Source organism: Poecile atricapillus, chromosome W (assembly GCF_030490865.1).
Source record: "Poecile atricapillus isolate bPoeAtr1 chromosome W, bPoeAtr1.hap1, whole genome shotgun sequence".
Taxonomy (NCBI): Eukaryota; Metazoa; Chordata; class Aves; order Passeriformes; family Paridae; genus Poecile; species Poecile atricapillus.
In genome coordinates, this window is record NC_081288.1 from 101,739,839 (window position 1) to 101,811,927 (window position 72,089).

At 44.1% G+C, this 72,089-nt stretch overlaps 1 protein-coding gene across 1 annotated transcript; it reads left to right on the forward strand.

The window, feature by feature from the left end:
* The first annotated feature begins 7,719 nt into the window (after positions 1-7,719).
* LOC131591980 (vasculin-like) lies at positions 7,720-52,959 on the forward strand. Its single transcript, XM_058863163.1, has 6 exons — positions 7,720-7,869; positions 8,477-8,617; positions 9,091-9,249; positions 12,839-13,008; positions 51,578-51,680; positions 52,468-52,959. Exons 1-6 carry the CDS (start codon positions 7,720-7,722, stop codon positions 52,624-52,626), a joined length of 882 nt encoding a protein of 293 aa, XP_058719146.1. The 3' UTR covers positions 52,627-52,959.
* Positions 52,960-72,089: the final 19,130 nt, after the last annotated feature.

Below are 72,089 nucleotides of genomic sequence, written 5' to 3' on the forward strand. Positions count from 1 at the left end.
TTCTCTGCCAATTCCAGAGCTCGAGTCAGAGCTATCAGTTCTGCCTTCTGGGCTGAAGTTCCTGTGGGCAAGGGGTTCGACTCAATTACCCTTTCTGTAGTAGTGACTGCATAACCAGCCATTCTTACTCCTTGCTTCACGAAGCTGCTGCCATCCGAGAACCAGTTGTCCGCATCTTCGAACGGCTCTTCTTTGAGGTCCGGGCGACTGGAATAGACAGCTTTAATTGTTTCCAGGCAGTTGTGTTCGATGGGTTCTGCCGGGGCTCTTCCTTCTAGAAATGAAGCTGGGTTCACAATGTTAGTTACCTGAATGGTTACATCATCTGATTCAGCCAGAACGGCCTGGTATTTTAGGAATCTGGAAGGCGACAACCAATGGTTGCCTTTCTGTTCCAGCACAGCCGACACGGTGTGGGATACTAGTACAGTCACCTTTTGGCCCAGCGTGAGCTTCCTGGCCTCTTCTATGTTAATTATCACTGCGGCCACTGCCCTCAGACAGCTTGGCCATCCTTTACTTACTTCATCCAATCGCTTAGAGAAGTAGGCCACAGCTCTCTTGTGTGGTCCCAGCTGCTGTGCTAGGACTCCTAAGGCCATCCCTTGTCGTTCGTGGGAGAACAGCCAGAATGGTTTTGATACATCTGGGAGACCTAAGGCTGGTGCTCTCATTAGTTCCATCTTCAGCTTCTTGAAGGCTTCTTCTGCCTCGGGAGTCCAAACTAGGATGTTCTTAGTCCCCTTCAACAAATCATACAGTGGTTTAGCAAGTATCCCGTACGAGTAGATCCATAGCCGACACCAACCTGTCATCCCCAAAAAGGCGCGCAGATCTCTCACCGTCTCTGGTTTGGGCATCTGGCAGATGGCCTCTTTCCTAGCTGCTCCCAGGGATCGCTGTCCTTTGGAGACTTCGTATCCCAGGTACACCACTTGTTTCTGTACCAGCTGTGCTTTCTGTTGAGAGACTCGATATCCACTTAAACCCAGGAAATTCAGCAAGGAAATAGTCCATTCAATGCATTCTTCCTCTGTCGCTGTTGCTATTAGGAGGTCGTCTACGTACTGCAGAAGGGTGCCATCTCCCAGCGGCCTTTCCCACTGTTCTAGTTCCTTGGCTAACTGATTCCCAAAAACCGTAGGGGAATTGCACCACCCTTGGGGCAACACTGTCCAGGTGAGTTGGGTCTTTCTTCCACTGTCTACAGATTCCCACTCGAAGGCAAAAATCCTTTGACTCTCGAGAGCTAAGGGGAGGCAAAAGAACGCGTCTTTTAAATCTAATACGGTGAACCAGGCCAAATTCTCCTTCAGTCTGGTCAGAAGCGTGTATGGGTTAGCAACTACCGGATGCAATGCCTTAGTTATTTCATTTACTGCTCTCAAATCCTGGACTAACCTATAGGTTCCATTAGGTTTCTTGACTGGCAGGATTGGTGTATTAAAATCTGATTCGCATTCTACCAATAACCCCAGTTCCATAAACCTTCTGATTGTGGGCTCAATCCCTTTCCTATCTTCTATCCTCAGAGGGTATTGTTTCTTTCTCACCGGTTTTGTCCCAGCTTTAAGTTCAACGACAATCGGTGCTGCTTGTTTTGATTTTCCAGGTATATCAGTAGCCCACACCAATGGGTACGCCTTGCTCAGGATTTGCTCGAAATTGTGGCTTTCAGGTTTAGGCTCTACACAACTGATCGTTAGGCTTAAAGCTGTAATCAGTTGTTCTTCATTTACTTGAAACTCCAACTGATCTTTGTTAAACTTTATTACAGCCCCCAAGTTCTCCAATAAGTCTCTCCCTAGTAGGGGTTTTGGTGAATTTGGTAAATACAGGAACTGATGAATTCCCATTTGCTTCCCAATTTTGTATTTAATGGGTTTCAAAAAGTAAGCCTTTTCTGGTTGGCCTGTTGCTCCCACAACTTGTACAAATTCATCACTTTTAGGTACAAGTTCTTGATTTAAAACCGAAAAGGTTGCTCCCGTATCAATCAAAAAGTCTAATTCCTTTTTACCCTCCCCTAGCTCTATCTTAACCAGTGGGTCTGCTAGGGTACGGCCCACCGGTCCCCTTCATTCACTATCCTGAGGCGTGGTAGTAGTGGTGGCCATTAGCCTTTCCCTTAGCTGGGGGCATTCTCGCTTCCAGTGTCCCGTCTGCAGGCAGTACGCACATTGATTCGGCCCTACCCCGTTTGAATGGGGCTGGAGCCTCCTTCCCCTTCCTGCTGGGTTGTCTCTACCTCTTCCCCTGGTTCCAGGTTCCGAGTAGCCTGTCTTCTGAGCTGCCACTGCTACAGCCACTACTCGAGCTATCCTCCTGTCCTCCTTTTTCTTCTCCTCAACTTCTCTATTATTGTATACTTTCCACGCCTCATTCAGCAGTGTCTCTAGGTTTTTATTTGCCGGGTGCTCGAGCTTTTGTAATTTCTTCCTGATGTCTGGGTTACTCTGTCCCATCATTAACCCTAACAAATGCTGTTTCCCTTCCTCTGTTGCTGGGTCCAGGGGTGTGTATTGTCTCATTGCTGCCCTAAGCCTATCCAGAAATTCTGACGGGGTCTCATCCTTTCCCTGCCTGACATCATACAGCATCGACCAATTGACAGCCTTAGGGATCGCATTACGCAAGCCCATCGCTATCAATTTTCTATACTGCACCAGCCGTTGATAGTGTTCCGCGTTGCCCGGGTCCCACTCTGGTTTACTGCTGGGAAAATTATCTTCTAGTCTCCCCGATAATAGTTGGGCATGTCGCCTCCCCGTTTCCAATACGAGTTCCCTTTCCGTATCTGTCAACTCTGACAACATCACTTCTATATCCTCCCAATCAATATCTAAGTTCTTTGCCATTAGTTCAAACCTCTTTGCTACTCCCTCTGGATTCCTCCTGAAGTTCCTTGCCTCATCCCTCCAATTGTTCAAATCACTCGTCGAGAATGGCACCTTTACTCTAGTCTTTTCCCCTACCATTGGCATAACTTGTCGGAGAGGAGCTATCGTGCGATTCCCTTTCTCCCCTTGCTTTGCTTCCCCCCGTGCCACAGATCTGGTGTAATACGAGTGACTGGTCCCCTCCCCGGGATCTTCTTCCTGTGCCTCAATGCCTTCCCTATTCTTTCTTTTCTCTTTCTTTTTTCTCCCCTCCTGTTCTTCATTTTCCTCTCCTATCTCTATCACACAATCCATCCGATTCTCATCCTGCGTCTGTTGCCTCTTTTGTATCTGCCCGCTCTTATCCTGTCCCGGGCTGCGGTTCCTCTCATCCTCTGCTCCCCCTCCACTTCTCTTATCCTCTATCTGAATTACTATGTTCAGTTTCTGTGAGTTACTCTCTGCCTCCCTTTCGCATGTCTCATTATCATTCTTCTCGCTGTATCTCAATTTAGGGACGTCGCCTCCCGGTGAATTGCTTTTATCCCCAGTCCTTGGTGTACTGGTTTCCATTCTACAGACGCCTCCATTTCTGGAGGTGTTGCTATCTCCATATGGACTGAGCTCGGGTATGCTACGTGTCTCCCTTCGGCTCTCTGCTTCTGACCCACTGCCTTCCTCCCCCTCAACTTCCAGTCTGGGTGGGCTGTCAGCATCCATGTAGCTCCCTGGCCCCTGTGGACTATCTAGTCCCTGAGGGCTGTTTTTCCTCCCGTAAATCCCTGATTTTAATGGGCTGCCCTCCTTCCAACTGTTGTCTAGCCTCTGGGGGCTGTGCCCAAACTTAGATTTCCACCATCGTTCTAGTTCCTTTAATGGGGTAGGATCCCCTTGTTCCTCTTTTGGCCTGGGGAGGGGCCCTTCTCGTCCTGGGGCAAATGGATGGTATTCCCACAGGCTTATTTCGCTCTCCTTTCCACTGTCCCTTCTTGTTAACTTAAGACATTGTTGCCCAATGCTACATGCATCGCAGCAACGTTCTTTGGGCTTTGAATCTTTCTTATCTTTTTCCAGGGCTAATACTAGAGGATCCTGAGGGGCTACATTAATTCCGCACTCTTTTTGCCACTCAGGTTTATTCCTCAAGGTGAAAAACATGTCTGCGTACATCACCTCATCCCACTTATTGAGCCGGCGGAGGAAGAGCATTAGTTGTAAAATGGTATTATAATTAATTGTTCCCTCGGGTGGCCATTTCTCATTATCATCTAACTTATACAATGGCCACCACTGCGTACAATATTTGAGAAGTGTCTTTTTACTTATGTTTCCCCCCGGAATCCCTCCCAGGTCCTTCCAATGCTTTAGGATGCACCCTAAGGGGGTTTTCATATTTACGTCCTTACTCTGTTGACCTCCCATGACTATCCCCTGTATCTGCGTTTCCTGTTAACCGAAACAGTCCCTCTCTCGCAACCACGATATGCTGATATATTTTAACACTTCATGCACACAATCTCAATCGCTTCGTCCGTTTCCGACCTGGCTTCTCGCGAAGAACAGGAAATGCGGAGCAGGACTCCCTCTCGCTTCGCAGCTACGCTGCGTCTCACTCACCCTCACATACAACACACACTTATAAAATAAAATTATTTTACCAGGTTTGGTCACAAAAAAATCGCCCACAAACTGTGAGGTACCGGCTTCCCAAAATCAAGGCATGTAGACAGCACAATGCGCGTTTCAATCTATTACATAAAGAGTGACAAGATGTCTCCTATAAAACTTTGCAACAAACACACAAAACGAACACACAAAACACATACAAACACCAATGGTACCAAAACCTATGATGTCCGAGATATCGAACACAAATGGTACCAATTAGGGATTTTTACCAGGGCGTCCCCTGGTTTACCCTTCGGTGGTCACGTCTGACCCCCGTGTCCCAATAAAGCGCTTTACACCAAAACCAATAAACAATTAAAAATACCTCTTAATTGGAGCAGGAGATGCAGGGAATCCTTCCTCTGCCGAGGAGCGCTGGTCCGAGAGGGGAGTCTCTTCTTGACAAAAATCCGTCAGGGGCCCCAGAGGATCCCGGCCCCGGACCGGCTCCTCGGAGGGAACCCCTCAAAGTCTGGGTCTCCTGTTTTGTCCCATCTGGGTCGCCAGAACTGATGCCGAATTTTGCCCCAAAAGGCGATAAAATAACTGTCTAAGAGACTCAGTTTAAGTCAGATAGACAGGAGGTATTTTATTAACAACGTGCACGTTGGGGAAATCTCTAAAGGGATTTTTCCAAAGTCTTACAGCAAAAGCGTGCCTTTTATACAGTTTTAGGTTTGGGATTACATCATGTCCATGCATATTCATATGGGGCGTGCCGTAGGCGGAGCGTGGGCGGAAACTTCTGTTTTGAGGATCTTTTTCGGGGGTCGTTCCGGTCGGCCTTCATCGTGGGCGAGGGTCTTCGAGGAGTCTTCCTCCTTAAACTTTTGAACTTCTCTCCAAATTTGGTCCATTCCCGGTGTAGTTGGCTGAGTTCCTAAGCTTTGGCCAGGCTCCTAGGGTCAACTTGACATATTGGCATTAGGCATGCTTTAGCTTTGGCTCGAAGTATGCTTTGTCCGGTGGTTTCCATCCTTATCTTCCTCTCTTGTCATTGTGTTCCTAGTCCTAGCCAATTTATTGCTCCGGGTATTTCCTAAATGCTAAACTTTCTTCAAATGCTTCACATTCTATGTTTTAACCCATTATTTCTCGAAGGCTATCTATTTTATGGCTTCATTTCACAACATATCTTTTAGTCACTTCTACCCCAGGGAGTAGTTATCTGTGTCTGTCTCTCCCATGGTTTCTGTTTGATTAGGCCTAAGATACTAGGCTCCTTTATCAGTTCCATTCTGCTCTCTGTTTTATTCCCCCTACTGTGCACCAGTGTCTTCTAAAGCCTTGTACTCCTGTGGGGCTGCTGTGCCAGGCTATCCAATCCACACAGTCCAGTAAATCCCTCTCTTTCACCTGACTGGAGGCAGGACCCCAATAATCCTTGTCATAGGATTCTCCACTTCTTGTAGAAATGGATTAGAATTTTTTTTCATACTATCCGGAGTAAAATTATCCCTTCCACTCTCTGGGTAACTGCCCACTGGATACTGGAACAGTACCTTTCCTGGAAGAACCTTCATTTGTGTTTTTTTTCCTTGTAATTCACATCCCCATGCCTCTAGGCTTGAGATAGATTTTTTTATCCTTTTCCTCATTTCCTCTCTGTGGTCTCATAGGTAAAACCACCGAGTACCCTGTGATGTGTACTTTTCATATCGTCTCTCTTGAGAGAAAGAATGCCTCTTGTCAATCACTGAGATGTGGGTACATACAGGTGGGGAGTAGGACATAGTCTCTCTTAATTGCTAGAACTCACAGATCAGTTTATCTAATAGTTTCTCCATAGCAAGATAAGGGAGGAAAAATACTATATTCATATTCCTGGATTTGACAAATCGTTTCATCCACTCTTGGTGATACATTATCTTTTCAGATTAATGTTGCCAAGGGTTTGGCATGAGCCATTGGTGTACTTTGTGCAACTTTCTGCCACATGGGTCATAGGCATAAGACTTTGTCTGGATCTGTAGGGAACTGCACATTGTTCGGGTTATAATAAATCATCTCTTGCATGGCTAATTCCCTCAGGCACTGGATACCTTTACTCCAGTTCATTTGCCTGGGTGACATGGAATATCTTCCTTGTAGGATGCCTTTTCCTCGTGTTTGACAAGAGCAGCCTCCAGACGCTAAGGGCTTGTGTCTTTTTTCCCATAACTTTGTCAATGCCTGCTTCCTTAAAAAGTGATCCCAACTGCAAATGAAAGTCACAAAATCTGTGACTTATCTCCCCACATCTGTTGTCATACCCAGTTGTTTATTGGGAGTTCTACTCTTGGCACCCAAGGAAGAAATAACTCACTAGCTTGTGACACTTACTAGTCAGAGAGCTGGCCTGGGTTATCTCATCACTTCACGTGGGGAAGAGAATGTCTGGAGCTGTCACACCAGCTGCAGATAAGCTCTTCTGTGGTAGGGGGAATGTCCTGCCACATACCCCATGCTGGAGCAGGAGAAGTGTGAGGAGTCCTCCCCCTGAGGAGAAAGGAGCAGAAGAGACAATGTGTGATGAACTGACCACAACACCCTTTCCCCATCCCCCTGTACTGCTGGAGGGGAGAGGAGATAGAGAAAACTGGGAGTAAAATTAAGCCCAGGAAGAAGGGAGGGGTGGAGGAAAGGTGTTTTTAAGATTTGTTTTTGTTTCTCATTATCCTACTCTGATTTGATTGGTAATAAATTCAGTTAATTTCTCCAAGATGAGTCTGTTTTGCCCACGACATTAATTGGTGAGTGATTTCTCCCTGCCCTTATCTCCACCTGTGAGCGTTTTGTTGTATTCTCTCCTCTGTCCAACTGAGGAGGCAAGTGATAGAATGCATTTGGTGGACACCCAGCATTCAGACAGGGTCAACCCACCACACTTTATTTTTTTGAAAGTACAATTCTGGCATTTCCAAGTAAAATATTTTATAAAAGGTGCTTGAGGAAAATGGAATAGAACTAATGTTTACCCAGGTTTGTATGGTATGTCATTTGGGGAACTAATACTGGACCAAGTTTCTGATTTATGCCCATTTTCTCTGGACCATATGGCTATCCAGTACCCTGTGAACTGGGAACTTAATAATATATACACATGCATATATATCTATAGATATAGATATATACACGCACACTTTTTTTCCCCCCAGATTGCCCTTTGAATACAAAATCTAGATCACCAAGAATGCTGGTCATTAAAAAGAGCAGTACAAAAGAACTGCAGATTCCTGGATTCCCTGTAGTAGGAAGTCTTCATTCACAGACAGTAAAGAATGGAAATGGCACAAGTATTTATAAAGGATTAGTCCTTAAACCTGCTACTTCACCCGCAAAGGTGAGTCTTGGATACTGGTAAAATGAACAACATACTCTAATTCTGAATGTGCTTATTTCACCCCTGAAAGTACCATTCTTAGAGTATTATGCTTTCAAATCTTGTTAAGTGTGCAACACCCCAAAAGTGAATAGAAACACTTTTTCTCAATTTTCTTTTTAAACTATACTGTAATTGGTGCTGTTTCTCATTTGGTTTTTTTTTTTTTTTTTGAGAATTGCAAGAGTTGTCCAAAGGAGAGTGAAAAAGATGTTTTTAAGTTAGACAATTGAAATGCCATTTGTATATATGCTTTTAACAGAAAAACAAGTACCTAGTGGAAAACTATAGTTTGCAAAAAAGTACCTCCAGAATTTATCCCAATTATTGATATAGATACACTGAATTGTTTGTCAATTTATTTCTATATAAAAAGTGTAAACAGTAGTTGTGAGAGAGGATTAATTGCTCCTAAACAGTCTATTTTCCACAATAAAACAGGTATTCTCTCTAATTTATGGTTGTAGTTATGATTTACTTTTGTTTAATCATTTTTTTCTAAATATTCCAGAAAATAATCCTATTGTAGCTAACGGGTCTCTAAATTTTTGTTTAAATTTTTGTTTAGCCTACGCAGTGGAAAAGCCAAGCAAAAGAAAATAAACTTCGGAATGTGTTTTCTCATGAATCTGCATATGGTATTGGCAATTTCAGTCCTTTCAAATCAACTGCCAAGGCATTTAGAGTATCACAGAATTCAATAAAAGAGGTAAAGGAATATCTGTAGTTTTTATTAAATCTATCAAATTTTAAATTTTGTTGGATAACTGGATAAGTAGGCTTTATGCAGAACTATATTAAATAAGTTTAGTTTTGTGGAAGCTAGTGTGGGAGAGAAATATGGAGCATACATCATTGGCCTTTAAGCACTGCAGGATTTGCTTTGTAAGTTCAATTTGTAATAAAAGTGGTGTATTAGGAAGTATAACCCAGTGGATTTAAATTTCAAAATTGCTAATAGTGTGAAAACTTCAGTAGGTTCACTGTTTTTTAGCAGGGCTTCATAAACCTTCATATCTGGGATAATGTCTAAAAACTGTATCTTCCCTCTACTTTTTACTGTGGATATATATGAAAGCAGAAACTACAGGTGCCTATGAGTCTTTGTCTTTTATTCAAAGTTTTCTAAACAAATAGACTTATAATATTTTTTCTTTTTTTTCTGATCTCCCCCTACATTAGTGTAATTGGTCATATTTCTCATCTTCTATTGAGAAAGTTGGTCAGCCTCGTTTAACAAAACTGTCAAGAATGCGGATTGATAAGACTGAATTTTTGAAAGCATTGAAACAAGATAGAGTGGAAGAACATGAAGATGAGAATCATGCTGGGCAAGAGAAGGTAGTTTTGTTCATACCTATTGTAGATCCAGCAGTAACAATTCTCAGACTGAACATAAGCTACTTTTTACTTGGCTGTAAACAGCTGTCATGGTCTTGATCTCTAAATGAAGGAAAATAGTTACCTTTTGATGAATTTTTAAAAGTTGCTCCAAGTACTACTCTTTCTTCAGTGATTCTTAGTTTCTTTTTTTCTTTCTGCAGTATCTGTTCATTCATGTTAGAGATAGATGTGTTCTTTCAATTTGAATCAGTTTATACAGTGCATAGCTGGCACCTGAGAATATTTTTGTCAGTGCTATGAGCCACCAACAAGCCATAAAGCGTAGTTATCATACATAGTCTAAGTGAAGAAATGTAATGCATTATTCAGGATGGGGTGATTTAAAAGCCTTTTTGCTCTAAATGAGTGATTTAAAGTGTAAACAGAAAAAGGAGCACAAATTATAAATCAGCCAGATAAATAAAATTAGTGGTTTTGAGGAAGGGTTATTCAGATACATGAAAAAAAACAAAACAGTGTGTCGTGGTTTTAAACCAGTAACTAAAAAAATTACTTATTTCTTGCTGTGAGATATGGATTAGAACAAGAGCAAAACAGGCATAAAACTTAAAAGGAATAAAGAAAGTTTATTAACAAACTACCATAATAAGAACACCAGAATAAACTTCCAGAAAACCCCTTTTTATTTCCTACTACCCACCATTCTTTTGTTCACATGACAACAGAGACAAAAACTTTGGAACTTTGATGGTTAAAACAGTCCCAATTCCTGCTACAGTCTTTGTAGAGAAACAGAAGTCTCTTTCTGTTAATTTATGGAGTTTTTCACAAGAAAACTACTTCTGTTATAGTTTTCTATTGCCCTGATGTCAGCTGCCCAGAACTGCTATTATCAGAGCTCACTCCTCCCATTTCACATCACTCTGAGGTGTGTATGGGCCATGAGTCTAGGGATGGCATTTTAAGGATGAGTTATTCAAAGGCAAAAGTCTTCTTCATCTGTCTCTGTGAGCTTCACTAGAAAACAGTTTTTCTCATTGCCTCCCAAGGCTTCTAATTTTCACTTCACTGTTTCCAGCACTTCACTGTATCACAATCACTTTACTTTTTACTCAAAATTTACACTTTGAACACTCTATTCCTCCCTATATACTGTCATGAATTAAAGGAGTTCTTTCAGGACTTTATTGTCCATCTCCATAGCTTTAACAGAAAAATATTTCAGCTCATAAGAGCATCTTCTTATTCTCTACCTTTTCTGAAACTTAATTCTTTTCTTTACTGTCTCTGATAGTTTTATAAAGTCTCTTTACATGTTGATCACTCTCTTTTTCTCTCTCTGGATAAAAGGATTAATCTGCAAGTCTCATCTGGGTAATGAAAAGTTTAAAATCTTGCTCAGGCTTTGTAGATGGTTCTGTGACTTCTGCCAGTGCAGGAGCTGGAGCCGTCTGCGATAGAAAATTCCCCATAGCTGCTCTGGAGAGTGTAGTCGCTGTCTCAGCTCGCCGCAGGTCCAGAGCTTTTTCTCTTTCTTTACTCGGCAGTCCCCGGTGAACTCCATCACTGCAGCCGAGCCAGGAACCAGCTTGGCCCCGCCAGAGCCCGGGACAAGCCCCCCCGCAAGCCCCATCTCCCGGCCAGGAGACGCGGCAGGCTCAGCCCAGCCCAGCCCCCGCCAGGTCGCATGGCCGGGCAGAGAACGGGAGGCTAGCCGGAACTCTGTTACCTTTCACAGCCAGGAAACAAAGAGAACTAAAGTGCCTTGACTTTACATCTTAAGGTAGGGTTCACAAGTTGATCTCCCTTTTCAATAGTTAAAACTGCTGTCAATTCTCAGTAATGACCGATAATTGGTCAGGAGAAAAGACTCCCGTCAGTCCCCAGCAACTTCAACTTCCTTAGCTCCCAAAACCACCTTAAAGGTAAAGTTACCCCATGACACAGTGCCAGTGTGCACAGCTCATAAAAGTAAGATTTACTTTTCTGACCCTGTTCCTATATTGGGCAAAATAAAATTTGCTCTAATGGGGCTGTTCAACTTAGCTGTATGTGTCAGTTGGGAAAGGTCTGCATCTTTCCATTAGGCATTTTATGTCTGAGTACCCTGAGATGGATGTTGGGAAAAATGCTGTTCATCTGTGTTTAAGAAACATGCAAAATTTTGATTTAAAATTTAAAAAATCTTGGGAAACACTGTCTCAAGCTTCAGAATTCTAAACATGAATTTGGTGACAATTTCTGTTTCTGAAATTGTCTTGAGTTCTTAATATGTTCATGATACATATGTCAAATACATTCTGTTGTCCCTGATTTTCAGAAGCAGTGTGTGTGTGTGGTGTTTAGTAGTGAAAATTGTAATGTCCTTGGACAGGTATGTGTGTCACATAGCCTGGAGTTAAGTGCATGCATCCTCTTCCCTGCCATTGTTGTTTCACTAACAGGTGTGAAAAGATGTTAAAGAAATCATGTAACTGATAGTTGTCCTACTTCTAACATTCATTTTAATGATCATAAATAGAAAACATGGTATGCAACTGAGTGCATAGGGAGATAACTGTGCAGCAGACATTTATGACAGGATACTGTTGATGGAATTTTAAGGCCTGCAGTGACAAATTTCACCTCTGAAATAATGGGACAAATTGTGATCAGCAGCTGAATCATGCTTGGAAGATATTTTTCCCTAATAGATTAAAATTGTTTAATATTTTTATTAATTTTGAGATATATATGAGATGCATTCTTCAGGTGTATGATTTGAGAGATGAATATATGTTTATTAGGTACTTCTTATGAAATTCTTACCCAGCATTTCTGAAGACAGCACTGTGATTGGGAGGGGAATGACAATGGATGGTCTTGATTGTGGACTCTGAAGTACGATTTTGTACAAGTGCAGAACTGGTTGGTTGAGCAATTACCTCCTGCTATAGATCATGATGTTATGTGCCAAGTTTAGGGATTTCATTGTCAAAAGGGTGTTAGCTAGATAATGTTTATACTACCCTCTTTGTTTTGACAGTTGGTAAGACTTCTATTTGTCTCATTACTAAATAAGAATTACAAGTTGCTGAATGAGTAAAGTTAAAAGAAACATCTTTCATTTGTAGAATTAAAGAGCTTTTAATATTTGACTGAGCCTCAACAGTCTGTTTTCTAAATAAACTTTCTTTCTAGTTCTAATTTCATGGCCAGTAAGTTACAGTTGATGTAACAACAGCCTGAGAAGCTGTGATGCATTTAGGGAAAACTGAATTTAAAGAGCAGTATCCAATCTTCAATTATAGAAATAATAACTTTGAATTTTAAGATATGTTTGAAACTGTAGAAAAAAGTTTGAGACCAAGCATGGGAGTTGATTTCTACATTACTTGATTGGTGGCATAACTTAGGATTTCTGTGGTATCCAGGTATTGCAAACTCTAGAAGTATGATCATTAACAAAATTACCCCCAAAGTAGTATAGAGCATCTCAATTTAAACAATTTAAATTAAACAGAATCACTGAATTGAAGCATTTGCAGACATATACTTGTGAATGAAATTTACTTTTAATCTTTGTGATAATAATTATTGTTAACAGGATGATGAGTCTAACTTGCACAACAGCAACAGTCCTCATCATGTGAGAGATATAAACCGAAACTTTGAAAATGAAATTCCACAAGAGAATGGCAATGCTCAACAGATCATTCGATCTTCAGCTTTCCTTCAGGCAGATGTTCTTTCAAGCTCACTTGAAGCAGAGCATAGGTATGTACTTTATTATAATATAAAGAGTGTTCCTTTATGGTAAGTGATCATGTCTTAAATTCTTTATAGTTCAGGAGTCAGAATCTCAAAACTGAGAACACATCAAATGTTTAATGAATACTGTCAAAGTCTAACTCTCAGATGTGTACTAATTTAACATGGAATATACTTTATACTAGATTTCTGTAGTGACATCTTAAACTTGCTTAACTAAAAATTTGATGTATGTCATCATAAAGAAATAAAGAAAACTACATAGTGATTTCATCCCTCAGATTTTGGTCTGCATATTTAGGAAAAACAATGCATGTAATTGTTATTTGTATTAATTATACTTTAAAAGCTACATCTTATATAAAACTCCAGTGAGTTTTTCCTCATTGTTAAAGAAAATAATTATTTCTGTAGCTGACTACTTGACATTGTCAGTATATTGGGTCTGGTTGAGCTGGAGTTTATTTCCCCATAGCAGCCCTCCCAGTACTGTGCTTTGCATTGGGAGCTGGAAAGGTGCTGATAATACACCCATGTTTTGGTTACTGCTGAGCAGCACTGGCACAGCATCAGTGCTGTCTCCAACATTTTCCCCCCCATCAAGGGGCTGGGAGTGGACAAGATCCTGGGAGGGGACACAACTAGGCCAGTTACCAAGCTGCTGGAATATGATGCAGGGGTGCTTTGAACCATTTTCCTCGACATGGCCATTGTTCACAGGACATCCTCTGGATCTTTAGGGATATTATCAGTTTTTAGATCACTATAGTTGACTTCCAGCACTGCTAATTCTCACAAGTACTGGATACCTGTCTGTAGTGGTCCACTTCCCTGGGGAGTTGACAAGATCTTCCTTAAATGGATATCTTGCCCTCATGCTTGAGAGAAGCCATCTCCAGAGGCTGCAAATTGCTCCTTCTTCTCCAATTCCTCTTTCAATTTCCCAATCTTTATCAAGGGATCCCAGCTGTTTGGCTTCATGATCTTCTAACTGCTGAATGTTGGCTCCATTATCCCAGCATCAAAGCAGCAAGGCAGAAATCCACTCACCTGGTTGGTGGCTGTAATCTTTTTGCAAGTCTCAAAGTTCTGATAAGGTCTGGGACCAAGTAACTTCGGTTTCCTGTTTGATTTGTCTCATTCTTTTCAATTTCTTTGTTCAAGGACCTGCTTCTTGATCTGGCCCCTCCTCTCCTACTTATTTTTCTTCTTTTTCTTGTTCTTGTTCTTCTTCTTGTTCTTCTTGTTCTTTTTCCTCTTCTTCCTCTTCTTCTTCATCCTCCTCCATTTCTAATCAATGATATGGACTTGTAACTTTCCTTATCCATTTTTTCTTTTTCATTACTGGGACAATTACTGTAGTTGTTTTTTGGTCCCTATATCAGCTATAGTGTCCTCAAATGCAGTTTGAGTTTCTGCTTCAACTAGTACTCTGAGAGTACTGAACAGTGTCTTAATAGGCACAGACCAGGCTCCAGTACAGGGTGAGGAGCTGCTGGTTTTCAGTGGGGTAGGCAAGGTTATGCTTTCCAGGGATGGTTATCTGTTCAGGTGTAAAGTGCCAGGTAATGAGAGGTGATAACCACCCTAGGAACCTGCCCAAATCCTTCCACACACCCTGCCACCCAGGTACTGGATGCCTCGGGGCAGATTTCAATATCTTTTCACCTAAAGTTTGTAAGCAGTGCAGCTGACAAACTCCATATCCCACACAGGTGCTTGCTACTCAATAGCTACTATTATTATAGCATTCAAGATATATATAATTGCCTTTGTCTTATCCCTGTTTGGGAGCCAAAAAGGACTGTAGTTGGTTGAACTTGGCTGGACATCACTCACAAAGCCTCTTGTCTCGGTTTTAGAAGGCAGGTGTCTGCTAGGGAGGGCAGGAGCCTCCCTTGGAATGAAAGAATGTAGACCCCCTCCCTCCGAATTATTATAATTCTGAAATCAAGGGGCTTTCAGGCAGAGATCTGGGGATAGGAATAACAGTTCTTTACTGGCATAACCAGGCAAACAAACAACAATAACTACAGCATTAGCAAGAAAACAGAACCAGCAACCCCCTGACAGCTTTCTCGGCTGAGAAGGGAAGGGATGGAGGAGAGGCTTTGTTTCACAAACCCCCTCAGGCAGTCAGTCACGGTGCTCCTGCAGGGCTCTGAGGAACAGTCGGCTGGAACAGCAGGGATGAGCTGAGATCTCGAGCTGGTGGCTGAGGTGTATCAGCAGCTCTGCAGCAGTGGCTGGCACTGCCACATGTCCTGGCAGGACAGGGGGTGCGAGGCCACTAACGAAGAGGGAAGGAAGGAGAAGAAGCAGCCGCTCCGTCTGGGTGATGGCGAAATTCCCTTCTCACCACAACAGCTCCGGGCCCCAAGTGTCCTCTGAAGTTGAAGAAAAGCCCACCAAACTGTCCCCACTATCTTTTTTCCTTCCCCCTTCCCGCCCCCCTGGGCCCGGCCGAACTCTTTGTCTTTTGTCAAGCACCCACCAAGTACCCACAGTTAGGTTGTCCCCGAAACTAATGGGTAAAAATTCCACGGGCAAGCCAGAACTAAAAAAAAAAAAGACACCTAACCCCCAACACCTCTCTATCAGTCCCCTCCATAGCTGGACAGAAGAGAGAAAATATAAAAAAACGTTCATGATTTGAGATAGAGACAGATCACTCACCAAATGCCATCATGTGCAAAACAAATTCAAATTAGAGATATTAATTTAATTTATTGCTCACAAAATAAGAGCAGGATAATAAGAAATAAAATAAGACCTTAAAAACACCTTCCTTCCATCCCTTCTTCCTTCCCAGCTCTACATCCTCCCCCAGCGGCACACGGAGACGGGAGTGGGACTTAAGTTCAGTTCATCACAAGTTGTTTCTGCTGCTGCTCAGGGAGAGGAGTCCTTCCCCTGCTCCAGTGTAGGGTCCCTCCCATACGAGATAGTTCTCTATGAGTCCATCCCCTGGGCAACATTTCTCCACAAACTGCTTCAGTGTTGGTCCCTTTCCTCAGGGTGCAGTCCTTCAAGTACAGCCTGCTTCAGCATGGGTCCCCCACAGGGTCACAGGTCCTACCAAGAAACCTACTTCAGAATGGGCTCCTATCTCCATGGGCCCACAAGTCCCTGACAGGAGCCTGCTCCATCACAGGAATCCCACAAGGTCACAACTTCCTCTCAGGCATCCACCTTCACCATGGGTATCCTCCATGGGCTGCACATGGATCTTTGAATCCCTGTGGACTTCCATGGGCTGCAGGGGCACAGCTGCCTCACCATTGTTATAAATGTAATAGCAAAATAAGGTTAATATAAAAAGCAATTTATTATAAAACTATTTCAATCATAAGCAACGAGAGAAAAAACCACAATAAATAAATCAGCGCAGCGCCGGGTGGACAGGGGTCTGCACCCAGAGGTACAGATTTTCCCAAATCCACGAAAGAGGGATTACAGTCCAGGGTTTTTATAAGGATTTTCGTATCCTGAGGCAAAACCCGGAGTGGGCACAGTCCAACAAAGAGTCTAGATGTGCAGTTGAATAGATTTCCCGGATCCATCGAGCTGAGTCTATAGTCAACTGGGCAGAGTCCTTTCACATGCGAATGGTTCTGGGTGCCTTCTGATTGCATCTTTTGGTTGGACTCCCGGGGTGGAGTGTCCAGGTCGGGTGCGAAGCAGATGGATATCTCAGCCGGGCTACTCTCATTGTCTGGCTTGATTGCTTGTGTCTTGCTCTTTATCTTGGGCTGTCTGGCTTGATTGCTTGTGTCCTGCTCTTTATTTCGGGCTGATAAGCGTTGCTGTGGATCGTTACCGCCTGACTCGGGAAGGAATCTTTAGATCATACTACATTTTATATCTTTACATTATTATAAATATAACATATATTTCTTTATTCTCCTTCACGAATTTTTATCCAATGCCTCATTTATCACAGTCCCCCGCCTAATAATTTATCACATTAAAAATTTGTGTTATCTCATTTATTTTTATTTCCAATGGGGAGGACTGGGGACTTTTAACAACATTCGTCCTCCTCCCAGTCTTTTAGAGAATCCTCACAGTACCCTTGAAAAGGGTTATCTTTTTTATTTCTATTTTCAAATTTCTTTAGGGCTTCAACTGCCTTCCCGTTTTCTCTTTTCTCTTCTAACTTCATTAGTTTAGATATTTGAGAGAAAGGAGTAGGCTTCTCTTGGGCATTTTCTGGATCAATTGGGAGGGCAGCGATCTGCATTTCTTGAACAACGGAATGAATTAACCTGATGAAACAGGGAATCAGGCATGGGAGGAAGATGATTCCTGCAATTGAACAAGTTATGAAGAACACCAACTTTTTCCACTAAGCTCCCTGTCCAAATATTTAGTCCCACCAAGAGGCTTGTAGAATAGAATTCCACTTTTGGACTGGCACATGTGCCACTTTCTTTATTTCAGCGGCTAGTCTCCTTATTGTCTCCCCATAGTCATCTATCTCTATACAACATTCTGATTCATTGTACTTACCACACACTCCTCTTTCCTCGGCTAACAAGTAGTCAAGGGCTAATCTGTTTTGATATACAAAAGCCCTCATTTGCGAGTGTTGTTTTGCCAGAAGTTCTAAGGCTTCTGAGGTGTGGTTGGAGACTACTTCCACCACTGCTTGCAACCTAATAAGCCTGTTGAGGAGGTAAATAGGTGTTCTATAACCCCAGCTGCCATCATTTGCCCAAGTGGCGGGCCCATAATACTTAATGATTCTTTCAGCAGGCCACTCTTCTTCTCCCCATTTTTGACTGCCTCCGGCCATTGGTAATTCTCATTTTAATTCTCTTTTATGTCTATTCAATGTCTCAAAGAGGGGAGCTCCTAGCAATTTGCTTTCTGTTCTAGGTAAGGTGAAGAAAAAGGGCCTGATTATTCCTAGGGTGCAGGACCCCTTCCATTTCCTGGGGAGCTCGCTATATGCTTTCTTCCCACATATCCAGTAGATGCCGTCGGGAGCTTCCCAACCTATGTTCGTTTTTGCAGGATCATCTCAATATTCTTTTAGGCCTTCTAGTGCATGGAAGGGATTGGCCCCAGAGTTTTTGTACCAGCATAATTTAATTAATTCAACCCATTCGCAATGATTTCCCCGGGTGCTACTCCAATAGCCCGCGGGTGGTTCAGGTTGCCAGGTCTTTGATTTAGTGTCAGAATTCACCGTGAGTGTGTTTATACACGGGGTATAACCCACTAAGTCAGTGAACTCCTTCTCTTCTCTGCTAATGCAGACAGTGCTAATTATTCTCTGGTCTATTACTCATCCCTCAGGTCTTTGTGCTGTTTTTGACATTTTTGATCCCTCCCATTTTAGGAGTTGTTCTGGGGTGAGTCCCCCTCCCTTCCAAGGCCACCTTTCGGCTGATTTTAAACTGCCACAGATCCAACAGTTAGACAAACCTAATTCCGTTGCTATTTCCTGCATTAGGTCAATAAAGAGATTTTGGTTGGGGGCTGGTAATCCCCAATCACTGTAGTGTTTTTCTAACTGTTCATAGTGTTCGCTAAGAGACTTCAGTCTCTCTTGTTCTAATCTCTTTTTCCTGATTTCTACTTCTCGCCTTTTTAACTCTTGGGTCAGTTGTTTTATTTTACTTTCAGGATCCATCCCTTCTTTATCTTTTGAAAAGCAGAATATTTGGTCGAATTGTAAACAAATTCGGTCATCATCACTTCTTAATAAATCAAGGATTATTGGTTCATTGTTAAAGGATGCTTTTTCCTCATGTTTTAGATTTTTGCCTTCCCAGTACAATTTTCCCCCCATAGTACAAGTTTTTAATTTTGCATTATCATAACTCAAAGGGTTGACCTTATAGTACGCCAGAAAAGTGGACTGTCTTTTTCCTCCTATCCATACAGTTTTATTACATTGGCCACAGGTTGGAATCGGAGGAAGCATTCCAACTTTTCTCTTATATATGAAGTGGGAAGCTTTGGTCTTTCCTCCTATAGGAGTCTTTGACTGCCCGTCCTTAAGACCTGCCCCTGAGTGGTAACACCAGACCTCCCCCTTCAATTCACAGAGACCATATTGAGTACTGTTAGACAAGCAGAACTCTTTTTGTTGTCCCGGAGGACAGTCAATTATTTGTCCGGTATTTGTGGCAGTCAGGCACTGCTCACACTTCCCCAGGGGACGCTCCCCCAGAGGTACCTCGGGAATTATTCCCTTGGTCAAGCACACGGCTAGACTTAGGACAATCAGGATTCCCCACCGGCGTACCCCTCTGCCTCGCCCTTCGCCCGTACAGAAATATACGGCGGGGACTACCATCTTCTCGGCAGCAAGGATATTCTTCAGGGGCCCTTGTAGTCCTAATGGCATACCTTCTCTTGAAAGTAGCTCACCGAGACAATTTAATTGTATCTGTCTTACACGGTACTTTGACTGTCTTTCGGCACACGATGGCTAGTGCTTCTGCTTTGGCGTCTAATTTTCCTTTTATCCCCTTTTGGTAAATCAGGTACCACTCAGGAGAGTCAAGTTCTAAAAACCCCGCCCGGGTGGCAAGTATTAAGAGACAGCTAGTCTCCTCCTGTTCCTTGATCAGACAACCGGTACACAATCCCTTGGGCCTATACCCTCCCCGATAGTGGGTTACCTAAATTTGTCTACAATAAGCACACTCAAAATGTATAAAAGGAAAACAATCACAATCTGGGTTGATGCAACTTATCTGGTCATCACTGGTCATTTGTGGTGACGCTGAAGCTTAATTTTCAGCTCTCCCAGAGGGGTGGTGACTTTCTACTCGGAGGTGTTGCAATCCTTGACCTTTTTCACTCTGGATGAATGTGTCCAGCCTCTTTCTGCAGTCCGAACAGCAGTGTCAGTGGTGAGGAGAACGAGGAACGGTCCTTCCCAGTGTGGGGTGAGGGGAAGTTCTTTCCAAGCTTTGATGAGGACTTTATCCCCAGGCTGTATCTGGTGTATCGCGAATCCCAGAGTGGCACTTTGGGGAATAAGCCCTTGCTTTCGAAGGTCCGTGAGTCTGTGTAGATGGTCCCCTTCTTTCCTTTCAGCCTCCGGAGGGCTCTCAGGAGAGCATAGAGCTCGCAAGCTTGTGCGGACCAGCTTGCTTTCAAGGGGCCTGATTCTACAACTTCCCCTGATGCACCATTTAGTATTGCATATCCCGACTTTCTCTTTCCCTCAATAACTTTTGAAGATCCATCTATAAACCACTTCTCTCCCCCTTCTAACTCTTGATCTTCTAAGTCTGGTCTTATTCTAGTCTGCAGCTCCACAGTCTCAGTACAATCGTGTAACAATTTTTCTGGAGGTTCACCAAACAGGAACTAAGCAGGATTTTGTGCAGAAGTGGTTTTTAATTCTAAACCAAGTGAGCTGATTAAAATGGCTTCATATTTCAGAAGCCTGGAATCAGTCAGCCACTTCTCTGCTTTTTGCTGCAAGATGTTTCTCACATCGTGGGGAGTGTAAACTACCAAGGGAGCTCCAAAAGTTACTTTCTTAGCTTCTCCCACTAACAGAGCCACTGCTACAATCGCCTGTAAACATGTAGGCTAACCCCACTAACAGGATCTAAGATCTTTGAGAGAAACCCTATAGGCTTCTTTTTTTCTGCCCATTCCTGGGTCAGGACTCCCTGTGCTGTTTGTCCACTAACATCTACAAACAACTGAAATTCTTTATTTGTATTTGGTAGAGTTAGTACGGGGGCAGTCATAAGAATATTTTTCAATTTCTGGAAATTAGACTCATCCTGTTCAGTTCACTTCAGCCTGTCAGTGTTCAACTTTTCATACAAAAACTTCACTTTCTCACTGAAACCCTCAATCTACTGCCTGCAATATCCCAAGAGCCCTAAAACTTGTCTAATTTGTCTTTTTGTTCTCGGTGCAGGCAACGCAAGGATGCCTGCCACTCTCTCAGGGTCCAATTTCTTTTTCCCTTGAGATATCCAATGTCCTAGGTATTTTATTTCAGGCTCTGTGAATTGCAGTTTGGATTTTGAGACTTTCAACCCTTTCTTTCTTAAAAAGTTCAAAAGGCAATTGTGCTTTTCTTCACACTTTCCTCAGTCTGTCCAGCTATCAACAAGTCATCTACATACTGCAAAAGCTTTGTCTCGCCCTCAGGAATAAATTGGATTAGCAACTGTTCTAAAGCCTGCCCGAAAAGGTTCGGAGACTCCACGAACCCCTGGGGGAGGACTGTCCACCTTAGCTGCTGCTTCCGGTTTGTATCTGGGTCTTCCCACTGAAATGCAAAATAATTTCTACTACTTTCATCCAGAGGGAAAGTCCAAAAAGCATCTTTCAAATCAATCACACTGTACCACACATCTTCAGGTGAGAGTCTATTTAGCAAGGTATAGGGGTTGGCCACCACCGGGAACCTAGTCCGGGTCTTAGCGTTTACAGCTCTTAGGTCCTGGACCAATCGGAAGCTGCCATCCTTCTTCCTTACAGCCAGGATGGGGGTGTTATGTTGAGACATGCAAGGTTCTAAAGTACCCCCTTTTAGGAGGTCATCAATTATTGTTTCAACCCCCTTCTCCCCTCCATCGGGATGGGATATTGTTTAACCCTTATAGGGTCCTCAGGGTTCTCGATTTCTATTTTGATAGGTTTGATATCTAGCTTTCCTACCTCTCCTTTTGAATGCCATACTTCAGGGTTAATCTCCTCCTCATCCTTAGGAGTCAGCTTAAATATTTTCACTACCAATTCAGAATTTTTAACAATGATATTAATTCCTAAAGCGATAATCATGTCCCTCCCCAACAAATTATAATCAGCTTCTTCTACTAATAACAGATTCCCTAAGCAAATTTTATTTTCAGATTCTATTTCTACATCCTTTATTACGGGCACTTTGAAGGGGTCCCCCTTTGCACCAATTACAAAAACTTTTTCTCTGCTAGCCACACATCCATACGGCAATTTCTGCAGGGTACTTCTCTCCACCCCAGTATCCATAAGAAAACTTACCTCCTGTCGTTGGGGGCCCACCTTTAATTTTATCAAGGGCTCTTTGGATGTTCTGATCCCCAAACTGAAGAGCCCCCAACACCCCTAATCCTCTTGAAAAATCTTCTCGTCCTTTATTCTTTGTCTACAGTCCCGCCGAACGTGTCCTACCTGTTTACAGTAGTAGCATTCAGGGAGTTCTCTCTGTGGGGTCGGGGCTGCCCTGTGAGGATGTCGGGGTTTTCTGGGCAGTGTTTTAAACTTACCCTGTGCCTGCTCCTGTTTCTGGACCTCCTTTACTGCAGCTACTAAAACCTTAGTTTGCAATTTCTGCTTCTCATCCTCCCTCTTCATGTATACTTTTTGAGCTTCCCTTAGGAGCTCCTGGAGGCTTTTATCTTGCCACCCCTCAATCTTTTCTAATTTTCTCCTAATGTCCTCCCAAGATTTAGCAACAAATTGTGTTTTTAACAGAACCTCCCCCACAGGAGAGTTCGGGTCAGTTCCAGAGTAGATCTGCAAACTTCGCCGTAATCTCTCGATCCATTCTGTGGGTGATTCCTCTTTCCCTTGACACTCTCCAAAAACTTTGCTAATATTTTGGCCCCTAGGAACCGCTTCTCTTATACCTTGAATAATTATGCTCCTTAAATCTACCATGTTCCGTCTGCCTTCCTCCGTCTGTGCATTCCAGCTTGGGCTTACGCTAGGCCATTTCTGGTTGCCTGGCGTCCTCTGTGGATTGCGTCGGTCCCAGTCCCTGATACCAGCTTGTTTAATCATTTCTCTTTCTTCCTGATTAAACAATGATCTTAGGATTGCCGTAAGATTGTCAAAGGTATAAATACTACTCCCTAGAAATTCATCTAACCTTTCAGCCACACCAAAAGGATCATCCAACAACCGCCCCATCTCTTTCTTAAATGCTCTTACGTCTCCGGTGTTAAGGGGTACATTCACAAATCCGATCACTCCCGGGGCCATCGGTACTTCCCTGAGAGGGAACAACCGGTGCTCCTCTTCACTCTCTCCCCACTCATCATTCACCATTCTCACTCTCAAACGGGTTCTACTTGCGGGAGGGGAGCTGGTGATTGTGAGTTGTCTCCCCTTTATCAATTGTGGGAATTCCACCGCCACCCGGTTGACGGGAGGGATCCCCTCCGTTATATGGGGGGGTCTCGGTTGTGGCGGCAGGACTGGCAAGGACGGATGGAGTGATCCCCAGCCTTGTGCAGGAGGAACCTCCGAAGAGGCTACTGTGGCTATGGTGTTATGGGGATAAGGGGAGGGCTGCCGGCATAGCTGCCGGCACCGAGTCTTCCGCTTGGGATGTATGCATCTCAGCGGGTTGGTCTCGGGAGCCCGAAGGTGCTGAAGGCACCACTTGATCTATCGAGGAAGGCTCAGCCGGTCCATGATATGGGGGGGGTAAGTGATCGAGAGGTTCCCAGGATTCAGCTCTCGACTCACGTTTTTCTTTTTGTTTTATCGGGAATAGCCCTACTCTGGCGTTTAACCAGAGTTTAGCATATTCCTTCTCCTCGGGATCCGAGGGGACTTTGTTCTCCACATAGGAGAGTAATTCATTACATGTCCATTTTTCGAATGTGCCTAACACTGGCCAAGTGAGGTGACTTCTCAATTCTTGTCCTCCCCAAACTTCCACACAGTAATGAATCAATTTTGCCTTGGATTTTCCCTTTTTCTGGGGACAATCTTCCCAGTGTTTTAACATCTAACCCAAGGAGCTTTCTAGGGGGATATCCAGTGATCCCTCCCCCTGATCGGAGGGGCTTTTCTCTGTGGTCTTCTTCTGAAGCTTACTCTTTTTCTGCCCCATATTTAGTATGTATAGAATTTCTTACCAGTCTTCGACTCCTCTGTGAGTCTGTTTGTTTCTGCATTGTGACTTTTTTGCGCTTACCCGAGGAATCAAACTTTGCCAATACTCACCCTTCAGCGAGCTGAGCTGAGGTCTCTTGTAATCGGCACTTTGATCCTCTTCCGGACCTTTACCTTGATCTGTTAACTAAAAGGGTTTACCAGTTCCCGAGATCGACAGGACGTATCCTTCCCCTTTTCGCTCCTTGTGATCAGTCCCCCGAGACGCCCTTTCGTCTCAGGTTTTTACAAGCATGTTGAGAAAAAGCTTTCACATCGAATCGCTTCCTTCGCGGCCGGCCAATTCCCTCGCGGGAGGATGGAAACGCGGCCTTGAAGTCCACACTCGCTTCGTGATCAGATCACGTCTCACACACTCGCCCAATCACCCACTCAACCAGCAGTACTTACAGCTATTTTCCTGCGTGGATGTCTTCGTGCACAGCAGACTTTTTACGAGTGAAACCAGCCGCGGCTTTCCGAAGGCTTTGTGCCTTCCCGAGCTCTCTGCCCTGGATCCGTTTCCCTTTTATTGTGGTTTATCTCAGCTTAAATTTAGTTCGGATGTCGGAACGAGCTACGGGGGTTCTCAACTCACCAGGCCGCTAAAATCAGCGGGGGTACCCTTCCTGGGCAGTGAGATTCCCCCGCAGTTTCTCCGATCCTAGTCACGGCACCAAATCTGTTATAAACGTAATTGCAAAATAAGGTTAATATAAAAAGCAATTTATTATAAAACTATTTCAATCATAAGCAACGAGAGAAAAAACCACAATAAATAAATCAGTGCAGCGCCGGGTGGACAGGGGTCTGCACCCAGAGGTACAGATTTTCCCAAATCCACGAAGGAGGGATTACAGTCCGGGGTTTTTATAAGGATTTTCGTATCCTGAGGCAAAACCCAGAGTGGGCACAGTCCAACAAAGAGTCTAGATGTGCAGTTGAATAGATTTCCCGGATCCGTCGAGCTGAGTCAATAGTCAACTGGGCAGAGTCCTTTCACATGCGAATGGTTCTGGGTGCCTTCTGATTGCATCTTTTGGTTGGACTCCCGGGGTGGAGTGTCCAGGTCGGGTGCGAAGCAGATGGATATCTCAGCTGGGCTACTCTCATTGTCTGGCTTGATTGCTTGTGTCCTGCTCTTTATCTTGGGCTGTCTGGCTTGATTGCTTGTGTCCTGCTCTTTATTTCGGGCTGATAAGCGTTGCTGTGGATCGTTACCGCCTGACTCGGGAAGGAATCTTTAGATCATACTGCATTTTATATCTTTATATTATTATAAATATAACATATATTTCTTTATTCTCCTTCACGAATTTTTATCCAATGCCTCATTTATCACACCATGGTGTTCACCATGGGATGCAGGGGAATCTCAGCTCTGGCACCTGGAGCACCTCCTGCCTCTCCTTCTTGACTGACTTGATCTGAAGAGTTGTTCCTCTCACATATTGTCACCCCCCTCTTTTCTGGCCACAGTTATATCTGTGCAATCACTTTTTTTTCTTTTAAAGTATGTTGTCACAAAAGTGTTGCCACCATTTCTGACTGGCCCAGTTTTGGCCAGCAGCACATTCATCCTGGAGCCAGCTGGCATTGTCTGTGCTCGACATGGAGGAAGCTCCCAGCAGCTTCTCACAGAAGCCACCCCTGTAGCTCCCCACTGCCAAAACCTAGCCATGTAAACCAAATACATACAGTGATATCATAAGAAAATGCACTTGAAAGGGAGAAAGTAACTTCAGAAAAGGATTGAAACAATTCCAGTATCTCATAATACTAGAGAAATGCTACATAGAAAAGGACTTGGGGAAGCTGGTTGATAGTCAGCTGAGCATGAGCCAACAGTGTGCCCAGGTGGCCAAGAAGGCCAGTGGCATCCTGGCCTGTATCAGAAATAATGTGGCCAGCAGGACTAAGGAAGTGCCATGTACTAGGTACTGGTGAGGCACCTTGAGTACTGTGTTCAGTTTTGTGCTCCTCATGACAGGAAGGACATTGAGGTGCTGGAGTCTGTCCAAAAAAGCTCAACAAAAGTGGTGAAGGGTCTTGAGCACAAGTCTTATAAGGAGTGGCTGAGGGAGCTGGGGTTGTTTAGCCTGGAGAAGAGGAGGCTCAACGGGACCTTATCAACATCTACAACTACCTGAAAGGAGGTTGTAGCCAGGTAGGGGTCAGTCTCTTCTCCTGAGTAACAAGTGACAGAATGAGAGGAAATGGCCTCAAGTGTCATCAGGGGAGGTTTAGAGTGGATATTAGGAAAAAAATTGTTCACTGAAAAGGTTGTCAAGCAATGGAACAGGCTGCTCAGGAAAATGGTGGAGTCACCATCCCTGAAGCGCTCAAAAAACGTGGATGTGGCACTTGGGGTCATGGTTTAGTGGTGAACATGGTGATGGTTCTGTGTTGATTGTTGGACTTGGTGATCTTAGAGGTGTTTTCCAACCTTAATGATTCTATGATAATAGTGACTACAGTAGCAGCTGGTAGAGATTGACAATGATACTGCTGGGAAATCACAATTTGGTCTGGAGGTGAGCTTGTCAATGAGCTCTGTTGAATTTTTACTATTTCTTGCAACTACAGAAATGTAATGATAGATTAGATAGATTTTTTTTTTTTTTAGTGATAGATTCTATATATACAGTGGACTAGATAACTTTGCTTTTTGTAGTACCTGCAGAGGAATCTTTCATGACCTCTTATTCCTCATGAGTATAAAAAATGAAATGTACTCTGCTATTGGGCTGCAAATAATCCGATTTATTGCTCAAATACATCAGATAAGGCCTCAGTCTGAAGGCGTGAGATTTTAGAGGAGTAACAAGTCAGCCATAGCTCAAAGGTAGTCACGAGTTTCTTTGTTACACAGCAATATATAACATTTTGGTCCAATGGACAGCTGACACAGAGTTTATTTTTACTTTCTCACCTATCACCTTTTCTAAGTTCTGCCGCACTGCATCTGCTTTTCATCCAATACTGTTAGGTCACGTACACACATATGCTTCCATTGTAACATTTAGATTCATAGCTTACTCTATAAAATCACACTATTACAGTTTAAAATCCTCCACCATCTCACCCAATTCAGTTTCTTACTTACTTAAAGCATATTCTTACTTGCAACTATAGGAACATAAGTTTATGATTTCTCTGCTTAATGTCTGTGTACCTTTATCATTACATCAACCCAAGAGTCTTCCAAGGCTGTAAATCAAACCCTTCAGTATCTGTGGAAGTTTCTATTTTTCCATTTCCCACACCCTGCTCTCTTCCTTTTATTCCACCATTGGCTATGGAGACAGAAAATCTTGGCCACTAGAGGCTGCTCATTTTTGACTGGAAGATAGGAGTCAAATCTAACTCTCATTTGTCAATTCAAATGACTTTGAATGGCCTTCATATGTGGTAGTGCATATTTCTGGGAGTTACTTAGTTTCTGTGTAAACCCTCCCTGCAGCTGTGACGTATTTTTCCCCTCCCCTCCCTGTCTCTGAAATGTTATTCCGTTGGGTGGTGTTATATGTCTCCCTGCCCCTCTCCCGAGGTTTGAAAGAGTCTGGGAAATGTATCCCCGGCCTCTTCTCCCCCCTGGAAGCCAGCCAGAATAAACATCCTTCGTTACCTCAGAGGGAGAAGCAGCCCTTTGGTCTTTTTTCTTGGTCGTGAAAAGCCTTCCTGACCCCCCCCTCGACAGAGCTAGCCAGGATTACTTCGGGGGGCAAAGGGAGGTTACTTCATTCATAGGTTTTCTGCCCAAGGATCTTCCCTTGTGGCATCCCAGAGATGCTTTGTCTCCATACTATACCAGCCCTTTGGCTGAGACCTCTGTATGTATGTAGACAAATGTTATGGTAAGCCTTTTTCTGGTAAATTTGACTTGAAGTTGACCAGGTTAACTCACAGAATACTTGTGCATATGTAATAACTTATAGGTACATGTTGTACAAAATATATCTTGGGCTTCCTTTCTGCTGGGGGAGTTTTCTGCATGCAGTGATTATATATTCATCCTGTTGGTGTCAAATTTGCTAATCTGAAGCCTAATTATTTTTATCTAGTTCACACTTTTAAGCATTCTAGAAGGCTAATGTTGCTTTAAAGGGTCAGTAGTCCTGCTAACTTTAGATGATATTGCTTAAAAGTTAGCTATTACCCTAAATTTTATTTACATTAACAGGAGCTTTGTAGCTAGCCACTTTACCATACATAATACCGTTAACATTTTCACTTCCTTGCAGTAAAATTTTCTGCTTCAAATTGCTGTTGCTTAAAAATATAATTGAACTGCTTTTGACATTGCATAATGGCAAGTCTTTTTCTGTATTGATGCCTTAGAGTGGCTACCTAGAACAGAGGCTAGAAAATATTAAGAGAGTAAAAGCTGGTATTTATTAAAGGCCTTCAATAGGTACACCTTGGGCAGTCAAAAGCCTCCAAGAGATCACACCCAAGATGGATATGGTCACGAGTTTTTCATAGGTATAAGTTTGGTCTATTTACATATCAGGAGTTATTCCTCCAATTACAGCTTCAGGTATGGAAGTCATATACCCTCAGTTTGCTCTTCCTCAACTCACTTTTGTTTATACTCTTCAGGGCCTGAGACATTAGGGTGTCCTTGAGTCCCAGGCCTAGAAAGGAATTGTTTTGTCTGAATAAAATGAGAGAACAGTAGCTGACAGACTATGGAACTTGAGAGTTATACACTAAAGAATTGCAGGATTATAAATATATGAAAAATATAAAAGCTAAAATCCTAAGGGATCAGTATGAGTATGCAAATGCATATATTCTGTTAAAAGAAAGAAGCTTTAGATGACTTGCATATTACTGCTTCTTGAGGATTTCACTGTTTCTGGCTGTCACATTGTCCAGTTTGGTTCAAACATTACAGAGGATACACACACACACACACCCATCCCTTCAATTCCAGGCTTTTATTTAACAACAGTCTTTGGTGCCATTGGCCACCTGTAGTGACTCATCCAATGTATGTCCATTGTATTTGGACCTAGATTATTTTTCAGGGAAGGTTATGTTGAAGGGCATTTCTTGCTGACATCTGGCTAAATTGAATACCTGGCACATGACATCAGCTGTGAGTTCATTTAAATTCCCTGTTTTAGTATATTCTGTTCTTCAGCTCTAAGTATCAGTTTCTTGTGTCAGTTCTGGCATATACTTTAGAAACATCTTTATTTTTTGTGAAATAACTTTAACCTCCTTTAACATTTAAGGTCAACAGGTGTGTGCTTTGCTTGAAGAAGTTTTTCCTTTTGGAAAAAACTTTGCAACAAGAGAACTTATTATCTTCATTGTTAAATGTCACACTGTCTTCATCCTCAGATAACCTCTGTTTTCACAATGTCTTCAGGCCTAAAATCATTTTCTTTTTGCTCAGATACTGCTGTCTCACTTTTGGCACTAGCTAAAACACTTTTATTATTGCATATTTGGACATCTCAAGCTTAGTCATGAGAGGAATCTGTCTCCATTTATTTTCTTCCCCTCATCCCAAAATTTGGTCCTAGTTTTAGTCTGTCTATACTGAAATATTAGCATCAGCTGTCAGATGAGACTCAATTACAAAGAAACCTATCTTGGCTCTGACGTTAGCATGTACTAGAAAAAAGAAACTACGACCATTGCATCCTGAATCATACCTCTGTCACTGAGGATCAATGCAGCTTCTCTCAAGTGCATTGTCTCCATCTCCAAATTTGATGCAGAAGATACTACGGATCTGAGGAGAGGAACTGTCGCACTGTATTAAGAACAGCGATAGTGACAACACAGACTCTCAGCTTAGTTGCAAAAGAGAGCTCTTTTTATTCTTCCAGATCTTCTTTTATAGACAGTTCCAAGAAAGTCTGAAAAGGTAAAACTTTCATTGGTCATCAAATTAACACATCACCATCACTGGACAGTTAGGAACAACACCCCTCAACTGTTTCCTGCAAGAAAACAACAAGGATCTAAACAACACCTGCAAAGGTTGCTTTCCTTCTCTAAGGACTGTTTGGATTCCTTCTTATGATTTCTCAGGCCAGAGTAAGTTGTGTACTTGACTTTCCCACAGGCTCAAGCTAGTGCCTGAAGCCTAAAAATTTCTTATTTGACCACTGTCAGTTCCCACAAGGAACCACCTCTGATGTTTGTTCTCATGGAGGAATGTTGAGAGACCCCCGAGCTGTTCACCAGTCTTCACAGAAGTAATTGTGAATGCCAATTTATTTTTATCTCTAGCACACTTTTATAGGGTTTTACAGGGTCCGCGGGCAAAGCAAACTACTATTGGTTGGTACGCACAGGTTTACATTCTTGTCTTGGTACACAGGAACATTGTTTTACTTTCTACAGGCAAGTTTCAAGGATTTTAGCCTTTAATATTGCGGCTTAACCCAGAGGCTGGTTTGTGCAGACAGGCTTTTACCAATATATCATGTCCCCCATCTGCTAAAAAACTCTCTATAATTCCCCCGTTTCCTTTTTGCACAAACCAGGCCTTGGATGCAGCTTGTACTACACTTCTACGAACACAGGATAGCATACAACTCACTAGCATTATCACCATTATCCCAATGAATAGCATTCGTCCCCCCTCTAGCACAAGAAACTTCAACCACCCAGTAATGCCCCAGCTGGCGAACCAACTCTCAATGGGGTTACTGTCTTCTTTTAGGGCATGTAACCCATCTTGTAGCTGGCGTAACTGCTTATGGATGGAAACTGAATGGTCAGTAAGATTTAAGCAGCACATGCCCTCAAACTCTTCACAACCATGTCCTTGCGCTAGGAGCAAGAAGTCAATTGCAGCTCGGTTTTGTAATACTGCATGACGTACACTACTTACATCGGCTGAAAGCTCACTTAACATTGTGGATGTTAAATTTAATTCTTTTCTAGTCCAGCAAGCGAGCCTTTTTAGGGTGGCTAGGCTCTTGGCGGCAGCTGCTCCTGGAAAAAAGAAGGAGGTTGCCCAGATTATACCGCGATTCCAAAAGTCTGGGTTTCTAACGTCATCACATTGTAACTCATTTAGGCTTCGCTTGGACCGTCTGATGGTTTTCATTTTGTCAGCCACACTCATCAATTGATGTAAGCTTGGGTGGAACAAGGTAAGTTTCCCAAGATAACATGGCCCTCCATGTGGACTAGCAGGAATTCCATTCCATGCTCTATCCCCACAGACTAGGAAGATGGAACTAGGTAAGCGCTTTGGTAATTGTCCTGTGAGATTACATCGCGAGTAAAAGGCTTTACTCTCAGTGGCAGTAACGAGATCAACTATGGGGTTAACTGTAGCCCAGCGCTGTGTTGCTTTATCAAGATGTTTTTTTGTTGGGAGCTCAAATATTATCCATCCACCTGAGGTGTTGGTAGAACCTAGCAGATCTAACTCTTCTGGGGGTCTCATGGTAACATTGAGAACCTCAATAATTTTCGCTTGCCAGCAGGCTTCAAGTTGCCTAGATGTAAGGCCAATGGTGCGGTTGCACTCCTGCAGCATTATCGATCGATTTAGTGGAGTCTCGTTGCTAACTAAACCTTTAAAGGCTGGAGGATCCCATTCAGGGACTCCCACGAGACAGGTGCGAAAAGGATCTCCAGGGGTAGCTAGGCTCAAACACATTGATTTCTGACCAGTCAGGTGTGCTAAAGTTACCCATATGTTTTGTCGCTTCTGGATATCCGTCAGCAGACAGCTGGTTGGGGCTACACACAGCACAATAACCATAAGCAGTTTGTCCCATGCAAGTGGCGTCATGTCTACAAATTCACGGCTAAAACTTTGATCGTTAAGTGAACTTTCAAAGATGCTTACGCTAGCTCTTGAAGGGGGAATGCTTATACCTTATACTAGTTTAATAATTGCTACACACACTAAACCTCTTATCTTAACTCTATCTACTTTAACACACGTGTTTTGGTATATATATAATCTAAGCGTGAAAGCAATTTGCAAAAGGGTAAACACACAGCTAAAATTTGTTTGGTGCACAATTAGATAGAGTCTCTGCACTCTTCTCAGATCTTCACAGGAATTTCTCATGAACAGACTATGGTTTGACACAGTTCAGTCTTGAAGCATTTGTTGTTCTCGTGGTGTCAGCTGACAGCCGATCAGAGATTGACTGAGGGCATCAACGTTCTGATTGTTCCTCAGATCCTTCGTGGCTGGTTTGGTCCATTGGCTAGGCACCCACAGCGGTCCAGTATCTGTGGAAACACAACTGTAACCACGCCCGTTAAATAGTAATGGACTTGGTCCCTCCCAGATACCTGTTTTTGGGTTTTTGTAGTATAATTTAACTTCTGGGGTAGCTTGCATCTTTACTTGACTATTGTGAATGACCACTGGGGGCTGCTCTAAATCTCCAACTAAACTGAGGAAATTTAGAGTGAATAACGCTGCAATCGAATGGTAGGGTCTAACTGTTCTGGTGTTTTTTGCTTATTCAAGTACTCTTTTAGGGTTCTATGGGCTCTCTCTACAATGGCTTGTCCAGATGACACATGGGGAATTCCAGTTACATGTTTGACTCCCCATTTTTGTAAGAAGCGAGAAACTCGTGTTCCTACATATGCAGGCCCATTGTCTGTCTTTAGTTCTTTCGGAACCCCCATTACGGCAAAGCATGCTACTAAATGTCGAATTACATGTATGCCTTTTTCCCCTACTTGTGCAGTGGCCCAAACCATTTTTGAAAAGGTATCTACTGTAACATGTACGTATTTGAGGCGACCAAATTCAGGCACGTGTGTTATGTCCATTTGCCAAATCTCACAGGCTTGAAGACCTCTAGGGTTAACACCTAAGCCTAGAGTGGTTCCATATTGACTGCATTGTGGACAGGATTTTACAATGCCTTGTGCATCTGTTAAGCTGATGTTAAATTGTCTCTGTAAGGCTTTTGCGGCTTGATGAAAGAGAGCATGACTCTCTCTTGCAGCTGCGAAAGAGTCTCTTGGTGCTGCTACAACAGGACTGACAAGCGTGTCAGCTTTTGCATTGCCTTCTCCGAGACCTAATTCTGTTTGATGACTGCGGATGTGAATGATGCAACAGGGCTCATTTCTGTCCTCTATAGCCCTTTTGATTTGAAAAAATAGTTGACACAATCGCTTATTATCTGGTGGTTTGATGAGAGCGTCTTCAATGCGTTGTACCACTCCTACCACGTACAATGAATCTGATACAATGTTTAGCTTACTGTCTCGCCAATGAGACAGTGCCCATGCGACGGCTGTAAGTTCCATTGTCGGCAGTGAGTCGTGTGCATCTCCATCTATAAGTTTACTTCTCCAGCTCGAGTCTTCTTGCCAGGTACAGGCTGCCTTCCTCCGCCAACTTCCTGCATCCGTATACACTGTAAGGCCTTTCACTGGCTGCTTCACAACTTTGGGCTGTAGCAACCACCGCTGTTTTAAGACAATCTGCAGGTATGGGTCGCTAGGTTGCTTGTTGTGTACAGTTCCTGGGTAGTTGAGCAGCGCTAATTGAATTGGTTCTGAGTGTCTCAGCATCCACTCAAGATTCTCTATTGTTATTGGTAGACTGATATGTTCTGGTTCAGCACCACTAATCTCCATTATTCGTGTTCTCGCCTTTTTGATGAGATAAACAATTGCTTCTGTCCTCTGCCAGATACTCATTGGTGGCGTATATGGTGTGAAAATCCATTCAAGGATTGCTAGAGGCTCTGCACTTTTCCTCGCTAATTGCACTAACATTGGCTTCTTGGCAGGCTGCTTGGCACCTCGACGGCTCTTAGGTGGGCCTTCTCCCCCTTTCTCTTTTTGCCAAGCAGGCCACTGAAATATGATGGCACATGGTGCAACAGAGTGGTTACAAATCAAAAGTCCTAAAGGTACATCTGGCAATCGTCTGTCTGCTAGTGTTGAAAGCAGTTTCTTCCCTAGATAAATGAGACAGTTCTTTTGATCTGCTGAAAGGGTAATCGGGACTTGGGGGTCCATACCTTTCAAAAGGCTCATTAAGGGTGCTATCTCATCATTTCGGATACCAGCAATGGATCGCACCCACTGCAGATCTCCAATGAGTTTCTGTGCATCATTGAGAGTGTTGATTTGAGTAGTTAATTCCAGTTTCTGCGGGTGGACTGATGAAGATGTCAAAATCCACCCTAGGTACTTCCATGGGGCTTGTTTTTGGATTTTCTCTGGGGCAAGCACCAAGCCTTTTGTTGCGAGCTGGGTGGTGATAAATGTGAGATCTTCATCTTGAAATGGATCGCGTTGACAAAACAAGATGTCATCCATGTAGTGATAAATAATTGTCTGAGAGAGCTTGGCTCGCACAGGTGTCAGTGCCCAGTGCACAAACAGTTGGCACATAGTTGGAGAATTTTTCATTCCCTGTGGAAGGACCACCCACTCAAATCTCTGAGATGGACTTTCTTTGTTGATTGACGGCAAAGTGAAAGCGAATCTCACGGTGTCTTCTTTCTGTAGGGGTATCGTGAAGAAACAGTCTTTCAAATCTATAACTAGAAGATGCCATTCCTGTGGCAGCATTGTGGGAGAGGGCATCCCTGGTTGTAACGCACCCATCGCCCACATTTGGTCATTTACTTTGCGCAGGTCATGCAGCAATCGCCACTTTCCAGACTTCTTTGGGATGACAAAAATTGGAGTATTCCATGGGCTGAGTGATGGTTGGATATGCTTTGCTTGTAGCTGTTCCTTGACAAGTTCATGTGCAATTGCTAGCCGCTCTTGAGATAGAGGCCACTGCTCAACCCACACAGGCTCATTAGATTTCCACTGAATCCTTGGGGTAGGTGGCCTGTCAGCAGTGGCGACTACTAAAAAGGCGATTGGTTGGGGAGAATTAGTGTTGCTCCGAGCTGGCTGAGAACATCTCGACCAACGAGCCTTCCGAGGGTTCCAGGCAAAGGCATGACGTATGGACATAAGGTGGCGGTCTGTCCTTCAGGAAATCGAAACTGGACCGGGTGTACACTTCTCAGCGGTGTGGAGTATCCTCCTACACCTTGTACCGAGCTTAAGGCTCTGTGGAGAGGCCGTTCTCTTGGCCACCAGACTCGGCTGACGATGGTGACATCAGCTCCCGTGTCTAGCATCATCTTAACTCTTTGTTGCTTTGACCCGTGGCACAGGGTGATTTCAATTACTGGCTGATGACTCATTTGTTGAACGAGATTCACCACGGTGTCTCCTGTTGATCCAAACGCTTTGGCTCCGCGTTCAGGAGCGCTTCGAAAAATGTCTTTCTCAGTTGCCACCTTTTGAAGCAACACCAGTTGAGCAATTCTTGTTCCCTTTTTGATTGTAAGTGGAGGAGCTAGAGTGTAGGCACACACTTGGATTTCACCCGTGTAATCAGCATCGATGACTCCTGGGAGAACAATAAGTCCTGCCATTCCGGCAGATGATCTCCCAATCAACAAAGCACCAAGTGCACTGGTAGCAGAATAAATGGGGCCTGTAACTCCGGTTGGGATTTTGCGGACACTGGTGTCGATGAGTGTGACATCGACTGATGCTGCCAGATCGAGTCCCAGGCTTCCTCGGGTTGCTGGTGGGTTGAGCTGCTGAATAGAGTTGGGCTGGCAACTTGTGTCCTCGCGCAGCGGCTCCTCGCGCTCTTGATCGCGTTTTTTGCAAAGCGACATACCGAGGTAGCATGCTTGTTTGATTGGCAGTGATCGCACCACACAGTAGCTGGGCAGGATTTTTGCAAGTGTCCTCTGTTGCCACATCGAAAACAGATGCCTGGAGGTGTGAGGAAGGGTTTGCATCCGCTTCCTAGCTTGCTAACAGCGGCAGCAATTAAACTCGTGTTTGGCTTGATGGCTTCTGCAACAGCATTGGCTACTAGCTGTCCTTGCTGCGTTTGATTTACTCGCAGGGCAATATCTAGCATGTCTCCCACGTCTGCTTGCTTTGGGAGTGTGGCAAGAATAGGCTTTATCTTTGAGTTGGCGTTCTCAAAAGCCAGCAGTTTAAATATGTTCTGCTTTGCCTCTTCTGTCATGTCATTCTGAGCTTTAAGGGCTGCTGACAGACGATCGATGAAATGAGAATACGGTTCCGTGAGGCCTTGCCGTATTGTGGTGAAGGAAGGATGAGGTTTGGAGTCAGGCACAGCATTAAAGGCTTGACTAGCAACCTGTGCAGACAAATGATGCATTGCGAGAGGGTAGTTTAATTGCACGGTCATATGATTGAAAACTCCTGAACCGGTGAGCATGTCAGGATTAAGTCCATACAATACATCATTTGGATCTCGAGGTCGATTAGCTTCTAGGACTGCTAACCTCTTCCATTCCTTCTCCCACACCATAAGCTGTGATGGAGTTAAAAGCAGGCGTGCGAGATTCTGGCTGTCTGTGGGACTGTTAACATCAGAAGTGAACAGCCAGTCCAATGCAGTGTTCGCAGCTTCGGATTTGATGCCATTCTCGGTGACTGTCTTCTTGGCTTGCTGCAAGATCTTCCAGTCATGCTGTTCATAATGTGGATTCTGCTGATCATACAAAATGGGATAAGCAATTGCCCCTGCTGCTTGCCACTCTCCTTCAAGGATTGCATCTCGAATGATGCTGGACCACCTCTGCTGTGCTCTGTGCTTTCTGTTTTCTCCCTCCAAGGTGACAGAGCTGGAACATGGCTGTGGTGTTGGCAGTATTTCCAAAGGTGGAGCAGATGGTTCAGGACACAGCATATCCTGTAGCTGTTGGACTGACTCTGCTCCTTGTCTCGGTGTTTGCTGCAGAGCTGCTTTCTCTTGCTGAGGCTGCGCTTTATTTGTACATAGGGTTTGTTCAATTCGAGCTTGGAGCTGCTGTACAAGCTGCTCTATTTGATGTTGCCATCCCAGTAGCTCCTTCTTTGTCGCTGCACTGTCATTAGTTGGCTCTGCTCCCGCTGCAAGCCGTCCGTCATCGGAATGCATAGAGATATCGTCATCGGAGGGGAGAGGGATGTCCTGCGGTCTTCCCCAGTGAACGAGTGAACGGTAGATGGCATCGAAGGGTAGATCTTCGGTTTGCACTTTGCAGCTCTCGTGTCTGCTGACGTATCAGGCTCCGCCTGGCTGGAGCTGGCGCCCGCTCCTTCCGGGGGAGCCGTCATTTCTACATCCGCATTCGGCAGGGTAACTTCCGGCTTAGGCTCTGCCGGCGTGGCCGAAGCGGCAGCGTGCTTCGCCTGCACGGCCGGAACTGCGGAGTGCTCCGCCGGCGCGGCCGAAGCCGCATCGGCGCACCCCTGGGATTTTAAAAGTTCCGACACGGTGCTACACTGCCTCCCTGTAAGCCCCTTCGCTGGCCGGACATGCCCCACCCCGAAAAATGCACTCAAACGACTCGTAGACTCGGCAGGGGGTGATTGCGGCGCGTCTGTCTCAGGCGGCGCCATAGCGTCTATGGCAGCTGCTGCTACTGAGGACTCTGCTTTCATATCCCGTAAGGCATTTAACACAAGTTTCCAAACCGAACCGAGGGCTACTACGTCTTTACTCTTTCCCGTAATTGCCGTGTCCCACATCAGATTCCCGACATCAATCCACTCTTCCACTGCAAAAAGCAGTGAGGGCACTGCAAAATGCCCACGATTTTTCGCCCATATAATGAGCTTATCCAGGTCCTTTTCCCTGGCTGCTTCACCTCGTTTAACAAGGATACCGAGAAGCAGTTTTTCGCCGCCGCAAACTCTGTCTCCATGCCAACGGCAACCCGCAAGGGGGAAGGTCGCGACCCCTCTACAAACGCCCTTGCCTTCCCGGGCCCCCCCCAGCAGCCCTACTTCCACGTCTAACCGCTCCGCGTCTCACCGCGCTCAGGCTGCCTATTTGGTGCCGATCCAAGCTCACAACATAGCGCCCAGATCCACTCCGATGACTCCAAAGCCCTTCTGCCCGCAGGGATGTCCCTGTTCGGGCGCCAAATGTTGAGAGACCCCCGAGCTGTTCACCAGTCTTCACAGAAGTAATTGTGAATGCCAATTTATTTTTATCTCTAGCACACTTTTATAGGGTTTTACAGGGTCCGCGGGCAAAGCAAACTACTATTGGTTGGTACGCACAGGTTTACATTCTTGTCTTGGTACACAGGAACATTGTTTTACTTTCTACAGGCAAGTTTCAAGGATTTTAGCCTTTAATATTGCGGCTTAACCCAGAGGCTGGTTTGTGCAGACAGGCTTTTACCAATATATCATGTCCCCCATCTGCTAAAAAACTCTCTATAGAGGAACATCACCAGCATTACTGCTATTATTTCTATGTTCCCTGTTTCTCTGTTACCACCGTCTACCCAGCTGCAGTCAGGGAAACAGGGGAGATAGTATAGCATAGAAAAAGAAGAACTTAAAAACGAGGCTCTTTCCCTTAGCTGAGATGGAAGTGCAGCTTTATTTCTTGGGATCCCACGGAGAAGAGCAGGAGGGAAAGAGGAAGAGGTATCGATAAGCATCCCTTTTTGAAGGCAGGGGGAAGAGAGTGACTAACATTCACACAACCAATAAGGGGAACTGGGGAGAAAGAGATAAGGGAAAGGAACTTACAATTCTACATTTTTGGGGGTACATTCTTTGGGTCATATCATCTTTTCTAAATGCATTACAACATCTCACCCTTTCTTATTATATAAAATTTTTTGAAGGGTTATGACATTATCTTGATACAGGTCACGAGTTTGTCCACCACTCGTGATTGGTGGGCGGGTTAAGTTGCTTCTGGTCCGCTAACTCTATGTGGTTGATCTCTGAGGTAGTAGAGACTAATTTTTTTTGAGAGCTTTTAAAACTAAACAACGGACAACTCCGAATGCTAGCACGATTAGAAACAGAACAACAAAAAACAACAAGATTGTTTTGATTATCAAGGTCTACCATCCTGTGAGTCCCCAGCCTTTAAACAGCTCACTAAACCAGTCCTTGGCTTCTTGCTTCACTTGTCTGATCAAATTCTTCATCTCTCAGAGGGCTCCATGGACATTGGGAGCTTTCGAGGACAGGTTTAGGCAGCAAAGTCCTTCAAATTCCTGGCATTCGTGTCCATGCAGCAGCAGAAGAAAATCTAATAAACATGGGAACACTAAAGCTGGCTGCAAAGTCTCCAGCCTGCAGAGATTCTTACCAGACAGGTGGACATAAGCTCTTTTGCTGCTGCAGTGGATAAACAGGTATTATTTTGCTGGAGTGTTTGTGCCAGGGTCACTCAGATGTTCTGTTGTGGCTGAGGGATGATCCAGGCAGCTGCCAGGCTGCTCAGCGCAAGCAGGATGACAGCTGAGGTAGGGCTCATCATGGGTTTGAGTGTGAGGTAGGTCTTTACTAAAAGAAAAGAAACAAACATTTTTAAAGCATATTCACAGTCAATGTGTGTAAGTCAGACAGTAACCAGAGGTTAGGAAAGTTTCTTCTTGTTTTTCCCAGCGGCATCTTCTTTTGGAAGCAACTGCCCCTTGTCTCTCTTCTTCTTCTGCTGGGGCTGGGTTTCTGGGAACAAAAGGCTTTACCCGTTTTTGAGGTATCCATCGGGGGCCTGTAGGGGTGGATACACGCGCATAACCACGACCCCAGGTGACAAGTTCATAGGGGCCCTTGGTTTGCCAAGTTTCAGGGTCCCTGATTAAAACCGGTGGACGCTGCAACAATTCAAACTGATCACCACTGTTAAAATGCCGAGTAACTGGAGGATTCATGTTTTCAAATGAACAGTTCAGGAAACTGATGGTAAATATAGCTTTGCAAAGATTTTGCTGTGGAGACATCCACACTGTCCCATTACCTTGCCTGGCTAGGACTTGTTTGAGCGTCTGGTGGGTACGCTCAATCACTGCTTGGCCTGTGGGGGAGTGAGGGATGCCAGTTTTGTGGTCCACTCCCCACTGCTGGACAAATTCCAGGAACTCCTTGGATTTATATGCTGGGCCATTATCTGTTTTAATTTCCCTAGGGATGCCCAGCAGTGAAAAGGCCTGTAGTAAGTGTTGTTTGGCATGTACATATTTTTCTCCTGCATGAGCAGAAGTGTACACTGCTCCTGAGTGTGTATCAATACTCACGTGCACATACTTAAGGCAACCAAAACTGGGAATGTGAGTGATATCTGTTTGCCACACGTCAAAGCTTCCAAGGCCTCAGGGATTGACCCCAACACCTAATGATGGCACTGCCTGGAGCTGACAATTGGGACAGGTAGCCACAATGGCTTTAGCCTGACCCCGTGTCAGCTGGAATTGACAGATCAGTACTGGCATATTTTGATGGTATTGCTGATGACCTAATTTTGCCTCTTGAAACACATTTGGGAGACGTACTTTTTCAGCTGAGGCAGCAAGGGAATCAGCTTTGCGGTTCCCCTCAGCAATTTCACCTGGTAAATCGGAATGCGATTTTATGTGCATCACATAGAAAAGATGCTCTCGAGTTGAAACCAAATAAATCAGTTTTGAGAGCAATCTAAAGAGATGTTCGTTCTCAATGTCCTTGAGAACTGCCTGCTCCGCTCTGGACACCACTCCTGCTACGTAGGCTGAGTCAGTAACCAAATTAATCGGTTCTGAAAATTTCTCAAAGGCTCTCACGACCGCAGCCAGTTCAGCTATCTGGGGTGATCCTTCTACAAACTCAACATCAGCTTCCCAAAGCTGAGTCTGTGGATTTCTCCAAGTCATCTGTCTTGGTTCTAGAAGACAGGTGTCTGCTAGGGAGAGCAGGAGCCTCCCTTGGGATGAAAGAATGTAGACCCCCTCCCTCCGAATTATTATAATTTTGAAATCAAGGGGCTTTCAGGCAGAGATCTGGGGATAGGAATAACAGTTCTTTACTAGTATAACCAGGTAAACAAACAAACAATAACTACAGCAATAACAAGAAAACAGAACCAGGGACCCCGGGACAGCTTTCTCGGCTGAGACGGGATGGAGGAGAGGCTTTGTTTTCACAAACCCCTCGGGCAGTCAGTCCCGGTGCTCCTGCAGGGCTCCGAGGAAACAGTCAGCTGGAACAGCAGGGATGAGCTGAGATCCTAGGCTGGTGGATGAGGTGTATCAGCTGGCAGGACAGGGAGTGCGAGGCCACCAACAAAGAGGGAAGAGGGGAGAAGGAGAAGAAGCAGCTCCGCGACCCAGCGCACGAACGTCCTTCTTCCCCGAAGCCGAGGAAAAAGCCAGCTAAAAACTGTCCCCACCCTCCTTTTTCTGTCCCCTTCCCCCGCCACCCTGAGCCCGGCCACTCTTTGTCCTTTGTGAGCACCCCTAAGTACCGGTAGTTAGGTTTCCCAGCACATAATGGGTAAAAATTCCCACCTAACCCTCAACATCATCACCGACTTATGAGATGCCCCAGATGAATCAGTGAACACTGTGAGAGCTTTGAGTGGCCTTCGGCTCCTTTTCTCACGAGGAATGAGATGAAATTCCTCATGAAACAATTTGTGTGATGGTGCATGAACTGATATTTGCCCACTGTAGCTGTCCAGAGCTAACTGGAGGTTAGCATTACTCTGCAGCAGGTGTTCAAACATCTCCTTGGTCAGTTTCTCATTAGAGTGTTTGCCTTCTCCAGAGAGTCTGACCAGAAGGTGAATACGCATAAAGTCACAACCTGCCAGTTCCCGCAGCCTTACCCTGGCTTTTTGGATCAGCTGAGACATCAGGTCTTGTGGCTTGATGATACTTTTGGGTCTTTGATGGGAGAGGATGACCCACTCTATGATTAAGAGTGCATCTCTCTGCCCCTGGGCCCACTAGAATATCAACCCAGGTAGGTGTGGTAGTTTCCCCAGGACAATAAATTTGAAAGGCATCTAAGGCTTGAAGCGATGTGCCTGTCTTTCTGTCAAAGCCCTTGGTACTTTTTCAACTGCAGTTTTTGCTTCTGGAGTCAGTTCCCTGGGAGACAGGAACTCTTTCTCCCCTTTCAATAAATTGATCAGGGGCCTCAGGTCTTCATTAATGAGACCTAGCCATGGTCTGACCCAGTTTAGTGATCCACATAGGGAATGGAGATCTGCTAGAGTTTTAGGATTGCTAATGATTTCCAATATCTGTGGAACAACAGTCCGTTTAGTGATCTCCAGGCCCAAGTATTTCCAAGGTGGCATCATTTGAACTTTGTTTTCCTGCAATTGGAACCCAGCAGAGGTTAAAACTTTATAACCACTCGGTCAAGGGTGTCTTGCAGCATGTTGTTATTGGGACAGCACACTAACACATCATCCATGTAGTGCAAAATGATGGCATCTCTTTTTTCAGCATGTACTGGGGACAGCAATGACCCCGCATACCATTGGCACATGAAGGGGCTCGCTTTCATCCCCTGAGAGTACTGTCCAGTGGTACCATTTCATTGGAGCTTCTCGGTTAATTGTTGGTATGGAAAAGGCAAATCTTGGTGCATCAGCTGGGTGCAGGGGAATTTGAAAAAAACAGTCTTTAATATCCAGTACTGCCAGTAGCCAATTTTGTGGTAACATTGTCGGGGATGGCATACCTGGTTGAAGAGACCCCATGTCCTCTATTTTTTTGTTTATTTGTCTCAAATCTTGTAGGAGGAGCCATTTATCTTTCCCTGGCTTTTTTATTACAAACACCGGGGAATTCCAAGGGCTGGTTGTTTCTACTATGTGTCCCTTGGCCAATTCTTCTTCCACCAATTTTTCTAGCCTCCCGAGTTTTTGTCTGCTGAGAGGCCACTGGTTCACCCAAATTGGATTATTATCTAGCCAAGATAACTTTTGGACTGGACATTCTACAGTGGCCTCTTCTAAAAATCCTTGGGGGTCTCAGGAATTGTTAAGTTCACTCCCCACTGGGACATGGTGTCTCTTCCCCACAGGGGGCACTTGTAATCAGTGACAAATGGACGGATACTAGCCAATCTTCCATCCGGACCTTCTATCTGAACAATAGCTTTAGAGATTTTTGCCAGTTTCACCCTTCCAACACCCTGTATTTTGCCTGCCACGGGTTGCAGTTCCCAATGTGAAGGCCACACCTTTTCAGGTATGATAGTCACATCTGCCTCAGTGTCAATCAACCCTTCTACATGGAGATGTTCTGATTTATGTGTCAGGTTACACCCCATAATGGGTTTGTCTTCACCCACCACTTCTGCCCAGTATACTCCTGGTGCTTTGTCATCTACTGGGTCTTCTGTTGGGACAGGGATCACTTGGGCTATTATCTGCCCTTTGGCTACATAGAAGGGTGGTTGAGGACATCTTGCCAAGAGAATGAGGTGTGTTAGGTCTCCCTTAATTGTCATGGGAGCCACCTCAATCTCTATTGGTGTGTGTGCTGTGTCTCCAATAACAAAATACCTACTATCCAGTCCAGCCAGGTCTTGTGAATTGTCCTGCAGGTCCACTCCAATGACCGTTCAACGATCAGGTCTGAAACTAAAAGCTTTAGCAGTTACAAGTCTGAATCGCTTTTGCGGTTGCCAGATGTTATTAGGCATGCATTCCCCACAATTATGTTTCTGCAGTCTCCCACCCCACTCCCCTTCGTCCCCTTTTCCCATTAAAACAGAGTCTTTTTCCTGTTTCATGTCTGTCATTTTTATGTGTCTGCGCTTCACAGAAAAGCGCTTTGACTTCAGTTTTTTTGTTGATTGGCTACAGCTTCTTTCTGGTGTTTCCCTTGTTGCTGGTTTTGAGGAGAGTTCCTTGCAAAATGTCCTGGCCTCTTGCACTGGAAGCAGATGATGTGCTGTAGCTGTTCTGGTGACATCTGTAGCCTGTTCATCCCTTTTGTTGCTGCTGCTACAGCCCTTGGGTTGAATGGTCCTGGTTTCTTGTCGTGTGCACTGTACAGATCTGCTTTCTTGGAGCAGACCTGGATCATGTCTGCTATGGTGGGTGGAGGGTAGATGGGCAGATTTAAAATCACTTTGCGGCAGGCCTCGTTGGCATTTCTTTGAGCCATTTCTTTGATCAGTTCTGCTTGCACTACTGGTTCTTGTACCTGTTGTTGCACATGTGTTCTAAGTCGGTCGACAAACTGCAAAAAACTTTCTGATGAAAATTGGTTAATATTTACATAACTGACTTGGGTTTCAAGTGTTGGTAATTTATTGTAAGCTTTTTATGCTACATCACAGATCTTATTAAAATAGGTTTTGTTAGAACCTGTGCCTGATCTTCAGGCTTGCTCCACCTCTCTTCCCCACAGAGGTGCTCAAAAGTAATTTCATTATTTCCTGCATCTTTTGCATCCTGCATGCTTTGCTTGAGTTCATCTAGGAGGTCTTTTAATGACCTTTTCCATGAACTTTCCCAAAAATCAAACTCAGTGGGGGTTAGAGGCACCTGAAGAAGTCTTTGAGGTCAGCAGGAACTAACTCCTGAGATTTTAAAGTAGCTATAATCATTCTTTTTTAGTATTTCACTGTTTTTGCCAAATTCACATTGTATTTTGCATATCTCTCGGATATCATGGTAAGAGAAAGGCTGATATTGTCTATTAGTTCTTTTTTTACCAGTAAATATCACAGGTGCAGCTGTAGGCATATCCCTATCTTCCCCAGAGCCTGTATCTCCGGGGTTTCCCTGCCCAGCCCCACACCCACCAGGCCTTGGAGAACTTGCTTCCCCACTGGATGGATGAGGGGACTCAGCCCTGCCCCCAGTAGGCCCAGGGGGTCCTGCCTCACCCTTGGTTCGGTGAAGGGACTTATCTGGACCCCCAGCAGGCCCAGGGGGCCTCACCTCACCCCCGGATGGGTGGAGGGACCCAGCCACACCCCCACAGGGGCTGGGCAGGGACACATCTCCCCCCCCTGGGGGGCAGAGCCAGGACACCCCTTCCCCTGCCCCCCCATGGAAGCAGAGGGTAGGGCCACTCCTCTCACTCCCCCCCTCCCCATGGGGACAGGGGGTGGGGGTGTGGAGAGCAAGGTTTCAACATTTGGAGGCAGGGTTGCAAGGTGATGTCATGCCTGGGCAGGGTATGGTAGGAGGAAGGGAAATGTGTGAGGGAGGGGAGGGGTTATGGGAGGAGTTGGGGAACTGGGCGGAGAGAGGTGGGTGGAAAGAGACATGGGAAGGGGGAGGGAGATACGAGGGTGGTTTCTCCACATGGCTATCTGGCACATGGCCAGCTCCATCTTGGATTCCAGCCACATGGGGGTAGGGGGATTTAATAGTCAGGATATGGGGGTACAGGGAAAGCTCTCTGATAGCTTGCGCGACACGATCAGAGATGGGGGGCTGAATGAGACACATGGATCTAGAAATGGCATTATTACCATGCATTTCCTGAGCTTCTGGATCTGTTCCATGTATCTTTTTCAGGTCAGGGGCAAAGCGTTTAGCGGAAGAAGTAGGAGAAACTGATGGAAACTGCAGTGGCTGTTTTTTATGTCTTTTTCTCTGTTAATTAATTCTTTTCGAATTATAAGAAAAATTGGAAGATATTTTGAAGCATTTTTGTCTCCATTTTCTACTTTATGTGTTAAAATTTTGCCAATTTGATCCCATGCAGAGATACAATTTACTTCTGACAAATCAAGCTGTGGAATGTTATGAGATAACCATGAGATGAAGCGTTTTAACTTTTTTCTAGAAATTTTGACATTTACAGTACTTAAAAATTCTTGCAATTTGGATTCAAAATTTGGTTGGGGTATAGAGATTTTGGATCCCATTTCTGCTATTAACAATGTGTTAGCACACCTCATTTTTATCTTGTTTTACTGCAAAAGCAACTAAGCAAGCAGAGGCCGGCTTTTTTTTTTTTTTTCTCTCTCAGCTTGCTACCCCCCCACACACACTGGGATAAGATAAGCTCAGCCGTCCTGTGGCCACCGCGCGCCCACGCCACACAGCTGCCACGCACAACGTGCTGCAGCTGGTTCCACGCTGAGCCCGCAGCTCTATCCCGACGCCGCATGGGTAAGGGCCTCCACGCCGCGGCCACCGATCACACAGTCCGGGATGGCCCCGCCACCGCTGCCGCCGGCCCTGCCGCCGGTGTCACCACCCCACCTCTGCGCTCGCTACACCGGCCGTTCCCCGTCACCAGCGGGGAAAGCCCTGCCGTTCATGCCTGTGGTTCTCACAGCCGCCGGCTCGGACGCGCGCCCAGCTGATCCTGGCTTGGCTCACGCACACTGCTGCGCAGGCCGTGATATTCAGGGTCTCAGTCTCTGTCCTTGAGATGGTTGTGAGACAGATGAGAGAATCTTCGGACCGTCTCTTACAGTGACATCGACTTTCTCTGGGCTTGAGAAGGCTACTGATTTTTTCCTTGTAGGCTATATTTGCGTTTTAGCTTTTCAAGGTAATTGACGTGTCCAGGCTTGCGAAGCACACATGTGTGCTTCCAGCTGCTTTTGGGGGTCTCTTAGAGCCGCACCAATGGGCGCCAACTGCTATAATTTCTATGTCCCCTGACTCTCTGTCACCACTGTCCACCCAGCAGCAGCCAGGGAAACAGGGGAGATAGTTTAGCTTAGAAAAGAATATCTTAAAAACGAGGCCCTTTCCCTTAGGTGAGATGGGAGTGCAGCTTTATTTCTTGGAATCCCGTGGAGAAGATCAGGAGGGAAAGAGGAAGAGGTATCGATAAGCACCCCTTTTTGAAGGCAGGGGGAAGAGGGTGACTTACATTCACACAACCAATAAGGGGAACTGGGGAGAAAGAGATAAGGGAAAGGAACTTACAATTCTACATTTTCGGGGGTACATTCTTTGGGTCATACCATCATTTCTAAATGCATTACAACACATTCCTACACTGCTGCTCCACCAGATCAGTTATGCAAAGGAGATACATTCTTACTTTTCCATCTGACAGAGATTTCTTGTCTTTAAATGAAGGTAGTTGTTACCTCTGTCTCTCTCTCTTTGCCTCCTTTGGGCTCTGTTCTCTGTGGATATAACTTTCTATATTCTCCCAGCCTCCTCTAGGCCGAATTCTCTGTAGATACAGCTCTCTATAGTCCCTCAGCCTCCTCTGGGCTGAATTCTCTGTAGATACAGCTCTCTATAGTCTCCCAGCCTCCTCTGGGCTGAATTCTCTTTAAGATACAATTTTCTCTTACTCCCCAGCCTCCTCTGGGCTGACTTCTCTGTAGATACAGTCTCTCTTTAATTCCTCAGCCTCCTCTGGGCTGAATTCTCCTGGGATCCTCCCTCGTGGGGAGTTCCACTTATCTCCGTCTTCATCACTCGAAGAAAGCTCCCGGACTCATTAGGTTCTGATTTCTCTAGTTTATTAAAGGATCTTTACAGAACTTGGCAGGTCTATCCAGACTAACTGCACAAGCTTAAATCGCCACAGCCTGGCTCATCTTGTTCTAATGATACAAAATGGTCCCGAAACACGCGGCTTTTTCACTCTTATACTAATTTCTATCCTATTAACTACTGACACGTATATTGTTATCATACTTTAACAAATAAGTTTTCTATATCTACTAACGTAATTAAAAGTGCGACTAATTCTAAACTAATTATATTCTGTGCTTTTATAAACTGCAGAAGCATGGAGAAGAAGGAAGAAGAAGGACTAAAAACTACACCCTTTTTCCTCCATCTTTACTCCATGTGTGGAACCCTCTTAAAACTTATACTTTCACCTCTGTGTCAAAAAAACTATTTTTCTACTTCTTATTCAATCTCTTACAAGCTCTGGCTTATTCAGGGATATTTGGAAGCCTTTTTATCAGTATTATATACAATTGATGTATTTTTCAGAGAATTACACAAGCAGAGAAATGTTCCTGCATTTCTAGACTCCTACAGGTAGTTACTTAGATTCTGATTTTTTCCTGCTTGAACTAGTGTAGCCAGGGTCACTTGATGTACTAAAGTAATTTGCCTTTGATAACTTCTTACACAAATATATTCACAACTAATGGAAGTTGCAGCTTAATAGGCTGTAAAGTTCATAGTCCTAATACCATATATGCTTTTAAGTGAAGTCCTGTACATCACCAGCTGAACTTGCTGTTACATGTGGGTGCGGAGGAGCCCACCGAGCCCGAGATCCTGGCTCTCCCCTGGAAACAAGATACTTCTCTGTAAGAGAGACACAATGTATCGCTCCCAGGGATTTTTGAGTTAGATATGTTAAACTGTTGTGCCCCATTGGTGTTCCCCCCTGCTGTCCCACCCCGATACATGTATCTCAGGCTCCCCCCTGCCCCTCTCCTCCCCTATAAATATCCCGGGTTTTCCCCTGTTCGGGAGATTAGCTGTTGCTAGCTCCCTTCACCAAAGCTCTGCCTGAATAAAGGTTTGTGCTTAGCGGAACACTGGACCAGCTTTCTCGTCCCTTCTTCCCGTGTAGCCTGCCCGCCGCCGCTGAGCTGAGCTGGAATCACTCGCCTGCCTGAAGTCGCTCACACGCGCTTCGGCCCAGCCCTTTTCAGGGCTGCTTCTCTAGAGAAGTCGCGGTGCTCCGGGCTTTCCATCGCCACGGCAGTTACAAATGGATGTGGGGGTCTAGATAAGTCCCTTGCCTTTTTCCCAGGCCTCTGGCAGCAAGCAGTATCTTTATTGAGGCGGCCAGAACCCCAAAACCCACTTTCATTCACATGTTCTTTAATAATGGCTGATTCAGTCTATTATAGAATTATTTAATAGACAAAAAACTAACAGACATAAGACTTAAAACGACCTAATACTCCACAAGAATAAGGAAAAAAAGAGAAACTACTAGTAGATATAAACAGCGCGAGGTTAAAGGTACCTATTAATGTTACAGCTAGAGAAGAAATAATATAACTTAGGATTCAATGTATCTTACCATCCAGTTGTTGATGGGGCACACATCCTTTCCCTCAATCCCCAGGGAAGCAACCATGGAATTTGCATCCAAACTCTGGGGAGGGGTCTCCCACACTTTTAGGGTGTGTGTGTAGAAGGCTTCTGCCTCTGTGATAATTTGTGTGTTTTTTATAGTTTGTAAAACAGTATCTCTTAGTCAAGAATATTTATTTTATCTCTTCCCACATCTGCTCTCCAGACTAAGATGTTGATTCTTAGCTGAGTTCTGAGCCCTTTTGGCACCAGAGATGACCCCTTGCCAAGCCTTTTAGCCCAGGTTATCTCTTTATGCACCAACTATGGGGGGGGGGGGGGGTGGGTGTTTAGACATCCTGCCAAACTTGCAGATGATCCAAATTCTTTTATCTTCTGCTTTTTTTATTGCCGCAGTCCTGGAGAGCAGCCATCCAATTGAAACTGATACCAACATCAGTCAGAAACTTTCTAACACATTTCTGAGTATTAGAAAGCAGGCATTCTTTATTGCAGCACACTGGTCACTCAGAGGATCCTTCCTCTAATTGAGTGCCCCAAGCATTGGGTAAACAGAGTTTTTATCATACACACTGATTACATATTCATTAGGTATCCCCGCTTACTTGATGTATATGTATTACTTTATTTTGCATAGTTACACCCCTTATTGGAAGTCTTTATATCATTCTTTGGGGTCTTCTTTGGTGGTCTTCAACATACGATGTCCTTTTTAGGTGGCTGTTCCTCAACACCCACTTTTGAGTAAGCACAATATCATTGTTTTGCACAACTTCTGCTTAGTCAGCCTTGCAGAGCTCAGCTGTGATCCTGTTTGCGTTTTGCATGACTTCTGTTTTCCTAAGTTACATCCTTTATCTACTTCTCCAAAGCTATGCTGTTCTGTTCTACTGTCCTTATCAAAACATAATGTCCTGGGTTGATTATGATGATAAATTGTATCCCCATTCGTCCACCTAACCCAGACACAGGTTTTGTATTCTTAAAATTTCATCTAAGAGTAAAAGTGAGTGGAAAAGAAGCACCGAGTCTGTTATCAGAGACTGTACTTGCTCCCCCCGCATCGGGAGTTTTGACTACAGCACAGACAGACAACAAGAGACAGATTGCCTTGGCTTTCCAGCTAGCCAGAGCAGAGAGGTCTTCCTGGACTGTTTTCTTTCCCTTTTTCTGAAACGAATCGAACCTGCTCTGGACTGGAGTCTCGGGAGAGCACTGGGAGCTTGCACCCGTGGACTACCGGGAGCCTAGCCTGGGCAGAGGCATTTTCCAGCACCAGAAGGACTGATAACAGAGCGAACACCCACAGGAAAGAGACCCTCTGAAGTTTGTAATCTCTTCTGAACGGCGAGAGGTTTTGTAATTTGATATTGTTCATTTTTGTGCTGGGTAGTGCTGTGCCTGTGAAATAAACAGGTTTTTTCCACTTCTCTCAGAGGAATCTCTTCCCGAACCGGTTGGGGGGTGGGAGAAAAGGGGCACGTGGGTTTGCTTCCCGGGGAGAGCCCCACTGGAGGTTTTCTCCCAAATTTGCCCTAAACCAGGACACATAATATGAAAAACTGTCAGCTTTTTTTCATCTGGTAATAAAGATCGTGAAGTGATAATCTGGTCATGGGGATTTAATGCACCCTCAGAAAATTTGCAGATGACACAAAGTTGGGTGGGAGCGTTGATCTGCTCGAGGGCAGGAAGGCTCTGCAGAGGGATCTGGACAAACTCGAACAATGGGTTAAGGACAACTGCATGAGGTTCAATAAAGCAAAATATTGCATCCTGCACTTGGGTTGCAGCAACCCCATGCGGTGCTACAGTCTGGGGGAAGCGTGGCTTGAGACCTGTTCAGCAGAAAGGGACTTGAGGGTGCTGGTTGAAGGCCAGTTGAACATGAGCCAGCAACATGTCCAGGTAGCCAAGAAGGCCAATGGCATCTTGGCCTGTATCACGAAGTGTGGACAGCAGGACAAGGGAAGTGATCATTCCCCTGTACTCAGCACTGGTGAGGCCACACCTCAAGTACTGTGTTCAGTTTTTTGGGCCCCTCACTTTAAACAGGACATAGAAATTCTAGAACATGTCCAGGGAAGGGCAAAAAGGCTCATGAAAGGTCTAGAAAACATATCTTATGAGGAACTGCTGAGGGAGCTGGGGTTGTTTAGTCTTGAGAAGAGGAGGCTCAAGGGGGACTTCATCACTCTCTACAACTCCCTGACAGGAAGTTGTAGTGAGGTGGGGGCAGGTCTTTTCTACCATGCCTGCAGTGAGAGGACCAGAGGAAATGGCCTTAAGCTGAGACAGAGGACATTCAGATTAAATAGTAGAAAAATGTTTTTCGCTGTTCAAGTAGTCAGTCATTGAAATAGATTGCCCAGGGAGGTGTTAGAGTCATCATCTCTGGAGGCGTTTAAGAGGCATCTGGATCTGGCGCTGGGTGATGTGGTTTAGGGGTTACAGTGGCAGTGCTGGGTTGACAATTGGACTGTATGATCTTAAAGGCCTCTTCCAACCTTAGCGATTCTATGAAACTGAGTGAGATAATATGATGAAATTTGGCTTTTGTGTCCTTATGTTTAGTGGGTTGACAGAAAAGCAGGATCTATGTGAAACCTGATGGCAGGAAATGTAGTACTTGGTATGTGCAAGTGATGGTATTTTTATGCTTAAAATTATGTTCTATAGATAAAGTATTACTGTTTAATTTTTTTAACTTTTGAAATTAAACATATAGAGGTAAAATAGTCATCTGTGAAAGGCTTGAGAACTTCTCAACCTTTGTGCTTTATATATCTTTTGTAAAGCTTTTAACCTACTTCTATGTAACAGTTTGTTTAAAATATGAGCCGATTAATCCATTTATTACAGGTCTTTACACATCTACATAGGCAGATCTTGAAACATCTGAGTGTGTGTAGCAAATTTCTTAATGTTGTCCTTTTTATTTTAAAGGTTGTTAAAGGAGATGGGCTGGCAGGAAGACAGTGAAAATGATGAAACATGTGCTCCACTAACAGAGGATGAGATGAGGGAATTTCAAGTTATTAGTGAACAGGTAACACTAATGTTCCTTTATGAACTTGTCAGAGGCTACCCTAAGTCTCTACTTTTGAGGGGGATCTCCAGTAATTCTGATGGTTAAGGATGCTGCCATTTCAGTACCCTTTTTTTTCTCTCTTTCTTGCCTCCTTGTGCTTTCAGAATAACAGTTGCTTTAAAAAGATAGGGGATCAGTGCTTATTGTAAGAACACCTGTTCTCAAACTAATAAGGGAAGGGTAGGGAAATGGTTCTGAGTATTAAACTCTTAAATGCTTGGCTTATTGCCCAGTTTTTGCATTATGTCTGGAAATGCAGTAATTTCTTTCTTCTAAAATAAGTTGTTTCCTTCTTTCCACTGTCTGACTTTCCAACTGCATTAAGTAAACAGACTGGGATACCCATTCCTCTCTGCTTTTTCTCCTCCTGGTCCCTTTCCTTGCTGCAGAACCTGCCCTTCTTAGCACAGGTGTTTGCAGCAGACCATGAAAAAAGAGACTGCATCACAGGAGAGACCATGTGGGAGGGATCACTGGGGCAAGATGTCTGAGGAAGTGGCTAAGAAGAGGGTAAACTCTTGTTCACTGCAGGAGCTTAGTTTAGCATTGTTGGACGCTCTTAGATGCAGGTGGCTGGCCCAGAAGTGAAGGTTCTCAGGTAAATTTTCTGTTGTGCATATATATATAAAATAGGTTGTACAGTGCATCTAATGTAGCCCATAGATGACATAGAGAATGCTGAAATGCAACAGAATGTTGTTTTTAGTTTTTTATTTCTCTGATACATCTTGTTTTCTCATTTCAGTTACAAAGAAATGGCCTTCGAAAAAATGGCATTTTGAAAAACAGCTTCATCTGTGATTTTAAATTTAGTCCCTGGAAAAAAAACACTTTCAAACCTGCTCTGGAGAATGAAGATTCTGAGACAAGCAGCAGTGATACATCAGATGATGATGATGTGTGAAGATTTCTGTAACATCTGTAGAAGCTTGTTTTGATCCCATGAAAATCTGGGGATGTATTGTTTGAAAAAAGTTCTAATTGATGTAGTAACATGCCCCATTAGAGGAAGAATGATAGGACTTTTCTCTAAAGAAAGTAAGGAATATTTTGTTGAACATTACCATAATTTCTGTGTGAAAAAATGTAGAATGAGGACTTGGGTTGACCCAACATTGATTGACTTCATCACTGCAGCATTTCTGAGTAGCAATGTGACAATATAATAAATCAGACTTTCTCATCTAATAATAAAACAAAAAGGAATTGTGTAATGTTTATCAAGACTTGTCTTAATATGTCCAAGCATATGAGGAAAAAAAACCAACCCAGCTTGACACAGTGTTTTGCTTGCCAAGTCATTCCTTTATTAAAATGGAAATCCTTGAGTCCACTTTGTATGCAAAAAGAGCAATGTAGCATGTTGGCTAAAATGAGCTAAGTTCACTAAAGTTCTTTTCCTTAATTGAGCTGTTGTACCGTTCTTTTTCCACATATAACTGTTCTTTAGGCATTTGTAGTGTAGTTATCATTATTAATGGAAAAAAAACAAACCCCTGATGTCTCAGTTTCAAGTTCCTAGAACTAACCTTTTATTTGAAGGTTTTATATGGGGTATTGCAAGACTGAGTATTCTCACAGTGAACATGTTTCTTGGGGGAAAATAAGAACTTTAACTGTGCTATTCACATGCTGTAATGCCCCAGCCTATTTGCTGGGTTCAGGGGAAGGTAGTTGGATATACTCTGGACAGTGCATGGGAGAAAAAACAAAGTTCTCAGGAGGTTCAATAGCAAGCAACTTCTATTTACAAACTTTAGAATTTCTGGATAGGACAAGGCACTTGACATTGACTGTATTTTTTTGTCCCACGTACAATATATTTTGAGAAAAAGAAGGTAAGAGAAGAAAGAAAAAGGAAAAGAAGTGGTACATAGTCACCACCCTAAGATCCAGCATGGTCTCAGCAGCTTTTAAATCCAAGGTAGTGGAGCAAACAATTCACTCAACAAGATTTTAAAAGGGCTTACAATGGTTCATGTACTCTGAGTTAGATGCACAGGAGAAATACCAACAAGATATTCTCAAGAGGTCAAAACAACAAAGAAGACTACTTGTGGTGACACTGGTGGTTGGGTTCTTTTTCTCCAAGACTGAGACTGACAAGAGAGAGGCTGTTTTCTTGTGTTTTGGCTTAGTTGTTCATTCTTTCCTTATCTATATTACATATATACAGAGTACAAGGAGCTACATACACTAAGATAGAAAGATGCAAAATGGAGAGTGAAGAATCTCTCCAAGATCTTTTACGTGTCTATTTGTCCAATAATCAAATGCCAAGTTATTTTTCTTAGTGACCCAATGACTTGACATCTGTGTGCTGCACTGCGGCATTCTCTATCCAATCACTCATTATTACCCAAAAACCCTTAGAAGAAGAAGTGCTATTTACCCCCCCGCTCTCACCCCTGGGAAGATGCCCATCCTGCCGCAGTCCTCCGGGGGGGGGGGGGAGTTTTTAGCAGGGACAAAAGATAAAAGACAAAGGAGGTTCTTTTCTTCCCGGGACAGTGTCCCAGCTTTAATCCGAAGGGTCCTAGGGCAGAAAAGAGAGCGAGTCCAGCTTGCGCTGGATTTTGAACAGAGGGAAAGGGGGCGGGGGGGAAGGCAGGTTACAACCAATCAGGAGAAACCAAAGGGGAGGAGTGAGAGGAAAGGAACTAACACACCATGGATCAGAGGGGGAGCATCAGGGATAAACCATGTAGCACAATACAATACAACAATGAAGAAGAAGAAGAAAGGGACAATGCCCTAAATCCTCCATATTGCCTTTTATTCTCTAATATAGCTTAAACCCTAAACTTTTTCACCCAGTGACTTAAGAAAACTCTAACCTAAGCACTCACATTCCTAGATTCTCTACTTAACTTTAAAAGCTATCTCCATGGTGTTATGCTAAACTCAGTGCTCTCTTGGGTGTCAGAGCCAGGCACCACAGATAAGGGCTTATTTTCCGTGCTTCTGACCCCAACATTTACTATCAACTTTAGAAAAACAAAGAAACTTTGGCAAAAGGTTTAGTGCAACATTCAATCAACATAAAATACTTCTCAAAACATTAACTTAGCTAATTCAACTTAGCAAACTTTAGGCCTATTCAATTCCAAGTTACTCAAGAATTCCAAGAAGAGGGAATCAGAAGAAAAAAGAGAAAGAGAGAAAGACAGAAAAGATATAGAAAAGCACAGATAGAGCTACCAATTCCTGGGTTCCAACAATGATACAAACTCCAAGAAGAGGTAGGGTCCAGACAACATGATGGCCTTGTGTTCAGCCTTAAATACCCCTTGGACTTTGTGGGCCCTTCTCCCAAGTGGGACTTCTGGTCATTTGGCCACTCAGGAGCTTGGTTAGGGGAGTGTGGAGCACTGCCTCTGGTGTGCCGTGATTGGCAGACTGCGGGGCTGAGATACAGGCTCTGGGGTTGGGGGGTGTGGGGAAGGGCACTGCCTCACCAGGGCAAGGCCTGACCAACCCTTTCCCCCACACACATGCATCCCAAAATGTCTCAAGACATCAATCTTTCCAGTCTCTCATAACCACCCTGTGGCTTGAGGCATTGACTAGAACCACAGAAATGGTACCTTTCCTCTTGTGGCAGCAGTGGGATCCTAATCTAGCAGACAGAGTAGAAAGGAGAGAAGAAGAAAGTATACAGGAACTCATATAACAGACAATTGTTATTTCAATACTCAAAGCATAAGTCTAGTTAATATCCTTCTATGCAGGTCACTGCCCCCACCCTATGAGTCTCTAAAACTGCAGGCAAGATACAATGCAAACCAGGATCAGGGAGAAGAGTTCATGGACCCGTCTTTCAGCTGCAGTGACCAAAGAGTCCAGCAGATTGGTCTGTAATATCCTTTGTGGTTTTGATTCCATTTAATTCTTTGGTGAGGTTCAGCATTCTCAAACATTAGACAATTTTATAAAACTATTCTTGATATTTGCTGGACTTGTAAGCCAGGCTCCAAAATAGCGTGGCAAATTCAAATTAAGATTCTCTGTTGCTTATTGATAGTGCAATACATTGCACTCTTTGTCAAACTCTATAAGGATCAATAGTTAGGCTGCCTTGCCTTTTGGAGTCCATGATCTTACAGGTCCAGCTATCACTACAAACCGAACAAATATATACGTGACATTACCACCATTATCCTTCCCACCAATCAGATTTCAGGGGGATTCCCAGAACCTGTACTCAAGGAAAGAGGAAAAGGTCAATGGGCACCATGGGAAAATTTCATTCTGTAAAAATTCTGCTACATAATAGTCTGGATTGCTTCAGAGGTGGAAGTCAAAGATATAACACAACTTGAGTCATTCCAACCTCCTCATCATATAATTTTAAACAGGGTCCTGAGTTTGGATCAAATACCTTTCCAACTTTACCAAAGCCTTCAATGGTTCTCAGACCAGAAATCTTTCTTCTTCTGTCAGCTTAACCACTTATGCCTTCTTAGTCTACAGCAAGAGAGAACTTTCCAGCTGCCCCTTCAGATCCTCTGTCAGCCCCTTTTCTCCCTCCTTCCAGGGGCCACCAAGAGTTCAACATCCCCTTCTGCACAGTCATGCTTTACACATCACTTACCATTACTACACGGGCTTCCTTTGGTATAGTAATTTTATGCTTTGCTCTGAGGAGATAGGAAGAGGTACACAAATTTAATTCCATAACCGTATGAAATCCTGTGTGAGCTCCTGTCTCGGTTTTAGAAGGCAGGTGTCTGCTAGGGAGGGCAGGAGCCTCCCTTGGAATGAAAGAATGTAGACCCCCTCCCTCCGAATTATTATAATTTTGAAATCAAGGGGCTTTCAGGCAGAGATCTGGGGATAGGAATAACAGTTCTTTACTAGTATAACCAGGCAAACAAACAACAATAACTACAGCATTAGCAAGAAAACAGAACCAGGGACCCCATGACAGCTTTCTCGGCTGAGACGGGATGGAGGAGAGGCTTTGTTTCACAAACCCCCTCGGGCAGTCAGTCCAGGTGCTCCTGCAGGGCTCTGAGGAACAGTCGGCTGGAACAGCAGGGATGAGCAGAGATCCTGGGCTGGTGGATGAGGTGTATCAGCAGCTCTGCGGCAGTGCCTGGCACTGCCACATGTCCCAGCAGGACAGGGGGTGCGAGGCCACCAACAAAGAGGGAAGAAGGAGAAGAAGCAGCACTCTGTCTGAGTGATGGCGAAATTCCCTTCTCCCCACTGCAGCAGCTCCGCGCCCAAAAATGTCTTTCTCCGAAGCTGAAGAAAAGCCTGCCAAACTGTCCCCACCCTCCTTTTTCCTGCCCTCCTTCCCCCCCTGGGCCCGGCCACTCTTTGTCTTCTTTCAAGCACCCACTATGTACCCACAGTTAGGTTGTCCCCGCAACTAATGGGTGAAAAATCCATGGGCAAGCCAGAACAAAAAAAAAGGACACCTAACCCCCAACAGCTCCCAAAACTAAATTGAGGGAGGAATCTTTCCTACACATTGTGGCGACCAGAGAGAAAATATAACCGTTTTAAAATATTGGTGGCAACAAACTTATATGACAGATATGAACATAGATATCTTAAAACATATCAAGATAAAAACATGTAAACTTTCAATTCAGCAAAGGACAGCAACTCTTCAGTTCTGTTGCCACTTCATCCTCTCGTGAAACACTTCTAGGAGAAAACTCTGTCCCACTTGGACCTACTTCAAAAGGAAAAAGCATCCACCTGGCAATCTTTTGTGTTCTCTGTTATTTCATTGATCCTTTGATCAAACTAACAATAAGCCTGTGAAAATAAAGTTAGAGGACATAAAAAATGCAATAATCACTAATAAAAGTTATTCAGTAAAACTTATTTAAATTATCTAGTACCTTAAAAATACTGATGAGGATTCTTAGCACCATGTAGGCAGACTTGAGTTAGAGTAGCCAGCCATCCTTTTGAGAACTTTGCAGTTTTAGGCAAAATGTTTTTTGTCCAATCTAGATATTCTGTTATATCCTATTTTGAAATTTGGACTCAAGTCCATAAGCCAACTCTTAATGTAGTATTTATTCTATGTGTGTGATGTTAGTGTGGTCCTTAGGGAAAAAGTACTGAAACAGAGAAATTAAGAATTAGAAAGAAATGCTTGACTAAAAGGGGTGTCTGACAAAAACCATACCCTGACACCCTAATCCACAAGAACAAGAAAAAGAGTCAGACTGCAAGATGAGATAAAGAGCTGGAATACACAAACAAGATGCAAAGACAAAGGCACCACAGGATAAAGGAGATTCCTCGGACCCTAAGCCGGAAGAAACGGATTTGAAGTCCCAAAAAGCGGCCAAAGGACTGAAAGGGGCACGGGGCTAATTGTAATATGAAGACAGGTGTGATAAATATAACATTGGATAAAAATTCGTGAAAGAGAATAAAAGAATTATATGTTATATTTGTAATACTGTAAAGATACAAAATGTAAAATAATCCAGAGATTCCTTCCCAAGTCAGGCAGTAACGATCGACAACAATGCTTACCAACACAAACAAAGAGCAGGACACAAGCAATCAAATCAGACAATGAGAGTGGCCCGGTCGAGATATCCATCTGCTCCGCACCCAGACTGGCCACTCCACCCCGGCAGGTGCAATCAGAAAACACTCAGAGTCATTTCGCATGTAAAAGGGACTCTGCTCCGTCGAGATATCCATCTGCTCCCGCACCCAAACTGGACACTCCATTCCGGGAAATGCAATCAGAGGACATTCAGAGCCTCTTGCATGTGAAAGAACTCTGCTCCACCGACCATTGACTCAGCTCAACAGATCCAGAAAGTCTATTCAAACACTTTTGTTAGACGGTGCTTACTCCGGATTTTGCCCCAGGATACGAAAACCCCTATAAGAACCCTGGACTGCAGTACCTACAGCGTGGATTTGGGAACTCGGTACCTCTGGGTACAGACCCCTGTCCACCCAGCGCTGCGCTGATCTATTTATTGTGGTTTTTTCTCTCGTTGCTGGTGCTTGAAATTGTTTTATAATAAATCGCTTTTTTATTAACCTTATTTTGCCATTGTATTTATAACAACAGGGTTAGGAAATTAATATCTATTAGGCGTATCGTGTAAACCTAGTCTGTAAAGGATAAAAAGGGAAAACCCAATCAAAAAGGGGTGCATGCTTTTTGGAGGAGATATCCCCATGCACCTCAGCGCTGAATAAATTCATACCTGCTCTTATAACTACTCTGCTAGCTATAGAGTCCCTTTATTCCGCACATCAGTACACCACTGTTTATTTTCCTACTCACCCCTCTGCCATTCAAAGCCATATTTGCTATTGAAAGAAATTGGCCAGGAGACAAGACTCCTGTTTGATGCCTTTATTAGGATTCAGCTCTTGGGGTGGGGGGCCCGAGGGGTTGCTTGCACCACGGCCGTTCCCACACTGGCAGCTCCAAGGAGGAGGCACAATTCAGCTTTGCAGCACACACTGCAGAGCTGGGGCTCCCATCCTCATGAGAGTAGCCAGAAGGCCTGTTGTTCTGGTTCGTTGTCTAGGGGTGTCAGTCCTTTCCAGTCCTCTTTAGGTCATGGTGATGTAGGAAGATGGTTTCTAAGCAGGCTTAGGTGATGCAGGGAGATGATCTTTCATCATAGCTTGCTAGAATATGTTTCCTTGTCCTTTTATTCCTCTGTTAGCTCGTTGTTTTGGTGTCTTGCATGCCTTAGTTTGCATATTACTTGGTTGCACAGCTTCCTGGGAGTTTCTTTGTTCTAGTGTGGCACAGCAGCCATGGGAGTTGCCTCTTTCTGTGGCATACCTTTCTAATGGGTTGCTTTTGTTAGTCTGATTTAGCCCCCATGGGAGCAGCTCTGTTACATAGTAGCAGGGAAGTAAGGGAAAGGGTACAGGAATGTCTCATAAGAACCTTTAAAACACTTCAGAAACTGGTTAGTAATTAACATTACTAATAACCATCGGAGTAAACAAGGGGTACAAGGTTTACAAATGGGATAAGAACATTAACTGTACATAACTAAACACAGTATTTTAACTGGGGGGGATTTCTTGAGAGATTTTATTCATGACACTATTACAATCATCAGGTACAAGGTCTTGCTGGGATGGCTGACTAATCCAGGAGCACACAACCATGCTGCCATACTAGGGACATTGTTCTAAAAATACAGAAAGATAAAATGTTTAATTGTTGCCCTGAAAACTCAGCTTCTGATCTTGCTGACAGTTTTCTACAGACTTTCCCATGACAGTAACTGTAAACAGAGATGTGTACATTCTTTCTGATACACTGTAGTGGTTTAGATTTGCTAATTTCATTTTCCCGGCCAATGCACCAAATAAATGTCGTGGTTTTAAAGCAGTAACTAGAAAAATTACTAGAAAAGGTACTTATTTCTTGCTGTAAGATATGGATTAGAACAAGAGCAAAACAGGCTAAAAACTTAAAAGGAATAAAGAAAGTTTATTTATTACAAAACCACAATAATAAAAACACCAGAATAAACCAGCAGAAAACTTTTTTATCCCCCACTACCCACCATTCCCTTGTTCACATGACAATATAGAGACAAAAAACTTTGGAACTTTGGAGTTTAAAACAGTCCCAATTCTTGCTATAGTCTTTTCATCAGCCTTTGTAGAGAAACAGAAGTCTTCTTCTGCTAATCTATGGAGTTTCTCACAAGAAAACTATTTCTGTTATAGTTTCCATTTCTCTGATGCCAGCTGCCCAGAAATCCTGTCATCAGTTCACTCCTCCCATTTCACATCACTCTGAGGTGTGTATGGGTCAATGAGTCTAGGGATGTCATTTTTTAAGGATGAGTTATTCAAAGGCAAAAGTTCTCTTCATCTGTCTCTGTGAGCTTCTCTGGAAAAACAATTTTCTCATTGCCTCAAGCGGCCTCAAATCTTCGCCTCACTCTGTTCCAGCACTTCACTGTATCACAATTACTCTACTTTTTGCTTAAAATCCACACTTTGAACACTCTATTGCTCCCAATATACTCTGTCATGATTTAAAGGAGTTTTTTCAGAACACTATTGTCTATCTCCATAGCTTTAACAGAAAAATATTTCAGCTTATAAAGCATCTCCTTATTCTCTCTTCCCCATCTAAAACTTAACTCTTTTCTTCACTGTCTTTGATGGTTTTATGATGTCTTCTTCATGTTGATTGTCTCTCTCTCTCTGTCTCTCTGGGAAAAAGGAGTAATCTGTACATTTTATCTAAGTAGTAAAAGAATTAAAATCTTAGAAAAGCTGCAAGTGTTCATGGTGTCAGGTTTCAGTCCAGCTGCAGAAACTGAAAACTAAGCTAGGCTGGCCGGCTCTGTTTCTCCCCCCCCGCCGCCCTCTGCGGCCTTGTCTGGCCTGGGGGGGGGGGGGGAGGGGGAGGGGTGGGGGGAGGAGGCCAAGACAGAGCCTTGTTACCTCATCAGAGGCCGGAAACCCAAAGAGAACAAGAGAGCTCTGGCTTTACATCTTAAGGTGGTGTTCACAAGTTGATCACACTTTTCAATGGTCAAAACTGCTGTCAATTCTTAGAAATGACCAATAATTGGTCACAAGAAAAGACACCCATCAGTCACCAGCAGCTTCAACTTCCTTAGCTCTCAAAACTATCTTAAAGGTAAAGTCACCCCATGACATACACGTCTTGTGATGGACATCTCTCACAGCCAGTGCAGTTGGGAAAGTGTTATCCTGACCATCCAATCCCTGGCTGTGGTCAGAAACCTATAAATCCTGGGAGAAGAAATAAACTCTCTCTTCCTTTCACCACACCTCGAGCTGTGTCCGTGTGATCTCTTCATCTCCAGCAGCAACATCTGGTGACCCCTGACATGTATTGAAGGTGACGTTGCAAGGTATTCTCTGTCTGGCCTGTAGGTATGGCTGCTTTTGGGTTCTCTCCTATGGACGGCTTGGTTGTGGGTGTGTTGCGTGCTGTTTTTGATCAGAAACAGATTAATGTTTCGGATGCTGACTTTCAGCAATTGTATACTTATGGAAGAGCAGAAGGGTTTTTCCCTGTAGTTGAGGCGGTTTTTTCAAAGCCGGCTTGGGACGCGTTAGGCAATTGGCTGATCCACTCAATGGTGGTGGCTTACGACCCTCACCTGGCTCGGTTGCTGCTGATCTGGTGGGGATGTGATCGCGCTCTGAACAGCTGTGCATCCAATTATGCCAGATCGAGAGCTGCTTCCTCTGCCCTGGGTGAGAGGTCTGGCTCTGACTCCGACTCCAGCTGTGGGAGCAGGGTGGGGCTCTTCCTCTCCCCCGGTGACACAGAGCCAGGGGGCAGCTGTGTCTCGGGTCCTGGGGTCAGCTCCCCCAGGATCGCCAGGGCCCCCAGCGGGTTGAACGGGGGAGCCGCAGAACCGGGGGGCATAACGCCGCCTTGGCTAGCACCCCAGAGGCGTAAGCCAGGGGCGGGGTCGCCTCCTTCATGTGCCCTCCCAGCGCAGACCGATGAGGGGCTGCCTGAAAGGGGGGCAGCACCGGCCCTGGGGGATGCATCAGGCCTGGTCCCATGTCTCTGCTGCCGCTGGGCCATACCCTGCTCTGCAGTGGAAGACGGGATGGGCCCAGGCTCCGGGCTGGCGGCTGCGCACACGCACACTGTTCCAGTGGAGGAGCGGCCAGCACCGCTTTTTGGAGCTTTCACCCCTGAAGAGCCACTGTTAGGGACGATTCTGAGCACTACCCCCCTTCCCCGGATTTGTGGGGCATGGTGACGGGTGCTGTGAGGGGTGCGGACGCCGGGCCGGGTTCTGCCGGCCCCACGGTGTGGGTTTCCCCTCCTGTGAGCCCAGGTCGTCCCCTGGCAGCAGAGCAGGATGGTGCTGCGGCTCCACGGACCCTGCCTCAATCTGTGCCTCGGTTCCCCCCCCGCGCTGGAGGCGGCCCGTGCCGAGCTGGCTCTGCCTTGCCCCACCTCGGGTTCCCGGGCATCGCCTGAGCCTGTGGCTGGGGAGGAGTCAACCCTGCCGCTGCCTACGACTGCGGCGGCTCGGGGTCCTGCACTGTTTACTACTGGCTTGGGTGGTGTTGCCGCGGGGGCGAAGCCGGTGGCCTTCACGGGCAAAGGGTCCCAGGTTGTTGGAGCCTCTTCAGCTGGCCTGTGGACTTTGTCCCCCTGTCAGATTTCCTGGGGTGGATTCATGCCATGGGTTCTATGCTCAGCCTTCCTGTTCCTATCCCTGCGGGACCCAAATTTACTCAACTTGTGCCTTTTGAGTCTTGTGTTCGCAGGGCAGAAAATCAGATGAGGGGAGATGGTGGCTTCGGGTTCCCTGGCCCTCCTCGTGTTCACTGGACTGCTGTTCTGGCAGCCAAGGACCATCCTGGACGGGTCTGCACCCTGTCCATCCTTGGTGAAACACTGTCTGAGGTTAGCTTCCACAGGCTTCTTGACACTGGCGCGAACATCACGATTGTCAGGTTTGCCAACTGGCCCCTGGAGTGACCCTTGGACCTGATGCTGACACATTCAACGCTACGGAGAAATTGAGATTGACTCTTTGTTTAGCAGACTCTGTTGTCCTCTCTCATGATACATTAGTCACCCTCCGTGAATTGGTGTAGGAACAGTTGGATCAGGGTGATCTGGAGACTTCGACCAGTCCCTGGGACATTCCTGTTTTCTGTATCAAGAAGAAGTCTGGGAAATGGAGGTTGCTATAAGACCTCCAGAAAGTTAATGCTGTGATGGGAAGCATGGGGACATTGCAGGCTGACATGCCATCACTCACCATGCTTCCCGCTGATTGGCCAGCTCTCATTGTGGATTTGAAGGACTGTTTCTTTACAATTCCTTTGCATCCCGATGACAGACCAAAATTTGCCTTTCTGGTGCCAGCTATCAATAATGCTGAGCCCACACAGAGATATCAATGGAGATTTTGCTGCAAGGCATGCGAAAATTTGCCAGCATTTGACAATGATATGGGGCTCTAGCCCTCTCTGGAGTTTGCAAGCAGTTTCCTGCTGCTCGTCTGTATCTTTATATGGATGACGTCCTGGTGGCTACGCCCATCCAGGATGAATTGCAGCGGATACAGCCTCAGTTGTTCCCTGCCTTGCCTTCTCATGGGCTGCAAGTGACTCCCGAAACAACCTCCCTGAAATTATTTGAGGGTCAAAATAATTTTTGGGACAAGTAGTCCCACATCAGTAGATACAATTTTTTGCATTCAGTGCAGACACTGAATGAATGATGTGCAGATATTGATGGATTTTGACATGGTTGCGTTCCTATGTGGGACTGACCACGACACAACTGTCTCCCTTGTTTGGTCTATTAAAGGGGGACTCTGTTTTACAGTCACCTCCGACACTGACCCCAGAGGCACAGTAGGTGCTGGAGGACATTCTGCGAGCAGTTTCTGCTAGTCAAGTTTATCACTTTAGTCTTTCCATTGATGTCACTGGTTTTTTGTTGCCACTCCAGATATGCATTCCAAAGGTATCAATGGCCAATGAAATGATGAATGGTCCAATCCCTTGGATGTCTTGGAAGGGGTTTTTCCTGCCCTGTCAGCCACAGAAAGTGGCAAAATTCATTGACCTTTCTTTGTGGCCCAAACATAGTCAGGGCCTGTGCAAGGACCCACTGTCTTTACTGACGGTTCGGGGAGGACTGGAAAGGCCAGTGCTACCTGGAAGGATGGATCTGAGTGGAAGGTTTTGGAGAGTCATGAGGCTGGATCAGCCCAATTAATGGAATTACCGGCTGCTGTCATAGCATTTCAGAAGTTTTCCCAGGCACCTTTCAATTTGGCCATGGATTCTGCCTCTGCGACCAAATTGAGAGCCATCCACGAGCAGGTGTTGATGTTTTCACTTTTATTTTTTTGGGTTTTTTTGTAATAATGAAAGGGTGAGATATCACCCTGAAATTACAGCCTTCTGATTGTATGGAGTATGGTACTTTCCTATTATTTTTCCTTTTGATTGTTTAGAATGTTGCTAGCTTCTTTGTTCATTTTTATTTTCTTTTTCTTTTTGTTAAAACCAAAAAGGGTGAGATGTCACCCTGAAAACTCAGCTTCTGCTCTTGCTGACATAGTTTTCTAAAGACTTTCCCAGGACAGTAACTGTAAACATAGAGATGTGTACATTCTTTCTGATACACGTCTTGTGATGGGCATCTCTCACAGCCAGTGCAGTTGGGAAAGTGTTATCCTGACCATCCAATCCCTGGCCGTGGTCAGAAACCTATAAATCCTGGGAGAAGAAATAAACTCTCTCTTCCTTTTCACCACACCTCGAGCTGTGTCCGTGTGATCTCTTCATCTCCAGCAGCAACTTTTAATGTATTTCATTTTAGGGTTATAGCTTTATCTCCAACAAAGTCACTATTTACTATATTGTCTAATATGATTCCTCTGTGTCTGGAGCTGACTTTATTCATGTAATTTAAGAGTCTCCAGCCATCGATCTCACAGCCATGTATGTAGTCAAATGTCCTTTCCAGTTTTGCTTATTCCACATCTGGACATACACTCAGTCTTCTGGCTGGTGAGGATATACTTGAACATTCAGAGTTATTAGTGAGGCTAAAAAACCAAACTTGCACAATGATAAAAGTATTTTTCCACAAAAGACTATGGATTCTCCAGCAGCAGCAGTTCTGCCTCCAGCCTCGTGACAGGCAAGGCTCAATACTCACTGCTGCCAGAAGGAGGCAGTGTAGGAACAATTTGCAAAGCTTCATTGCAACTTTAGGGAAAATGAATTCCCATTTATTTCCAGTGAGCTTTTTAGGATATTTGAACTCTCTACTGTCATGGTTTGACACTGACTAAAAGCCAGGCACCCATGAAAGCCGCTTGCTCACCCTTCCCTTCCACAGCTGGACAGAGGAGAGAAAAAAAAAAAATTACCAAAGTGTTCATGAGTTAAGGACCGAGAGACAAAAATACTACAAGGGCAAAACAGGCTCAACTTAAAGGTACAAAGTGAATTTATTACTAACAAAATCAGAACAGGATGATGAGAAATAAAATATGCCCTTAAAAAAACGCATTTTTCCCCCACCCCCTCCCTTCTTCCCACCAACAGTGCAGGGAGACAAGGGGTGGGGGTTTTGGTCGGTTTGTCACCCAAGGATTTTCTTCTGCTGCTCAGGGAGAGGAGTCCTTCCCCTGCTGCACTGTGGGGTCCCTCTCACAGGAGGCAGCTCTCCGTGAACTTCTCCAGCATGGTTCCAATCTCATGAGTAGCAGACCTGCCAAAACTGCTGCAACGTGAGTCCCTCCCACAGGCACACAGTCCTCCCAAAACTTCTGTGACATGGGTCACTCTTCCACGGGGTGCAGTCCTCCAAGGACAGGCTGCTCCACCCTGGAAACAAAGGCCCTCTCTCTCCACTGGGTCTTCCACTGGACCACAGCTTCCTCCAGGCATCCACCCACTCCAGCATGAGCACCTCCCCGACAGGCTCCAGGTGGATGTCTGCATCCCCCATGGATCCCCATGGGCTGCAGGGATACAACTGCTTCACGATGGTCGTCACCACAGCCTGCAGAGGAATCTCAGCTCTGGCTCCTTGAACACCTCTTCCTCCACCTTCTCCACTAACCTTGGTGTCTGCATGTTGTTTTCCCTCACATGTTCTCAACTCCTCTGAGTAGAAGAAAAACTGTGTGCACTTTGTTTTGGTTTTCTTCTTAAATATGTTATCACAGAGGCATTACCAACCTCTCTAATTGTCCCAGCTTTGGCCAGTGGCATGTCCATCCTCAGAGCCATCAGGGATTGGCTCTGCTGGACATGGTGGAAGCTTCTATCAGCTTCTCACAGAAGCCATCTCCATGGCCCTCTCGATACCAAAAACCAGGCAGTGCAAAAACAAGATTGCCACCGTCTCCCAGCTCACTTTTGGAGGTGGCACTAAGAGTTTGCTTTCTCTGTCTTGATCCTTAAATTTTGCAATGAATAACAATAACATGGGAAAAGGTTGATGGAGCACCAGCTGTTTCTTGTGCATTGGTTGGAACTCATCACATCCCACACTCTCCCAGTAATTGTAGCACATGTTGGAGTGGGGAGAGGGATGAGTTCTGCCCCCTCCAAGGGGTCAAAATATTTCACACAACAGCTTGCATCCTGGGAAAAAGACCAGGGCACTTCTCCATGTGCTTCCTCCTTGGAAAGCTTTATTTCATTCTCCCCCATTAGTGAAATTTTCAAAACATTCTCTTTCATTTTCTTTGGGATAATTGCTAATTTTCCCTTGCAACATAACCAATTCTGTTGCAGTGTGATATCTTGGGGTGAGGGGCAGAGGGGGTTGGCTTTGTTGAGTAAAACCACTCCTTCAGGGAGTGGAGGAAGGTGAGATCAGTGACATCATGCTCATGGAGTCGTCTCCCTCTTCCCCTTGTGATACATACCATTAATAAATTCATGCTAAAGTTATAATCTTGTCTGATAAGAATCCTAGCATATTTCCAGGAAACCTTCCCTGACATGATTATAGTGATATGCAGCAAGGCCAACATGAATATTCATCTGCAAGAGACATATTTCCAAGAAACCTCCGTCCAATAAGATTATAATGATATGCACTCATGAATATTCGTCTGCAAGAAGTGTATTTCCAAGAAACCCAGCATGATTACAACATATACATCCAAAACAGCATGAATATTTGTCTGCAAGAAGCGTATTCCAAGGGGCCCATGAAAAGCATGAAAACATATAAAAAGCACCCTGGGATAGTCACAGTTTGTGAAGCACAGTGGAGAGGTGCTATAGAGAGCCCCACCTATCTCACCCAATGGTGTTCACCTGGTACAACGTCAAACTGATTTTGCTTATGGCTTTTTACGATTGTATTTTGATTATAGAATAAATTCCCTTTTTTATTAATCAAATGTATTGAGAAACAGCTCAGACTATTCAGCTATCTTCACAGAAGTATGGGGAACGTCGTTTATTTCTATCTTTAGCACACTTTTATAGGGTCCAACAGGGTCCGCGAGCTTAGCAAGTTACTATTGGTTAATACATATTGTTTTGCATTCTTTCCCCAGAACACAAGGCTATTGTTTTTCTTTCATTCTCGCTGCTCCATGAGAGTTTCAAGAAAAATACCTTTTATATTGTCGCTTATACCAAAGGCTGGCTTGTGCAGACAGGCTTTTACTCTGTTAAAATGTTTTACTACAATTCTCCCTTTCTCTTTTTGCACAAGCCAGGCTTTAAATGCGATTCGCTTTACACTTCTATAGATACAAGATAACATACAGCTTAAAATAACTATCCCTGTTAATACTATAAGTAAAATTCATCCCCCTTTTAGCACAAGAGACTTTAACTATCCAGTAATGTTCCAATGGGGTCACTATCCTCTTTCAGGGCATGTAACCCATTCTGTAGCTGTTTTAGTTGTTTGTGGATTGAAACTGAATGATCACTAAGGTTCAAACAACACATACCTTCAAACTCTTCACAACCATGTCCATGTGCCAAGAGCAACAAATCAATTATAGCTTGATTTTGCAATACGGCGTGGCGTACATCACTCACATCAGCTGAAAGTTCACTTAACACTGTTGATGTTAAATTCAATTCCTTCTTAGTCTAAAAAGCTAGATTTTTTAGAGTTGACAAGCTTTTAGCAGCAGCTGCTCTTGGAGTAAAAAAGGAGGCTAGCCATATTATACCATGACCCCAAAAGTCTAGGTCTCTAACATCATCACACTGTAATTCATTCAGGCTTCGCTTTGACTGTGTGATGTTTTTTATTTTACCAGCTATATTCAGCAATTGGTGTAAGTTTGGATGAAACAAAGTAAGTTTTCCAAGGTGACAGGGTCCTCCATGTGGACTAGCAGGAATTCCATTCCATGATCTATGTCCACAGATTAAGAATATTGCACTAGGTAATCGCCTTGGTGATCGTCCTGTGAGATTACACCGTGAATAAAAAGCTTTACTTTTGGTGTTAGTAATGAGATCAACTATAGGGTTAACTGTAGCCCAATGTTGCATCACTTTATTGGAGTGGCTTTTTGTCAGGGGCTCAAACATTATCCATCCACCTGAGCTATTAGTGGAGCCTAACAAGTCTAATTCTTTTGGGGGCCCTATAGTAACACTAAGAACTTCAATAATTCTTGTTTGTCAGCAGGCTTCAAATTGTCTTGATGTGAAGCCTGTAACTTTTCTCTAAAAAATCCTTTTTCTCTTTCTCTGATTCTGCTGCACTTCTATATTTTTCTTTTTCTTTCTGGCTTTCTCAGTCTCCTTTGGACTGAATTCTTTTGGGATCCTCCCTCGTACGGAGTCCCGCTTATCTCAGTTATTTTGGTTTGAAGAAAAGTCCTGGGCTCATTAGAATCTGGTTTCTCATATTTATTAGAAGGTCATTACAAAACATGGCAGGTCTCTCCAGACTGGCTGCACAAACTCAATTCATCACAACTTGGCTCATTTTGCTCTAATAGTACAAAATGGCCCTGAACCACACGTCCACTTCACCTTCATATCTATTTTTACCCTATTAACTACAGTCACATGTATTGTTATTATATTTTAACAAATAAGTTTTCTACATCTACTTACATAATTAAGATTGCCACTAACTCTAAACCAATCATTCTTTGTGCTCCCAAAAACTGCAGAATCATGGAGAAGAAGGAAGAAGAAGAACTAAAAACTACACCTTTTTTCCTCCATCTTCACTCTGTCGCTCTATTAGGAACGGCTGGGAAGAGATGACACAGACTCTCATGGAGTCACTCAGGAGAATTTCTCTAGTTTATTGCTTCAGGTCTCTTTATAGACCGATACGTGAAAAGTACAGAAAGGAAACTCTTATTGGTTAGTAAACTGCTACATCACCATCATTGGTCAGTGGGGCACAACACCCTCTGACTTTCTCTTGCAAAGAAAACAAGGAATAGAAAACAACACCTGCAAGGCTGTTTTCTGTCCCTGAGGATTGTTTTAATTCTTTCTCATGCTTTTCCCAGACTACTTTCTCAGGCAAGACTGAGGAGCTATGCGGCCTGTAATTTCTACAGGCACTCTGGTTCAGATTTAGCGTCCATATCACTCCATGTATGAAACCCCTCTAAATTCTATATTTTTCACCTCAGTGATATATTAAACATTTTTCTACTTTCTACTTAATCTGTTATAAATCTTGGTTTGCCCAGGGATATTTGGAAGCCCTTCTGTAAATAGCAAATAGGATTGATGCTTTTTTAGAGAATAAACAGAGAAATGTCTCTACATTTCTGGACTCCTACAAAGCCAACAGTGCGATCACACTCTCATAACATTGCCAATTGATTCAATCAAGTTTCATTGCTAACTAAACCTTTAAATGACTGAGGATCCCATTCAGGGACTCCTATGAGACAGGTGCAAAAAGGATCTCTAGATGTGGCTTAAACACATTGAATTTAGGCATGTTAAGTGTGCCAGAGTGACCCATATGTTCTGTTGCTTTTGGATGTTGGTTAGCAGACAGTTGGTCGGGACTATACACAGCACAATTACCATAAGCAGTTTGTTCCATGCAAATGGCACCATGCTTTCACAATCACGGCTAGGTTGTAAGGTTAAATGAACTTTCAAACATGCTCACCTTAACTCTTGAAGGGGGAATACTTACACCTTATACTAATATCTTTTCTAAACTTATCAATAACCTACAAATAGCAATTATCACACAAGCTAAACTCTTTTTCTTAAACTATTATCTAAGTACTTTTAACACACATGCTCTGGTATTTATGCAATCTAAGCGTGAAAGCAATTTGCTTAAAGGGTAAAATACAGTTACAATTTGCTTTTATATACAGTTAGATGGAGTCTATACTCTTCTAGATCTTCTATAAAACTCTTCTCACAAACAGACTATGATTTAACGCGATTCAGTCTTGGAATATCCGCTGCTCTTGTGACGTCAGCTGGCAGCTGATCAGTGACTGACTGAGAGCATTGATGTTCAGGCTGTTTTTCACATCCTTCTAAATCTTAAAACAGAGAATAAGTGAAGAAAAATTGTTAGAGACACAACATCATGATAACAACATAAAATTTCTGTTGGCAAACTGTAGTTTTCAGACACAAAAGTGTTTTGACAAGTCAGCTCCTGATCTTGTTTGAAGTACTAAGGTTGTGTGGTGACTTCTCCGTTCACTGGATCTCATGTTTTCAGAGGCAGACAGTCTGGTCAGATGAACAGGTGACTTTTTTGAACCTGTCAACAAAACATAGACATTTCTCCCCTTGAAGTTAATGAATCATTTTGGCTTAGCTGTGGTGCACCCAATTGTAAATTTAGATTATATGATCTTTCTAAGTTTTCAATATAAATATTTCATTATTGTGGTCCAAATTTCTAATGCACATATTACACTAATCAAATGCTTTTAGGGCATCAATTTCCCCCTTTTTTAAAAAAAAAATAAAAATAAAATGAGATGCACTTCCCTCATGCACATCAATATCAATACAAAACCATATATATAATGAATAAAAACCTATAGCAGTTAAAAATCAATCAAATAATAAACATTATTAATAACATATGTAATATAGAATTACTATTAACTACTAAAACACTGCATTAGCATCCCATAGTTTGCAAACAGAAAAAAAAATCAGTGAAGGACTGTGTAGATAATATTTTAACAGAAGGTGGGCATGATATATTAGTAAAGGCCTCTCCGCACAAACCAGCCTTTGGTATATGTCATGATATTAAAGGCTAAAGTCCTTGAAACTTTCCTGCAGGAGAGAAAATAAAGCAAAACAATATCCTTGTGTATGAGAGAAAAAATGTAAACCTGTGTGTATTAGCCAATAGTAACTTGCTTAGCCTGCGGACCCTGGCAAACCCTATAAAAGGTGTGCTAAAGATAGAAATAAACGGCATTCACTTTTACTTCTGTGAAGTTTGGTGAATAGCCTGAGCGGTTTCTCAATATCTGGCACTCCAAACTGGGACCCTGCAGGCAGGGGGCTTCGGCAGGTCCATGCGCAGTGGGACGCAGCCTTAGACCAAGGCTGGTGGAGCGGATCCATGCGCGGATAGACGCGAACTCGGATCGGAACCAGGTAGGCTGCCTGTGCGCGGTGGGATGCAGTCTCGAGCGGCTGGGGGAAACGGTGGCGGAGGAATAAGTGAGGGGTTGCGTCCCTCCCCCCGCCGTGCGCCGCCAGCATAGAGGTTGAATTTGCAGCGGCAAAAAAACTGCTTCTGAGTATTATCATTAAACGAGGCGAAGCAGTCAGGGAAAAGGACCTGGAAAGGCTCGTTGTATGGGCTAAAGAACATGGACACCTGATGGTGCCCCCACTGCTTTTTGCAGTTGAAGAATGGAAAGATATAGAGAATCTGAT

Coding starts and splice junctions, on each gene's coding strand:
- LOC131591980 (XM_058863163.1), top strand. CDS start 7,720: ATGCTGGTCATTAAAAAGAGCAGTACAAAAGAACTGCAGATTCCTGGA. Junction 7,870..8,476: donor CTGCTACTTCACCCGCAAAG/GTGAGTCTTGGA, acceptor ATTTTTGTTTAG/CCTACGCAGTGGAAAAGCCA. Junction 51,681..52,467: donor TTCAAGTTATTAGTGAACAG/GTAACACTAATG, acceptor TTCTCATTTCAG/TTACAAAGAAATGGCCTTCG.